Raw genomic sequence first — 71,793 nt, 5'->3', positions numbered from 1 at the left:
AGAGGGGGGCAGACCAAACTGGGTCTTTCTTGATCATGCCCACCCAGGGAAACATCCAAGGTCAGGCTGGACAGGGCTCTGAGCAGCCTGGTGCAGCTGAAGCTGTTCCTGCTCACTGCAAAGGGGTTGGACCTTTAAAGGTGAGTTGGAGTCATCAGACACCAGAGCAAAATCAGATCTCGTTTCAAAGGCAAGTGATACTCACTGTGTGCAACCAGCAGAATAATCTGTGTAACTTTATTTTGGAAATAATGGATATTTTTTATTTCTTTGGTATGGAAACCCGCCCAGCCAAGGGCTTCTCCTGGCTCTGTTTTCATAACCCAACACCAGAACATCATTATTTTTTCCTGTTGGATGCATTTGAGCCATTTCCTTTCAATTTAGATCCTTATAGGGAATTTCACCATGCTAGTTCAAGATGTGTCTTGCCTCTTATCCTGTAGGTATCATTCTAGTTTTATTACACATTGAAACCAGACTTTTACTTGTTTGGCCACAACACAAAGCCCTCCAGTTAATTCCCAGTGCTAGAATATTCTACTGGGAACTTGGGTAGAGTCGATGGAATCCCAAGAAAAATAACCCAGACTTTCCTCTCCAGACTTCATTGGTTTTAAATCAAGAACACAAAACCAACTATAGGCAGGTTAATGACAACTAGAAGAAAAAAATTGCACCGATGAGCATGAAAGGCCCCAAGATACATTAACCACAAGACTGATTTTTTTTTTTTTTCAACTTTGAGTGAAGGAAAGCCTCAAGGAAAATCTTTGCAGTGGGAGTGTGTGAGCCATGGCACCAGCTGCAGAGGTCTGAAGAGATGATCATCTTCTCCCCTGCAAGCCCATCTCCATTTCTGAGCCAGAGTTTATCCCATTACATCCCCCTCATGAGCTGCCAGTGATGAGTTAGATGCCCGAAATGGGCTTTTTTGGGGGGATGAGAAACTTTGATCTGGTGATTTTTGGCAGGTGAAGTGACACACTACTGCTCCTCTGTGGCAATGAGCTGGTCTGTAACCAATCAAATATTTTCACTCCATTTTCACAATGAGAAGTAAGGGAAGAGAGAGAGTGAAAGAGTGACCAGGAAAATAATAATAAAACCTCAGTTTCTTTAACCCATCACCACCTAGTTCAGACAAAATCATGGCATTGCTGTGACTAATTCCCATGGAACATCCTCACAGCAAGGAGCCTGCATAGGTGAGCCCATGTCTCCCAAAAGTAACCCCCAAAATCATAAAGTCACTGAAACAAGGCCAGTCTGAAGGTTGGTTGGGCTTTTCAACTCCAGAATTCATTTGCATGGTAAGAAACCCACAGGGATTTCTGAGTAATACGGTAAGGAACAGAATTTCCCCTCTTGGTTCAAACAGATCATCCTGTTAAGTCCAGATTCCTGGTGGTGGTGATGTATGAGAGTGGAGTCTGAACCTCCAGCACCTTTAGTTTTTAGCACAAGATCCTACATTGTTCACCCAACACACTGTGATCCTTCCCTTCCATGCCTTTTCTGTGGTTCCTTCCTGATGATGTTACCTTCCCTTTTTCTGTATCAGGAACTGTGGGGAGGGATATTTGTCCTTGAGGCAGACACAGCCCATCTCAGGGCTGCTGGCTTTTTTTTTTTTTTTTTTTTTTTTTCTGCTTCTTCTTGTTTTCTTCTTTTAGCAATTTCTCCTTTGGCTGAAGGAACCCTCCCCGAGGCAGGAGAGTTTTTCTTTCCCAGGCATGCCAGGCGTGCTCCCCTGGCCTCTCACTGCTCTAATTATTAGCATGAGGACAAAGAGATGAGGAGCCATGAATGGGGTCATCTTCACCTGGGAAAAAAATTAATATATCACCTCTGAAAACCCCAGGCCAGGGTGTGAAAACACAGATTGATGGGCACTGATGGCAGGGCTTGACTGGCCAAACGCTGGCAGATGCACCGACCCCGGGGCAATGTCTGAGCTCATTTCCCACATAAGCACTAATTTACTGGAGTGAGAAAAGAGTGGGGATGAGAAGCATCCCTAGAATCATTGCATCTCTCAGTAATGAGGAACTTCTCATGTGAAATTCCGAGGTAATGGTAAGAAGCAGGAAACATCTTGTGGTTTTCTGGGAGAGTGAACTAACATGGGATGAAGAACCAGTACATCCCTTCTGCTTCTTCAGTCTGCTCCAAATCCGTGCTAAACTGTCCTGCCTGCAGATCCTGCCCAGAGAGGGTCTAAATCTATGCTGGAAATGAAGTTTTGGTCTTGTGATTCTAACCCAACTTAAAGGGGAAAAAAAATTTAAAAAATGAAGAAGATGAAGATGTAGCTGGGGCCACAGCACTAAATATCTCCTGGATCATCACTACTTGTTCAGGTCTGTGGAGCCTGATGTCCTCGTGCTTTCTTTCCAGGCTTTTTATTAAGACAGAACACTTTTGCAAAATACTGCTTTTTTTTCCTTTTTTTAAAAGATTTGATTACTTTCAATGGGAAAGGGCATAGCAGGACACAGAAATCAGAGATTACACGAGGTCATTTCATCTTGACAGGCTGCTGCCAATTCCTGAGCTCAGTCTTTATCCAAAAACCTAGAAAACTGTGTCAAGCTTGCTGTAATATTTAACCCCCTATGGAAAACACTTGTTCCCACTGCTGCTGGTTTAACTAGGACCAAACTAGATTTTTTTAGTCATAGTTAGCCTTAGCTCCAGCACGGCAAAAGCACCTCCTCAGATCGCTGTGAGCATCTTTCCAGGAGGAATGCAGGCAACGTCCTCGCCATGGCAAAGGATGCTGATGAGAGGCCAGCTGCAAGTGTCCATGGAGCACATTGTTCTGAGAAGCAATGCAATAATGATGCAGGCACCTTCCTGACAAGGGGTTTGATTATTTCGAGGAGCCTGCGTTGTCAGAGCGAAGCTGTTGCGAATTAATTGCTTCGGTGACGGGATCGAAGTCACAGCGAGTCTGGGGTTTTTCCAGCCTTTGCCATTTGAGCAACCAGCACTGGTTCCATGGAGCTGGCAAGTGAGTTGTGAACAGATGCTCAGGAAAATTGGATCATTTACAAAGTGTTTACAAATACTTCCCACTGGCCCCTTGCCAATTTTGCCATCCTCCCCACTTAGAGAAAACATACATGTGTGTCCCCAGCCGCTGTCCTCGGGGTCCTTTCTGATGGGATTGGTGCTGAAGTCGTGGGGGGAGCTTTGCAGGGACTTGTGTCCTCCTCATTACCCCATCCACAAGGAGAAATGTCACTTCCACAGCCTGGATGGGGAAGTGGAGGCAGCCACCAGCACTATTGGGTGCAAGGCACATCCCCTGGTTTGAGGACAATTTGAAATAAAGATTTAGCAAATGGCTAATTATGTGCATTCAACTAAATAGTAACTGGAGGTATTTCTCCTGTGCTGTCACAATTAGCAGCTACCCACAGTAACTTTTGGGTATCCTGACCCAGGGGAATCCCTAAATGCCAGACAAGGATTTGGAACATATTTTTAAGGTGAGATAAACAGGATACAAATTATTCAGGGGCTCTAAATATGAGGAAGATGTGGACCTGCTTGAGCAGGTTGAGAGGACTCCATGAAGATGCTCTGAGGGCTGGAACATCTACTCCTGGAGACAGTCTGAGACAGTTGGGTTTGTTCACACTGGAGAAAAGAAGGTTCTAGAGAGAACTTGGAGCACCTTCCAGTGCCCCGTGTTTCAGACAGTGGGATTGCCCACCTACTTGTATTGTGAAAGGGCACAGGCAGTGCTCAATCTCTGCCTGTTTTCAGGGCAGGCACATCTCTGAGCTGAGCCCTGGGAGACACTGACAGGGGCAGGGCTGTGCTTCTGCCTCCATCCCAGACATGTCCTGGAGCTTGTGACACATTTGTGTCACACAATATTTGTGGGTTAAACCTTTTGCAAGGGAGAGCAGGGTCCCTCAGGGCTGGCTGGGATGATGCTGCAAGGGATCCAAGGGGGATATAAATCACCTCCTTCCTTCAGCTGACTTTGTAGTGATGCTACAGCCTCTCTAAGACAGGCAGCAGTGCTGATACAAGCCAGCGTGTGCATTGCAAAGCCTCCAGGAATAAATCTTGCCCCTATGCAGGCACCCACTGATCCTGCAGTCTTCCAAATATCTGTTCTTTGAGCCCCTGACCACTGCCCTGAAACGCAGATTTAACCTGACCAAGGGGCTCCAGAGCAATCACCGTATCACACCTTGGTCCCCGCAGCTCCCTCACAGACATTTGCTCCAGCTTGCCTTCCTACCTGCCAGGAGCACCCCGACACAGGTGGCCAGGCCGAGAGCATCCTCATCAGCTATTAAAGCTCCTACTTTAATAGGAAAACAAGCTCTTTGGCTGGGCTTGCCTTCCCTGCTTTGTGCATCCCTGCCCGGAGTCCATCAGTGCTGCGGCCGCGACGGCAGAGGGAGCACACGCCGCTGCCTGCCAGCCCCCGCCGGCTTTACACCCACAGCTGGCTTTTCATTTTCATTTTCTAGCCACAGAGAGGTGGACTAGACCCATTCACCCCCCCTTCCCTGTGATTTTTTCCTGACCAGCACGGCAGGCTCGTGGGTAGCAGCAGGGAAGAGCTTTGCTTTGGCGGCGTGAGAGCAAATCCTGCAGCGCAGTTGCGGTTTGCTCCCTGGTAAGAGGCTTGGAAATATTGATCAGGGCTGGAGAAGAGATGTGCACAGGAGAAAGAGCACAAGATTTGGGGATTTAAAAGTGATATAATTGGATTTCTGAATTAAACACAGCGAGTGGGAAGGTCAGCAACAAGATGCAGCCACGGGCTGAGGTTTTCTCAGCCTCGCTTGCCTGCGTGTACAACATGAGACCATCCCAGATGATGTATCCCGAGGAAAGGGATGTTGAGCAAATGCTTTTGGGAATGTCTTTGTTGATAGGTCAAAAATGTGGCATTGCTTCCGTGTGCACCATATCAGGCTGTTTTCCCTGCGGTGGGATGGCATGGAATGGTGTGGCATCTGCCTGAGGCTGGACACTTTCTGATGGATGGGAAGTGATTTCTGGTTTCCAGGGCTGGCCCACAGCTGCACTTACCAGTGCTTTCTGTCACTAAAACCATTTAAAATATTTTAAATTTTCAGCTTTCTATCTCTTCTAGTTTTCCTTTGTGCAAATACTTAGACACATCTATTTATGTCCTATATGTTCCCTTATACAACCTCAGGGACCACCCTGGTCCTCCCTTTACCCTCAAGCCCCAAAATCTGCCCCCAGTGCAAGGGACAAGGCCACGCACCAGAATCTCCATCTGAAGCTGGGACTCTCCAAAGCATCCCCCAGGTTCAGGTGGGAACGTTTAGCTGTTAAACTCTGTGCTTATATTTAGGTATAGGAAACGTACTAATCTTTTATTTGCATTTAAACATTTTGAGAGACTTGGGAGCCCCCAAGGAACAAAAAGCCTATGTTTTGCAAATTACCCCTTGTAGTTTTCAGGTATGGAAACCTCCCCAGGGGTTTCCCCACTCCCGAGCTGCCTCTGGCCAGCCGATTTACTGGCCATGTTTCCATGGAAACAAAAACTGGATGGGTGAAAAAAGGGGGGAAAAAAGTTCTTTTAATAGGTGACGTTTCCCAGTTTGGAAAGTGGGATTTTCCCAGGCTGGACTACTTATTTTTCAGGATTTTTTTTCCAGGAGAGAAGAAGGAAGGGCACACCCTGCTGTGGAGATGGATGAGCAGCAGTGGGTTGCCCCAGCTGCCTGCTGCATTCCGAGCAGCAGCACTGGTCTCCAGGCTTCAGTGCTGTGATTTATGGCCACTTTGCTGCTACAGAGGTGTCAATTTGGTTAAAAGAAAGTGTTTTCTAATGAGTGGGGCAGGACATGGGGCTGCCCCATCCTGGTTGAGCCCATTCAGTGGCGAGACCTTAAGGGATGGTCTCAGCAGCAATAATTCCTCTCTGTGTCTGTGCAGACATTTAATGATGCTTCTTTACTTTATACCTCACTCCGAGGCTTCATTAAAAAGCATCTGCAAAGGCTTTGAAGTCCTTGCTGGACATCTTGCACCATCATTGAGAGCAGTCACAGCAACACCATCCTGGGCTGGCACAGAGACTGTGGGTTGTGATGAAGATATCAAACCCAAGGTGCACCGCAGCCAGCTCAAAGCAAACCCGAAATTACAGTGTCTGCAGGGAGAAGTGACAGCCCTGCTACAGAGATCAAGGATTTATGGAGATGGGGCAGCCAGATCTCTCTCTTGCATCCTGATAGCTGATGTGACACATCAGGTGTCAGGGTAGCTCCTATTCCTAAGAGGTTAAACAAGTCGTACGATCAGGAGGGGCTGACATGCTGGTCTGGGCGAGGAGTGAATCATTAAGTTGTATTCCCTTTGCTGAGACAGGCAGCAGCAGCTCAGCGCGGTTTACGTAGCCTCAGGTGAGCTGTAGACAGGAAAATACACATCTGACGTGAGGTGAGGTGCTCTGAATTGTGAAATGATAATCAGGAGAGCTGCTTGTTGCTGACTCAGCTGGGGGGTTCTGTCGGGAGGTGCAGCGTTGTGGTTTGGGCTGGGCTTTTCTGGATGTGTGTGTGTGCTTATACAGTAAATCAGTAAATGTATTTTTTATAATATTTCAGATTTTTTTTTCCTGTAGGGTTCTTCTTTTAATAGCCTGCTTTACTTAAAACTAACTTTTTAAGCATCACAAGATGGAGGAAAGAGGATTTCTTGATGGGAATTAGGGCAGCTCTTGGCTCCCTATAGAGGAATTGGGCTGGTTTCATGTTCAGGGGCCCCAGCAGGAGGAACACTGGGGATGGACTGTGTCCAGCATGGAGAAATGATGTTATTGAGACATCATCAAGGAGAGCGGAGAGATACAGGAAAATATACACGCATATCTATTTACACACAAGTACATATGCATATATTTGTATAAATATTTGCATATATACACATATGTACATATACACATATATACAAAAATACCAGCAAGCTCCATTTTATATATATATATATATATTTACATAACACACACATACATACACACAGAAGGTGAGTGCTAGCTTTTACCAGGATGTGCATACTTGGGGGACACCTCTGTCCTGGGGTTGCTGAGATCATCCCTGTCCCTCAATGGGGTTATTTGTATTTACCAGAGCTGGGAAATGCTGCCACTCCTTTCCTGCCTCCTCCTTTGCACATCTGGGCTTCTCAACCCTATTTCTCTTCCTGTACCTCCAGCCTATTTGCTTCAGGAATAGGATCAGCAAGGAGGTTTTGGGAGTGAATCACAGAAGGAAAAACCTCATCAACCCGAGCACTTCATGCCTACAAACTTAACCTTGAGGATTGTGGACACTGGTAAGGTTAAGGGGAGGAATCAAGGTCTCATTTTCACAGATTTATCAGTGCTCAGCCACAGATCCAGGCTGGAATGCTGCTCCAGTGAGGGTGGGCAGGCAGAAACTGCAGCACATATGGCGAGCCTGGCCACACGCTGCTCCAGAGCTGTGAGATACGGAAGCACAAGGGCACTGCCACGGAGAAAATATCAGCTCTGGGCTTTGGCTGGCTCTGGGACTTTCTATTCAGAGCCACAGCATTACCTGAACTCATGGTGGCTTGTCACAGAGGAGAGAGTTTGTTTACAAACCCTTCTCCAGAGGGAAGAGAATGATGTCACTTATAGAGGAGGATGCTGATTGCAGCAGCTATTCAAGGCAAAAGGCTTTTGGGGGGATTTTAGGAGCTGGGATGATGGGAGATGCAGCAGGGGCCCCCAGAGGAGCCTGAGGAATTTGTGGTGTCTTCTGTCTCCTTGATTGATGTTCAGAGGATGTCACTTCCTTTTGCTGAACACAGTCCCTCTCCAGCTGTACATGCTGGGACCCCTGAAACAGTATCCAGCCTTGTTTTTCACTGGCAGCTTAGGAGCTTCTCTGATTCCCATCGAGAATCCTCTTTCTCCCATCTCATGACATGTTAAAAGTTAGTTTTCAAGTGAAGCAGACTACAATAATTTAATTTTTTTTAAAAGCAAACAGCCATCTAAAATATTAAAAGAAATTCAGCCACTGATAATCTCTATTCCTCCTGTTTGAGGAGTTGCTCCCAGTCTGCACAGTTTACCTGGGTAAAGTGAGTTGTCTCCAATTTCATTGCCAGAGCATCAAGAGGAAGTTTCATTATTCTAATTTAGCATGAAAATACATTTAAATAGCATTTCATTTTGCCCTTTCACAGTATTAAGTAACTGCAAGAATCTTTTCAAGAGCAATTGCCCACAGCTTTTTGTGCAAATATTCTCTTTACAAAAGTCTCATGATGATTTGGGAGAAGCAATAGGGGAAAAACATGCTTCAGTGACAGAATAAAGGAGAAGTCGAGTGTAATACTCAATACAGTGTTATTTATCCTGTAGCTAATTACAATCATAATCTGCTGTATAAGGGAGGCATTTCAATGTCAAATTTCATAAAAGAGATTAACTCTCAAGGAAAGATGAAGCAATGGGGGTCAGGGAGCGCTGCAAGAGCCCAGCAGCACTCAGGGTCCCTCTGCTCCTCCAGGGGAGCCCTCAGCTCAGTCCCAGCCATACTCCTGGCCACCAGGCAAGTAGATTTGGAACTGACTAATAAATATATTTCATTAGCTAATTAAATTCATAGAATCATAGAATGGTTTGGGTTGGAAGTGATCTTTTAAGATCAGCTAGCCAAAGCTCCCTGCCCATGGGCAGGGACTCCTTCCGCTATCCCAGGTTGCTCCAAGCTCTGTCCAGCCTGGCCTTGGACACTTCCAGGGATGGGATACAGCTTCTGTGGGCAACCTGTGCCAGGGCCTCATCACCCTCACAGTAAAAGATTTCTTCCGAATATCTCGTCTATACCTGCCCTCTTTCAGTTTGAAGCCATAACCCCTTGTCCTTGTCACTCTCCTCGTCTTGCTCATAAATCCTCTTTCTTCAAGTATTTAAAGATCTCAGTAAGGTCTCATTGGAGCTTTCTTTCCTCCAGGCTGAACAGCGTCAACTCTCTCAGCTTGTTTTCCAAAGAGAGGTGCTCCAGCCCTCTGAGCATCTTTGTGGCCTTCTCTGGCCTCACTCTGACAAGTCCATGTCCTCTTGTGCTGCCCTGCATGCAGCACTCCAAGAGGGGTCTCACAGGAGCAGAGAGAGGGGGACAATCACCTCCCTTGATCCACTGACCACACTGCTTGTGATGCAGCCCAGGGTGTGGTTGGCTTTCTGGGCTACAACTGCACATGGCTGAGTTGTTCAGTTTTCCATCCATCAGTGTCCCCAGGTCCTTCTTGGCAGGGCTGCTCTCCATCATCCATTCACCCCTCAGTGTGTATTGACAGAAGGGGTTGCCCTGACCCAGGTGAAGCACCTTGCATTTGGTCTTGTTGGACCTCATGAGGTCTTTATGGGTTTATTTCTGACATAATTCATTTGACCAAAACAGTACAACAATTTTGAAATTTTTCAACATCCAAAATGTGAAATGTTGCTAAAGCATCAGATAGACATCTCTTCCCCATGGTCAGCAGGGGAATCACTGGGCAGCAGGTTTACAAGAGCAGCTGTTACTGTTCAGCAAAAGCATTTTAAAAACCAGTGCCGCAGACCTCCAGCATGAGGACCCTCCTCTGTCCTGCATTTATGGCTGTAAAATTCATCCAGCCCCCCATAAGGTTAGTGAATGGTGATCTGCAGGAATAGTATGAATTATCAGGTAATAAATCAAATTACTCATCCTGGAAAAGAGTGACTCAGTATCAGACTGGGTATTACTTATGCAGGCAGAGACCAGAAATATTCAGGTAACACCCGTGGTGTTTTCCTGTCACTAATGAGAATGAACTGCATGGTATTGGTCGCCCATCAGGTTTTCCAGGCAGGAAATTTGCTCATAACCTTTTTGACATGTGCCTCCAGAAGCTGAGTGAAAAGCATCTAAGTCCCAATAATGCTGTCTCTGAGAGGGCCTGTTCAATTAAATCTTCCTCAGTATGTCAATCACCTGCTAAATGTAACTGCTCTGGGCTTGGGAAGAGCAAATCAACAGGTTGAAATGATGCAGGAAGGGCTGGATCACAACAGCTGGTGCGTGGCCATGCCACTGAGGGGACACATGGCCCAGGCTGAGACCAAACCAACACAAATCCAATTTCTGAATGATGGATGTCCCCTGAACTCCAGCACAAAATGAAGCACTTGTGCTCCTTGGGATGATGTACTTCATCCCTGGAAACGGAGTTAAGTTTTCAGTATTGCACTAATAGTTGAGCACTGATACTGTAGTGACCTTGCAGATGACCTTGGAAAAGAACAGTGGCCCTGTTTGTTGCTTGTAACTGAATTGTAAAAGGTAGCTAACAGCTCCCTCCTCCCATGGATCTGGCTCTGTGGATTGAGACCTTGTTGTGATAAGGAATGTTATGGTCTAGGCATAGAAAACACCAGGTGAGTTCCTGCATGTGCCAGGGCTGCACATGAGGCAGCGGAATAATGATGACAATGACAATCCCAACAGCAATCAGGGAAAACCTTGTTTATAACACAACTGAGTAATCAAGAAGCATTTGCTCCAAAAGCTTTAACGTGCACAATTCCAGGCAAGCAAAATTCTTGTGAAATCACATATTCAAATACTGTCTGTGCTCTAGAGGGTGAAGCCCTGCCTGTGCCTCCCCGCTCCGTCGTGTCTCTGGGCTCTACCTAAAAATAAAACCCCAAGCAAAAAAGAACAAGCCCCCTGCTGGCAGCCTGGCACGGAGGCACAGCACAGTCGCTGCCAGGCATGTGGTCTCTTTGTCCTTACAGGTCAAACCTGGAGCCGAGGTAAGGATGCCAAGTCTCCAGAGCAAGACTCGGAGTCACAGCTCCCTCTTGCCTGGCTCCTGCCTGGCAGCCCGTGAGCAGGAGCTGTCTCTGGGCCCCTGCCCAGGGGACTCAGCCCTGTGATGGTACCAAAACTCAGCACCGAGGTCAAAACAAGGTCTGAGGGCATCACTCGAGGTGAGAAGTGCCCTCCCCCCTTCACCACCATCACCAAAGGAAGCAAAACTGGAGCATTTTCTTCACCTCGTGGCCCCACAGCGTTTTCACCCACACTTGTGAAAGTCATCACATTGCAAGACCACAACTTCAGAGCCAGCCCAGGACAGGTGGAAACAGGAGCCTCATTTTGCCAGTGTTTCTACAGTGTGCCCCTTGCTGGCTGCCCAGGCACCTGAGTCTGTTTCCTCAGGAGGATATGGGAGGAGGCTGGGCGAGGGTCTGATCCCATTTGTATCCTCCTACTTGTCAAAATCCAGGATAAACCACTGCAGTCCCAGCCCATCTGAAGCACAGTGCAATTAAAAAAGCCAAAGTGGAAGTCACCTGCTCTCAGGTGATGTCCTTTCAATGTCAGGACCCTGTTCTTAAGTCCCAGCTATCACTAGTGTTTTGTTCAGCACAGGGAGATAAAAAGGAACTAAACCAAACCCACATAATACAAGATTGAAAAAAAAAAAAAAAAAAAAAAAAAAGAACATGTCAAGGTTTCATATTACTCCAACTCATCACAGAAACAGAGCATCATTAAAACAACATTCCTGGGAAAGTTACCTCTCACTCATCCTCTCCCCTGCCCCTGACTCCCAAGGCAAGGAGCTGAGAGGTTAGGAATAAAACCCTAAAGGAGAGAAATTTTGACAGCGATTCCAGCAACTGGGATTTCTACTGTGTCTCAAAAAAAGTGTCAAATCTGTCACTCAGTGCTTACAGGTTATCCTCTGTGAGCTCAGGCATGAGCCTGGTGTGTTTATTAAACCTGTGGCCTGGCAGAGGGAAGGTGTCTGTCTGAATTGCAATGCAATTGATTGTCAAATGGTTTTGTCATGGTTTAGTGAATTACTGAACACCAGGATAAAGTGTTCAAACACAGATTCTTCTGTCTTGGTACCAGGTGCCTTGCAAATGGCTCTGGCCACTTCAGCAGACACTGAGGGCTCTGTGCTGGCTTTTGCTGGGTGGTGTAGCATAGCAAAATAAGATGCTCCTGTGTCCCTCTGTGAGTTCATCTGTCCAGAGGGATAGATGTGTGCTGTGTAAGTGCATGTGTGTTAGATTTAATTACGTGGGGCTGGCTTTGCTCTGCAGTGCTCAGTGACAGGACCTGCCCTTCCTTGTGCCCTTTGGGGTCCCCTCCTTTTTTTTTATCTGCCCCATCCCAGCACTGGCCCTATTGCTTCCCCCACTTCCAGTGCCACAACCCTTTTCTTTTCCCCAGCTACACCCAGCTGGGAGGCCCAGGAGTGTGAGTCACACTCTCTCTCTAGAAAATGTTCCCATTTATTTATGTTTCCCTCCTGCACAGGGAGATCCCACCAATCTCTGAAAGCTGTATGAAGTTATTTGCTTGAGCAAACTGACAGCAGCCTCTGGGCTAAACTTTTGATCCGTCAGTTTTCTGCCACCTTCAAAAAGCACCACTGGCTGCAGGCAGCAGCCACCCTGTGCTGGATGGGGCCAGCATGACTTGCCACGGGCAAGGGGAGCCAGCAGAGGTGGGTCTGGATCTCCATCCTTTACCTGGCACCTGGCCCCCAGTGTCCAGGTGTGGGTGTGTCCATAAAAAGCACACTGAAGTTCTGCTGTTGAATCAAACCAGAGCCTCAGGGACTTCTTCTTGCTTCAGAGATTCTCTTGGTGTTGTGCTTCAGGAGACCACCTCCTTCTCCTGTCCCTCAGGCAAGGGAAAAGTATGAACTTTTCTGTCCAGTTTTTCTAGAGCTTGCTGGCAATACCTGTGGCTGACTCTCCTCTTCAGTGAAATGTGTTTTTCAGGGCTTATCAACATCTCATATCCCGAGGCTTTTCCACATGCTCACAGAAATTCTAAATGATCATACTGATGCCAACCTTGTATCAACATTTACACTTCTGAGACAAATACCTTAAAAATATGTGACAGGGATAAAACTGCAGGGACGGATCCAAGCACAGAAGGGAGATGGAGTGTGGAAGCTGCAAGGTAAGAAGGCTCCAAGCCTACACTGGATAGCTGAAATTTCCCACTCCAGCTTCTCTAAGATGCACACATATCATCATGCTGCGAAACTTTGTTCCCTGAATAAATGGGATGAACCAGCAGGGATGAAACCATAGGTACTGTGCACACACAGGGGTAAAGAAAACATACCCATCGCTCAGCTGATACTGAGAGCTTACACACTGTACCAGGGAGATGCAGAACATGGGTATGTTCTACTCTATATTCATGGGTATATTCTACTCTGGACTAAACCATGTCCATCACAGACAAATCTTCTGAGTGGGATGTAGATGGAAGTCTGTGCAGGGGATTCCCAGTGTTTGTGAACACCACAAACATGGGATTCCTGTTTGTGAGCACCACAGTAGCATCAGAAAGTTTTGCTGGAATGAGGCATGGGAGATAAAGACAAGGAAGGAAACTCTGCCTGCCATGGGGTAAATGTCATCCCTGGTCCCGAAAAAGGACAGAACTTGGGTTGGCACCTTGTAGTGACCTTTGCTCATCATTCTCAGTTGAGGCCTTTGAGATGGTCCAATTCTGAAATTCTTTCTCAGTCTTTGTTTCTACTGACTTTCCCCATTAATATTGCAGTTGTGTCTGGCTGAGTGGCAAATGAGAACAGCAGCTCTGTCCACAGCTGGACATCCAACTCCACACTGAAGGGTACAATGAGTAGCCTGATTGTCTGAGATGTGGAGCATCCAAACTCCTCACAGGGTTATAGAAAGAGATCGACATATCTAACAAAAAATGAGCTTTCTCACTGTCTCACTGGAGAATTTTAAGCCCAATTTGGCTGTTCACAGCTGTGCAGGAAAATCTGTAAATCAAGAAGTTACTTCAGGCAAGATTTAAAATGCTCTAATTGCCTTTTGGATTTATGACAAAAGTACCACGAGAGACAAACGGGTTTCAGTACTCCACTGGCATAATTTAGGGAAAAATATAACTTTCCTTCTGTAATAAGTCATTATTGCATTAGATTCAGTGTTCACACTTTCCCCATTAATATTGCAGGGCATGTAGTTATAGGACAAAGGGGAATGGCTTTAAACTGGAAAACGGCAGGTTTAGATTAGATGTTTGGAGAAAATTCTGCACCATCAGGGTGGTGAGATTCTGCACAGGTTGCCCAGAGAAGCTGTGGATGCCCCATCCCTGGAAATGTTCAAAGCCATGTTGGACAGGGTTCTGAGCAACGTGGGATAGTGGAGGGTGTCCCTGCCCATGGAAGGGGGCTGGAACCAGTTGATTTTTAAGGTCCCTTCCAAGACAAACCCTTCTGTGTTTCTATGGGATTAATCCCAGCTCAAGTATTTAGCTTCTTCTGCTGGGTATTTTATTCCTCTGACATTTTTTGGAGTGAGAATTATAAAGCCAAACTAAATAAGTGCACGTTAATTATGGAAGCAGATGTATGGAGTACAGGAGACACTAAATTCAGGCTATTACAGAAATTTTCTGTTCTGTGCCTATATGTAACTTACTGGCCTCATATGAGTTGAATTATGGGCAAATGCTCACAACTTTAATTTCCTAAAATCCCTGTTTTGGGGGAAAAATGCAAAAATAAATGATACATCATAAATATAAACAAGCAGGGATCAGCCCTGGACATGGGACTGCACAAATCCCTTTTCTGTATCAACCTTATGTCTGAAATGTGCTCAGGAAGGAGCCATGTTCTAGAAATGGGAAAGAATGAAACTGGATGTTACTCCTTCTGGAAATAAGAGCAATGTGGAGAGATTTTTTACCTGTTTAGAAAGTAGACCATGACATTTCTGTACAGGTTTTGATGGCTTTTCAAAAAATGTCATGTTATTGGGTGGTCTGATTTGTATTCCCTGCATTGATGTGTGTTGCATTTGGCTCCAACAGCAACAGAGAAGTTGCTGGGGGATGGGTCTTTTTTTAAAAGATAATTTCTTTTTTCAAATATTCTTGAAGTGCAGCTTGTATTAAACTGGGTAATAATTAGATAGTGAAAATGCTTCTATCTAATGCTTAGATTATTACAAGTGCCTGAGGCAATTCTTCAAGGTTTATAACAGACATAGAAATCAATGTTTAATGTCAAAAGTGATCCTGGAAGGTGTTTATTGAGAGTTATTTTTTAATATAAAGTGTAAAGATTAAAAAAATGCTTTTATTCTTAGTTTTACTTGTAGGGGTGGCTGGGGGAAAGGTGTGGTATCATCAGGGAGAAGTATTACCATAAAAGTATTACCATTACCTGATGTCAAACCTTCTTTCAAGATTCTTGATCCAAAATACCAGTTAAAACCAAACCAAGCCAGTGTATTTAAAGTCAATACCCCCCTGGTTGTTCTTTACATTAAACTGATTTCTTAGAGCTGCTATAAACCAGCACCAGACACTTCCATCAGTGAAGATTCATTACTGAGCCCTGTAAGAATCTGCCCTTTTGAGAGAAACTTTTCGTGGGTTTGGGCTTAACATCCATTAAAAAATCTTGTACAACATGGTATGAAGACTGTTTTCCTGCTGCTAGAATAATACACTCAGGAGCAGCTGAGAGAGCAAAGCTGCTTCAGCATCCTCTGACACCCTTCACTCTGCTGTTTCACCCATCTCTTCCACACTCCCCTGGATTGGAAGAGACCTTAAAGATCATCCAGTTCCAACCCCCTGCCATGATCAGGGGTGCCTTACACTGGACCAGGATGCTCAGAGGGCAATCCTATGGAATCACATAGATGGGAACCAATCACCCCAGGCTGTGTGCTCGGGGGCATGGAGTTGGCAGAGCTGCCCATTTCCCTGTAGGTACCCAAGCTGACACCAAGAGGATTTGTTACATCCCACTGTCCCTGCACAGGACCAGGATCACAAGCACTCACGGACTCACTTACACTGGAGACAGCTACAGCTAAGTGGGGTAATCCCACTTTCCAATGTCCAAACGATTTAATAGAGATGAAACCCAAGAGACGTTACTGAAATGAGATAAATCTGGGCAGAAATGATTGCAACAGCGTTTGGGGAATGGAAAAACAGCACATACCCTGGCAGATACAGGGTCGAGAGAAAGATGCAGCTCTCTGGAGAAGCCTGGGCAGGAAAAATGTGAATGATGGCTCCACAAAGCATCAGTGCTTGCTTGGAGCCCACTCTGAGAGTGCTTGAGTTGAACCTGTCTTGTAAAGGGCAGCTTTGGATGCCAGTGACTTCCTTGGGGGCTACAGGAGTGGGATGGACACATTGGATCCTGGGTGCTCTCCCAACACTTTCACCCGGCTGAGGGGAGACTGGGGATGGAGCTCACTCCTTCAGGGGGAGTTTGCAGGCAGACTCTCACCTGTGGCATTCCCAGTTGCTGCCCAAAAACTGAGGAGTCATCAGCTTAAGGAGCTTTTGAGTAGGGGCTTCAGCCCCTAGAAGCATCCACCTCTCTCCATGGCTGTTGGGGCAGCCTGAGGGTTAGACTTGTGTGTGACACTTGCAGTGTCCGTGTCCACACCTGGGCAAGGTATCCCAGCTGTCTGTCCACATCCAAGTCACATCAGCAGCCTCAGCTCTACAAGGTGGGAAAAAGGCTTTTCAGGGATGGTTGCTGTAAGTCAGGGAATGCCTTTTATCACAGCTGGAAGGGTAGATGAGGTTGTGTTAGAGCTGGAAAGGCAGAGGAGGTGCATGGCACCCTTGCTTTCCTTCAGATGTGAAAGGTGCAGACCCCAAAGGCTCACTGCTGTGTGAAATTGCCCCAATCAATCTAATGAAAAATACTATTTCTCCCCACAAATTTTGCCTCATTCAAATGCTTCACTAAGGATGAGCAATAACTGCCACTACAGCAGTGTTTCAACACACTGGGAAGATTTCAAGCACTCCTCAGGGCAGTGAAGCCCAAAAAGTATGAGATCATGACAGTATTACCTGCCTTTTCCCAGTACATTGCCATGCACTATGCAAACAGAGCTAAATGTGATTTGGGCTCCAGATATCTGCAAGAACACACAATGGAGAGATCAGAAAATGTCTCCTGGTGGAGGAGATCAGGTTAAAAAAGGAGAAAATGCTTGAGGAAGGATGTAACTTAAGATGATTATAGAAAAAACAGAAATCTGTGGTGGAGGGGTAAATCTCCAGGTGTAAATCAGCACAACCTTGTGGATGCTTGTGTTTGCATTAGCCAGGGGTCTACTCCCACGTGTTTGATCAAACCTGGCTCAGTATAGGGGAATAAGAAGTGGGAGAGAACAACTTCCTCCTCTGAGGGAGAGCTGGAATGCAAAATATGTCTAAAATAATACACTACTCAAGTAGTCTTTCAGCCTTTCCCAAAGGAAAAATACACTTCTCTACAAGGAAAATGCCACATATCTCTCTACAGCCCCAGGAAAAGAATGAGGTCACATCTTTCACTAATGCTGAAGGAGAGGGATTTTTTTTTTTTTTTTTGGTGCAGCGTTTCATCCCCTTCTAGTAACTTGACATGCCTCACTGCGGTGGTATCCTGGTATTTATCTTATTTTGGGCTTCTTACAACAAAAAAATTCCAATTGTCACTCAATCTAAAGGGCTAAATCCTGCATCATCGAGGCAATGCTGCTATTATGGAGGAAATGGGTTTGCCCCTTGCTTCCATCAGTGTGAGTTGGGAGCAATTCTCCCGAAGTTAAAAGGTGAAAGCTGTCCCACTGACTCCGGCTGCAGAAGGGTTTCTTGCCTGGGAATGAGGGAAAAGAAGCCAACTTCATAAACCAGATTTTGGTCTCTTTACACAAGGACAATTTGTAATAAACCCTGTGGCTAACGTGAAGTTATTGCAGATTTGCACTGGCATGAATGAGGTCAGAAACCAGCCCGGGGTGGCTGGGATAAGGCGGCACAGAGGTGTTGGAGCAGAGAAATTTGGAGATCCACTTTCTGCAGCCCCTAAACGATCTCAGCACGGTGACACCCTGCCTTCAATGTATTTTGGGTCAAATTGATGAGTGTCATGGCTCAGGACCAGGCACATCTGACATGGAGAGAGCCACACGGAGCTTGTTGGAGCAACCGTGTGCTAATTAGAGCTGTCTGCTCAATGAGTTTAGCTTCAACTGCTCACAGAGTGACTGCAGCTAGATTGGGATTTCCTCAAATTGATTTGTAATTTGAGGTTACTCAATTAATTTTTCTTTTTTTTTTCTTTCTTTTTTCTATTTTTTTTATTTTATTTTAACTTTTGCGCTTTCTTAATCGCACAAGTGTTTGAGTCCCTGAATCTGCCCCTCCTTCCTTTGACAGGTGCCAGAGATCCCCAGCTGGGTGCCCTCTCCAGCATCACAGCCCTGGCTTGGCCACCAGTGGGGCAAACCTCCCAAGATTCACCATCCATTTGGAAGGAGGTTACAAATAAGCAGGATGGAGGAAATTCAACCCTTTTTTTTTCCTTTTCTGGGCCACACAAGCCTTGCCCAAGGCGTTATTCATAGAAAAATTAGGCTGCTGCAAGATTCACTGGCGGGGTGCAGAATTTAAATAGAATTTTCTCTTGTCCCAGTTACACAAAGTCAGACTGATTGTCCCATTCCCTATGCTGGTGCAAAGTAGAAGTAATTCCAGTCCTGAGGCTGGGATTTACAGCTCACTGGAGGGTCAGATACCACAGGAGGCACTGCATGGCATCTGCTCTGGGCAGCAACTCTCAGGCCTGGTGAGTTGGGTCATAGAATGGTTTGGGTTGGAACCTTAAAAACTGTCTGGTTACACCTCCTGCCATGGGCAGAGACACCTTCCACTAGACCAGGTTGCTCAGAGCCCCATCCAACCTGCCCTGGAACATTTCCAGGGATGGGGCATCCACAGCTTCTCTGGCCAACGTGTGCCAGTGTCTCACCACTCTGATAATTCATAATATCCAATCTAAACCTATCCTCCTTCAGTTTGAAGCCATTCCCCCTTGTCCTATCACTACCTGCCCTTGTAAAAAGGTCCTTACTGCATGAGCAGCACTTTCATTCTGATGTGAAAATCGACATGGATGCAACTCAAATTTAAATTTTTCAAGCATTTTTGGGGCCAAGCTTTGAGCACCAGCATGTCTGGAGGCAGGGAATGCAGAAGGTATATGAGTGAGTGCTGCAGAGTCATGACCCTGCATGGGTCCACTTGCCTTTCCAGTCTTTCAAATCTCTCACTACTTTGAGGTTCACAGATCAGAACCATTGCTCTGTAGTGGCAGTTTTGTGACTCACAAATCTGGCTGATTCCAGGGAAGTGATGCTGTCCCAAAACAAATGGTGTTCTTTTAAGAATGGTTTGGTTCTGGGAATAAAACTGCAGCTCCCATCCAGAGACATCTTTTGGAGCAGTTGAGCCCAGTGGCACGAAGAGCTGAACCCTGCAGAGTGATGTGAATCCTTTGCTGCTGCTGCTGCTGAGCCCTGGCCACTCGTTCCAGCACTCAAAGTCAGCCATCTGCTGGGGGGAATATCTGGTGCATCCTGCTTTCAATGAACTTCCCCTTCTCCTTAGGATTGTCCTCCAAAACACTTAAAATACCCAGGAAATGGTGCCAGGCATTACTTGCCCATCTAGGTACTATGGTTCATCTTTTATGCACTTAAAAAACACCAACACAAACACTTCTGTAGTAGTATAGGATTTTCATGACAAAGATATTTGTTCTGGTTTCTGTTCAACTTTGCCCCTGGAGTGGGGAAGAGGCCAGAGCTGTTTCTCACTGCCTGTGGCTCTTCCAAGAGGGAGCTCAGACCCGCAGCCAGGCTTCCCTTCTCTTGACTTGAGACTTGCAATCAGAGCAATTCCACTGACTTCAGAGAGCTGCTTCTCATTTCCAAACATATGCTTAGGAATATAATCAGGCTTTACAAATCTCCACTGAGGGCAAAGCTGAGTGCCAGCTTCCCTTAACAAGTAATGCAAAACACTGCTGGGGGGGTGAGCAGCCCCAGCCTGCTACCCAGAGCTCCACAAACCCCAAAACAAGCACAGTCATGGCCTCCTCCTTGGAAATTAACATTTTATGAGCAGGATTGGAGATCTGTGGGTGCTTTGGTACTGTGAGAAGATGATTTACCTGCAGAAAGGTGGTCTCTGCTGTTGTGGCATTGCTCTGCTGCCTGTGGGATAAAGGTGGGCACAGGGCAGGAGGGTCTCTGCAAAGAACCAAACCTGAGGGAGAAATAGAGTGACCTTCACCAGCAACACCCGAAGCACAACTCACAGGAGGTGAGGGTTTCTCCCACCCATCCCTGAGCAGCCCATTTCAGCTCCAGGTGCCAGCAAAGGACGTCTCTGTGCTCATCCTCCTGCAGGAGAAGCAGATGCAGAAATAAATGCCTCACACTGCTCAACATCACCATGCTCCAGACACCTCTTTGCTGATGGGAATCATGGTGACTGTCAATAAACTGTTTCATCTGCTGCCTGGCTGCTGCTGGAGCTGGAAGAAACAGTGCTCAAACTTTTGTCAGAGCTGCAGACACAATGGGCAGGATTTAGCCCAGTGTCTCCACGTTGGGCTCTACGTGTGAGTGAAGCAGAGGTGAGGTTAGCAGAGACTGGTGCCACTGGAAGGGTGTCTGGGACACTCATGTGGTGATAGTAGATGTCACCAAGAGCCTAAAACAGACCAGTGCTTTTCTGCACCATCAGCTGGAGGTCGAGGAGGGCTTCATATGGGCAACACAGAGCCCAGGCTCGTGTAGATGCCCACATCCACACACCATTTGCAGATCCAGTCTTCTGCTGTTTGTTCCCCTGCCTGTGCTGCTCCTCAGAGGACCGTTCTGACCATTTCTTACCTCTCTCACCACTTCTCCCTTTAATGCCTGGCCGTTTCCAGCCTCCCTGGTGCTGCCCAGCTCCAGAACAACAAGTTCCCATCTTATTCAAAATCCATGAAAAAACCCTATAGAAACATTAAATCATCCATGTGGACTTTAGGAGCAATGGAGTGGCTCTGCTCTGTGCAAAGCCTCAAGGAAAAATTCAAACCCTAAACCAAAGCTTCATGGTGGGTGGACACTCATTCAGTCCAGGCTCGCTGAGGTGGGTGCAGCACTAAATGCAACACCGCACAAAACCCGTGGCTGAGCTGGCAGAATCCATGCCAGCTCTCTGGGCTGCTGCTCCCTGGCTGTCCTGGCACCATGGCCCCCACCTGCATGAGGCACATCAGCACCTCCCAAAGGACCGGGACTGGCAGCACCAGGGTGGTGGTACCTGTGTGATCATCCCACCCCTGCCTCGGGGCACCCCAGGCCCACCCGGCCCTACTGTACATCCCTCTCTGTGTCCCTCACTCTGCCCCTCTTCCCTGAGGAGGAAAATGGGACTTGCCTTTTGTCTGGCAGGGGTCAGACAGAGCCGGTTTGTTCGATAAAGCTTTAACGCTCGGTGAACACGCAGAAAAGCTCAACCCGGGGCCCTTTGACAATCTCCATTGTTTTGCGGCTAAAAAAAAAAAAAAAGAAAAAAAAAAAAAAGAAAAAAAGAAGAAAAAAAGAAAAAAGGAAGGGAAGAAAAAAAAAAAAAAAAGGCTGGTTCGATTTAAAACACCAAGTTCATGGCATTTCAAAGAGAAATGATACACAGCGTATGGATTTGTGTGATACGGGGAGATAAAGCTCGGAATAAAATGCCAGGCAGGAGCATTACAAATGCTGCTCTCGGGGGTGAGCCTGGTATTTTGCCATCTGATTATTTTAAGTGGTTTCTGTCTCTGCAGCAAAATCTCTGGCATTAGCTTCACATCCCAACTCAGCGTTTGGGGCAAAGTCTGGGAAAGGAAAAGGTGTGAAAAAAGATGAAAGAATAAGTGATACTTTGCCCTAATGTCTGTCGTGCCTGGGAAATGGCACGTAGACGTGTGTACGGTCTGCTTCAGCCACACTGGGGTTCATTGTCTGCAAAATTCATAAGCCACGTAATGCATCAGTTGCCAAGCAAAGCTGGGATATGGGAACCCTCCCTGCAGTTTATCTAAGGACTAAAATAAAATAAAATTAAGAAAAAAAAAAAAGTGGACTTCTGAAAGAATCATATAAGCTGGCACGGAGGTCAGTTGACTGAATATTTCATTTATTGAACATGCGGTTGCCAAAATAAATAACTCGGGCAGGAAAGCAGTAGTCAGGAAATTGAATGTGGGTGTTTTTTTGTCTCTGGCGAAGTTTCCCTTGAGTGATTTCCTTTGGAGCTGCTGCTGCCCGCGGAGCGCATCCCGCTCCTCCGGCTCCGGCGGCAGCCCAGGCACCGGCGGCGCGCTCCTCCCCGCCAGCCTCCACCAGGAGAACAAAAATGTGTCGTTTCACTGTCCTTATAATGCACAGAGGAAATAGGATTAAGGTCCAAATAGCAGCAAGGTAAGTAGGATTAATGGCTGGCTTAAATAAACTCTGCCGTTCCTTACAAGGCTGCTGGATATTGTTTCCGCCTGGCTGTGCCGGTGCCCGGCAGCGCCTTGCTGTGCCCACGAGGGGCACGTGGAGATAAAGCTGGGGAGGGGGATTGGGAATTTAGAACACTTGGCGGAATTTTTTTATTTTCCTTTTATTTTTAATAAGAAACCTGAGTTTTGCCTTTATGGGGCGATGAAATTCCCCCCTGGGAGAGGAGGGGAGAGGAGATGGAAGGGTGAAGGGTTGAAAGGATGGAGACATGGAAGGATGGAGGGATGGGGAGAAGGAGGGATGGAAGGATGGAGGATGAAGGGATGCAGCCTTTGTGAACGCCTCTTGCCCCCTGGCGTCCCCTCGCTGCAAGGACAGCCGGGGATCCGGGGAGAGCGGGGAGGGGACCGGCGACACCGGGGAGGGGGCCGGGGACACGGTGGGAGGTCGCCACGGGCCGTGTCTGTCTCTCATCGCCTCTTTCCCCAAAACCCAAACCAACAAATCCAGCCAAACCGAGGCAAGCGACACCCCCGGGCAAAACTTGATTCTCCCTTCCCAAAATACCTTCTAAAATTAAAGATCCTGCCCAGTTCCTCAAAGGCAGTTTAAAGGGCAGGAACCAGGAAAAAAAGAAGAAGAAAAAAAAGAAAATAAAAGAAAAAAAGTTCAAAATATTTAAAGAGTTGGTTGCTAGGAAAGGAATGTGGTGACTTTTTTTGGCATTTCTATCCTCTTTTGCATAGTCTCAGTTTCAGCTGGCAGACCAGGAGCTTTGTGGTTGCCTCCATTAAATCTGTTTCTCATTGCAGGCTGACAAGATTTTAAGAAAGGTTCCTAATGACCGATGCAGGCTGGCATCGCAGCCGAGTTTTGTAATTAAACGTTACTGAGCAGCGGCAGTAGCTGGGGATAAATGTCAAGGCGATTTTTTTTTTTTTTTTTTTTTTTTTACGATTTTCGGAGGAGAGTCTGGATATGTCACACGGAAATTGCAACTGCCAAAACAATCTACCAGGAGCACATCAATAAAAATAACTTCCCCATACTTCCCCAGCGAGCCAAGGAAATGACACTTAGTGGCTGTCGATGCTGAAGATCTCCCAAATCCCCCAAAAAGCTGCAATTACCAACGGCCCCGGCAAATGCCCCGTCCCGCTGCGGCGGGACCCGGCGCGCTCGATGTAGGCTGCGCTCGTTAAATTGAATTTTACTGAGAAATGATGTTCGGTTGGCAAATTTACAGTAGGGAAATAAAAGAGGGAAAAGGAGCAGGAAAAGGAGCAGGACAAATGCGAGAGCTTTCGTGTGCGGGGGGAGAAGCCCCAGGGCAGGAGAGTTATGGTGACAGAGAGATGCGGGCACTGCAATGGGATGCTCGGGAGGTGCTCAGGGTGCCAATCCCTGACCCTCTGACCCGAACCCGCCGTGCTCTGCGGAGGGGGGACCAAACCCAGTCAGCCAACTTGCCTGATGTTTAACTTGCCTGATGTTTGTCTTCCCATCTTTCTCTTGACTTTCTGTCATTTTCTTTTTGATTTTTCTCCTTCCTTCCTTCCTTCCTTCCTTCCTTCCTTCCTTCCTTCCTTCCTTCCTTCCTTCCTTCCTTCCTTCCTTCCTTCCTTCCTTCCTTCCTTCCTTCCTTCCTTCCTTCCTCCCTCCCTTCTTCCCTTCCCTTCCCTTCCCTTCCCTTCCCTTCCCTTCCCTTCCCTTCCCTTCCCTTCCCTTCCCTTCCCTTCCCTTCCCTTCCCTTCCCTTCCCTTCCCTTCCCTTCCCTTCCCTTCCCTTCCCTTCCCTTCCCTTCCCTTCCCTTCCCTTCCCTTCCCTTCCCTTCCCTTCCCTTCCCTTCCCTTCCCTTCCCTTCCCTTCCCTTCCCTTCCCTTCCCTTCCCTTCCCTTCCCTTCCCTTCCCTTCCCTTCCCTTCCCTTCCCTTCCCTTCCCTTCCCTTCCCTTCCCTTCCCTTCCCTTCCCTTCCCTTCCCTTCCCCTCTGGAATCCTGCGCGCTCCGCTCATTCCTGCGCGCTGTCCCGGTCCCTGCTCACCGCGCTATTCCCGAAGGACTCTCCCTCTCTCCCTCTCTCTGTCCTGTCTCTCTGCGCGGCTGCGGAGGCAGAAGCAGCGCGGGGGCTCCTCCCGGCCCGTGGGGTCCGCGCTGTTCCGGGACTCTCCCCCCGCACACGCGGCCCGTCCGCGCCTCGCCCCGGGATCTCCCCCAAACCTCTATTAATTTATTTAAAAGCGCATTAAAACCATCTCCCGCGGCCGGGCGAGCGCGGGGCCGGCTTCATCCATATGCATGCGGAAAGTTTGGCGGCGGCGGCGGCAAAGCCGGGGGGTGCAAATTGCGAAGTTAAATATTTGTTTTTAATTTTCTGGCTCAAAAATTTTAACTAAGAGGCGGGATTCCGGCCGCTCTAATGTGCTTGCATAAATGGCTGTGTTATTACTACTTTCCTGCTAAAACAACATTTGCTCCCGGTCCTGACAGGCGGTGTTTGGGATCCGGGCGGGATGCGCCGTCTGGGATGGAGAAGCCGAGCGCAGACACCGCGCCGGGCCCGCCGCGCATCCCGCCCGCTCCCGCGCACAATGAACCCAGCCCGGCTCTCCCATCAGCTTTTAATTAGATTTCCTGATTATACACATGTTTAAAGGACAAGATTGCGTGTTTATGGAGGGAGATTTCCTCAAGAGTCTATTTGATTAAACGTGTTTACAATAACTCCGGTAGTTAAACATTGTCACATTTTAGGGGACGGTTTGATGGGAGTCTGATTATAAGACGGGGAAAAGTTGCAGAGAATGGCGCGCTGCAGCCTGCCCTGGGGCTTGGATTTTATTATATATTTTATTATATTTTATATTTTATTTTATATTTTATTTTATATTTTATTTTATATATTTTAATTTTTTATTTTATTTTATATTTTATTTTCTTTTATTTTACTTTATTTTAATGTTTTCTTTAACATTTCTTAAATTATTTTAATTTTTTTTTTTTAATTTTTTTTTTTTTTTTTTTTTTTTTTTTTCTTTCTACCTTCATTTACCTTCTTTTATTTCCACCAGTAATTACAACCAATAAACCACGGAACCGGGGCCGGTGGTCCTAGAGCCAGACAAAAGTGTCTTTGTTAGGGGATCCCCCGGGCCCCGCGGAGCCCCAGGCGGAGCTGAGGGTGCGCACCCGCGGCCACAGAGAGCCGAGGAGAGTCCCCCGGGCTGGGGGTGCTGCTCCTCGGGGCACAAACTCCTTTTCTGCATAGCAGGAGGGTCTAATTATTTATTTTTGCAATTATTTATTTATTAAATGTAAAAAAAAAATTAATTTCTTTTTTTTTCTTTTTTTCTTTTTTTCTTTTTTTTTTTTTTTCTCCTTTATTTTAGGAGCACCCCTTCTCGCTCTGATTCTCCCACTCCTGCCCCTCTCAGGGCGGCAAAGGTGCGGGACAAGGCAGGGCAGGGCCCGGGGCTCACCGCCCGCCCCGTCCATGCGGGACCGCTCTGCCCTGGGGTGCGCAGGCTCTTCCTCCTCCTCCTGCTGCCCCGGGATCCCCAGCCCCGGGCCCCCGCAGCTCCTCAGCCCCCGAATGCGGCCGGCTGGCTCAGGTCCTGTCATGGGGAGAGAAACTTCCCCGAATTCCCACCCCCTGACACTCTGCTGTGACATCCCAAACGTGCTGGGACATCCCACTGCCTGATTTTTTCCTAATTTCCCCTCTCAGTGTATCATTTCATCATGGAGAAGACTTTCTATCTCTTTTTTTCCTTTTTATTTATTTTTTTTTTTTGGATGAGGAAAGCTCCATCTGAGAACACATCTCTCTTTTTGTCTTGCTTATTAGATATAATTTAACATAAAACGCCTGTTATAATTACTGATTATACAAGGGATCCCTTGTTTTCGCAAGCTACTAACAGGATTAGCTAACAAGTGCTAGATTTCAAATTAACCATAAACATTACGCTGGAATTCATTTCACTGCACGGGAGAGGAGGGAAGGGATGGATTTGGGGATGAGGGATGAGGGCATGGAGTGGTTCTGGGAGCCTTTTGCCCAGAATTGCTTTCCTTTGCTCAAGCTGTCCACATTGGGCAGCAGCATTGCCCCTGTAAAGCCTATGAAGGCATTATTTTAATTATTAAAAATTACAAAAAAAAGCTCAAATGAAAAAAAAATCCCTTCTAAAGTGTTGTCTTGGGAGGGTTGGAGTTCCCTGATCCATCCTGGGTCAGAGCAGCAGCTCAGTCTCCTGCCCGTTGCCTTCCCCCTGCCACAGGAAATGGAGGGCTATAAAAAAACCCATTACAGATGAGTTAATTAATGGTAATTGGAAAAGGGACCTCCCCTACGTAAAATCGTCTTTCACCACAAAAGAGCATTTAAAAATAATCTGAGGAGGAAAAAAAATAAAAATCCAAAACCCACAACACCATAATGAAGCTTTTGAGTAAAAGACCTCCTGCTTTCGTTGCCGAGGAGAGCAGGGAGGAGGGAATTCCCCCGGCTCCAGCCCGGGTCTGGCTCCTGCCAAAGCCCTGCCAGGGACCTGCTCCCCTCACATGCTCATGCTTTGCCATGAACTCTGCCTGCCCAACCACGCCTGGCTGGAGCCTCGGCTTCTTTCTGCATGGAAAACAGCTTTCCCTGGGAAATAGGGCCCTGGAGGGGCTCAGCCCTGAGCCCAAACTCCTGGGGACACCACTGCAGGGCGGGGGTCCCTCTCCTTCCTGCCAGAGCCGCTGCTCCTCTCTTCTTTCCATCCTTCCACCAGAGCTTCAACTCCTCAGGCCTGGCAGAAAGTAAATCCTTTTAATGAGTCAAATAATTTTGGACACAAGAAATTTTCCCCCCTCTCCTTTGTAATTAGAGCTGGCCGTGTGTCTAAAATGATCTGCTTTCCAGAGGGAAACAATAATTGAATTGTTGGGTGTCTCCCGAGCTTTGCAGGGCTCCGGGAAGGCTGTGAGGGAAGCTGAGCCATTCTCTTGTTAGTGCCTGCAATGAGAGCGAGACACCCTAGAATTCAATTACCCGGCTCCTCCAGGAACCGTTATAATTATAACGTCAAGTTGTTTTTTAAAATTTCATAATTATGCTTTAGGATCCTTGCGTGGATGTTTGGGAATGCGCCTGCCCAGCCCCAGCCCCTCCACACCCCCATCCTTTGCTTCAGCCTCTTCCCTGTCCCTGCTTCAGTGGCATTCCTCTCTCCCTGCACCCAAGGGTGCTCGGAGTGCTGTCCCTCTTCATCTCTGGCCTGGCACCCTCTGAGCCCTCCTCTGCTCCATGTCACTGTGGTGCCATCCCACATGGTGTCCATGGGCTGGTGACGCATCCCTGTGCCAGGTCTCCTCTCTGCCAAATTGATTCCCACGCACAGCCATTCCAGAAGAGCATCAGGGAAAAGTTGATCAGATTAATCAGTTACAGAGAGTTTTGTTTTCAGCTAATTAAGAGGTGTTCAAGGTCCTCCCTTCAATAGAAGGTGAGATTTGGGGCATGCCAGGTGATGCTGGGGATCTTAGGAGTGAGGTGCCACAGAAGAGCTCTGCCTGTGCTCAGGCTGGCATTTTACCTACACCAATGAAAATGTAAAATACTGAAAAACTTTCCCATTCCTTTTGCAGGTAGAAATTAAAGGCTTGGAAGGGCTTGACACACCACTGGCAATGCTGTGCAAGCTTGGCCTGGGAGCAGCATTGCTTGGAGGGCGGTTGAGTTACTTTTAGGCTCTGTTCAGAAAAGTGGCTCAGACTTTTACACTCCTGCTGAAATGAGGGAGCTGTGAACCTGTCCTGCTGCAGAGCCATGGTTCAGTGCTGCTTCTCTGCTCTGCCCTCACCACGTCCCTGTTGCAGACCCACTGTGTCCTGCTGGACACGTGCCCTGGGAAGTGGCTGCCCAGGACTCGTTTGTGCAGAAACCAGCCCTGGGCTGCCAGGTACTCTGCTGGATGGAGATCTGGCTGTGCAGAGCTGTTTGAGGGGTTAAGTGAAGGAGATTCTTCTCCAAGACAAGAGACTGAGAGATTGCAGAATGGCAGAAGAGCAAGAAGACCAAATGGAGGGAATATGGAAGAATCGTGACCACGCTGAGCTGCTTCTGTGAGGAAATGGTGAGCAGGAAATGGTGAGCAGAAAAGCTAAACCCGGTCAGACTCAGTACACAGGTATTGCAGCACAATCTGTCTTCCAGGTGTGTGCTAAAATCCCAGCATCCAACTGTCAGAGAGATCTGTGGTATCCTGGTTTGGTTCTCATTACCAAAGCTGAACAAGACCAAAGAACATTCCAGAGTTTCATCCAGCCCAGTTTCCAGAGTCAAATCATGAATGATCTGACTCAGACTGGGGTGTGGGCTCTTTTTGCAGAGCTCCTTGTAATGCTGGACAAGGTCTCCCTGGGGGCTTGCACAGAGGACTCTGCTGTGTGTTGGCCATGTCCCTTGCTTCCCACATCCAGCAAAGCACAGCAGGAACAAGCAGCAGTAGGCCTGGTGTTGTCCCCTTCTGCCTCACAGCCATTGCAAGGAAAGCCTGACAGCCTCAGGCAGAAAGTCGGTTTATCAAATGAGTCCTGGTAACCACCAGGACAGGTGCCACCAGAATAACCTTATTTTGATAGTGCATCTTGCACTTGGCTGCTGAAAACAGCTTCTGAGCTTGGGCCCAGGTCCTGAGGAGGCTGGTGCACACCACTGCCTTTGTGAGTGCACATTGCTGTCTGGCCAAGGAGCAGATGATGAAGAGCTTGTCTTGATATTTGCAGGTCAGGGCCCCCTGTAACAGTTGTGGCACTGGGACAGGAGAGCAGAGAGGAATACACAATGACTGTGCTGGTTTCAGACTGGGAATAGATTCGCTTTTCATTCTCTCAGACAGGCAATTAGAGCCGTCTCCCCAAGCAGTTCCCACCCAGCAAGGAGTTCCAAAATATGAAAATTCTTCCCTTTCATATTATTTTCCAGATGTTCAGTCTTCACTTCCCTTTATTAATGCTTCTTTTGCCAGGGTGATTCATTTAACAATTAGCTTAGGCATAGGGTGTAGCAGCTGTTACAGATATTACCTGTGCCTCTAAGGCAAAGCCTTCTTGCTGTTGTTTTTTATCCATCTCTTCTTTCCTTCTAGGCCTTTAATAACCTGTAAGAATATCTTTAAATTAGTGGGAGGCTCTGATTCCTCAACCAGGTCAACAGATGGCTCACTTAGACCTGCCTCCAATTAAGCAGGTGGAACATGCCCAAGGAGCAGGCAGACAAATGCAGCTGTTCTTTCCCCAAACCCCACCTCAGATCTGATGGGAAAGACTTATTCACCAGCTCCTGTGTGAGGCTACTTGTTCTGTTGACCTCATAACTTTGCATTCAGACTTCCATCATCTGGCTGCACCCTCCAGGAGAGTGATCCTTCCCATGGCAATGAGTTGTGGGTGTGATGATGCTGAGGTAACTGTGCATTGCTGACTTCATGGTCTACTTCCAACCCTTAAAGTTGGAAATTGTTGGGATTGCCCAAAAGATTGTTGGAAAACCCCCCAAACCCCAGTTTTTCTCATCATAATCACTGATGGAGGTCTTTGGTTCCCATATTAGTGGACATTTCAATGTCCTTCAGATGGAGTTCAAACCTTGACTCTCCTGCTGTTTTGGTTTGGGATGAGAGGAAACATCCTCAAGTTGATCCATGGGAAGTTTGGAATGGATATTAGGAAAAATTTCTTCTTCTTAAGGGTTGTCAAGCAGTGCAACAGGCTGCCCAAGGCAGTGGTGGAGTCACCACCCCTGGAGGTCTCCATGAGATGTGTAGATGAGGCACTTAGGAACATGAGTAAGTGATGGACTTGGCAGTGCTGGGCTACCAGCAGGACTCAGTGACCTTAAATGTTATTCCAGTGTGAGTGATTATATGATTCTGGGATGTCTCACATCCTCTCTGTGGTCTTCAGCTGCCAGTTTTGGAGGCTATGTGTCTCCTCTGCCAAATCCACCAGCCTATTGGGGTGCCTTTAAATACCCTGGGGTGTCTACAATTATGGGAATATTTATCTTTTGCAGCTGAGTTCCACCAAGGGAATCATGAGCCCCCAGGCTGTACCTTCAATCTGTGTTCAGTACAGACTCATTTGTACTGTGGTTGGACTCTCATCCCAGCAGCACCACAAGCTGTAGGAGTAAAGGTGAAGTAAAAGCTAAACAGCTGCAGCAGGATCTGCCCTGGTCATACCAGGTGTTTTCTTCACATGAAAAGACAAAGAAACTGGTAAAATTCTGAGTAAAATCATCAGGATTGCTTATGCTGTTAGACATCATTACTATCTTCTTCTACGGAGCTGATAACTCAAGTGCTTACTGTTGAGTGTGGCTCTTTTGCTGATTTTTTTTTTTTTCACTCTTACTCAACTGTTCCAAAACAGCCTTAAGCAAGGTGCTTGGAAGGTGACCTGTGGGAGGTTTGGTAGGAGGATTATTCATGTCTGACCTCCAGCCCTTAGCAGTGACAGTCTCTGCTGCCCTGGTATGGCTGGGAGCAGAACTCCAGACCTGGAGCTGCTCGTGATGCTCAGCACATCTCCAGTCCCACTGACTTCACTTCACCTGTGCTACACCTCAGATCAGCTGTGTTTGAACCCTTTCTAGGGTGAGGACATCACTGACTGCACTGTCTGTGTGCTTCAGCCAAGCAAGGAAAAATGTTTAAGCCAGAGGTTGAAAAGAATTTTCCTGCTGCAGAGCTCTGCACAGAAATAAATCAGCTCTGCTTGTCTGGACAAGGTCTCTGCTGCACAAAAGAGCCCCTGGAGCTTTGATTTTTGCCATGTTTATTTTGCTAGAGTTGGGTATGTCAGCAGGATATGTATTCCTTAGCCCAAGTTCTGCACCTCCAGAGATTTCCTGGACTATATTGTCTGATCCTTGCAGGATGAAATTTGAAGTGGGCTTGATTGATACTGGTGGGGATGTGTTGCACCTTTTTCCTACATCAGCTTGTGCCACCTCTTCTGGCAGCCCAGGAACAGCAGATTTCCTGGAGAAATCAGAGCCAGCATCCCTCCAGCACAGCTCCACACAGTGCCCAGGCTCTGTGCTACAGGGTCCTGGTGCAAGAGCTCAGCAGCACAAACTCTTCCAGAAGGACCCTCCAGCCTGGGCTGTCAGCTGCACACCAGGAGTGATCAGGGATCACAGACAGCTCCTCTTGCTTTTGGATGACATCTGTTCAACTGGTACCTAGCACTAAACTCAACAGCAGCTGTTTTTTTGTAACACAGCAGCAGCGCAAGAGGTGCTGAAATTAAAATCTGAGTGATGGCTTGTAAGATCCAGAGCTCACACAGCCTGAGGTATCCCCTCTCCTGGTGCTGCTGTTTGAAACCCCAGCAGCCTCCAGGACCACATGACAGTGACACAGTTGGTGATGCAAAGCTGCTCTTCTGAGCCAGGGCAGGTGAGGAAAACTTGGGGTTTGTTTGGGTTGTTCTGCTTGTTTTAAACACAAAGCTTCACCTTCCCAAACACAATTGTCAGAACAAGGCAGAGAACAACACAGCTCTTTGCTTGCTCCCCCAGGTGCTGAGATGGGGGATGCTGGTCCTTCCATTTTTTTATTGTAGAAAGAGTTTCTGACAGCAACAGGCAAGAGAACAGGAAAAAAAATAAATCCTTGAACAAGCTCTGAGTAATGTCTGAGAATGAAAAGGTCCAGACAGTGCAGGGTGCACACTGCACATCCAGCACAGGTATCTGCTGCCTTTCAAACCCCTATGGGGATGGCAGAGAGGAAGATGAGGTCTGAAAGGTGATGAAGCCAGGATAAAGCCTAGAGGAGGCTGTTTAAACAACAAAGGGCAGGAAGGAAGAAGAAAATTATTACCCTGGGCCAGAAAATAAAAGATCAATGAGAGTGGTGCATAAGCAAGGTGATACCGAAAGTGATCATGAATTATTTGAAAAATATTTTTTTTGGGGGCCAAAAATACTTATTTATCAAAACAAAATGTAATTCCTAAACCAAGACATTCTTATAAATTTCTGCAACATTAAAAACAACCAAGAAGAATATTTGGAAATTGAATTTTCTCATTTAATTTTTATAAGAAGAGTGGTTTAGGTTTTTGGAGAGGTGAAGCATTGCACTGTCAGACAACATGGACCACTTTTCAAAGGTCAAAATCAAACCAGTGCATGTCAAGGTGCTAAGAAGTGTTCCAGCTGCCCCAAATCTTGTGTTTGGTGATTTTATCTAGCACAGGTTGCTCAGAGAAGCTGTGGCTGCCCCATCCTGGGCAATGTTCAAGGCCAGGTTGGATGGGGCTTGGAGCAACTTGGCAGGGCAGTTAGAACCAGATGGTTCTTAATGTACCACCCCAAACATTTCTGTGATTCTCTGATCTCTCCAGTGTCATGCAACTCAGAATGCAGCCAGAACAGCCAGCAGACCTTCTGACTTGAAGAACTCCATGGTCACACGTGAACAACTTACACTTCTCCAGGAGCATCTTAGTGAGTGCCCTTCCTGGATGGGATCTCGACTCACTTCTGAGTCTAGGTTAACTTATTTTAAGTTTTTGGCCCCTACTCTAAGATACCTTGAAAAGGATGAAGTCCCTGTGCATTCATATGAGTAAGAGACACACAGCCTTCCCTTCCCAGCTCCAAACCATGGCAGGGATGCCTGAGGGACACGCACCTGGCTGCCAGAGGGAGCTCCATACCAGCTACTGAGCTGGGAGAAAATGCTGTAGCTGTGTTTAATTTCTGCTGATTTGTAGCTGATGTTTTAATTCTTAGGGAACACAGCAAGTTTATGTAACTGCTGTAGCACTTCTCTGATATTTAATAAAAGTATAACAGCACTCTAGCTACTTAACACACAAACAAGACTTAATGAAATAGAGAAGGCATAATTTGCAGCTGAACAAAAAATTTCACTGAGTAAAACTGAGCAAAGCTTTTATGTGTTTTTGGGTAGCAATGCATTATTTATAGGAATTATCATATGTACTTTGAATTCTGTGTCTGAAAGTTAACCAGAGCAGGCCAGAAGCATCACCACAATCTGCAGACTCTCTTATCACACAGACAGTGATGCAGCACGAGGACTGTGGCTTTATTGAATGTGCAATTCATCTGTCCCCATTTGCAGCCCATGAAGGCAGAACATTATCACTGCTCAATGTAAGATTTAAACACAGGGAGATGACTCCAAACTATGCAAGGGGCAACTCCTGTGGCATTTCACTGCCCAGAGAAATCACTGTTATTTATCTATAGGAGTTTTCTTGGCCTTCTAGCTGAAAGAACTCACTATCACCAACACCTCTCACCTGTTTTCAAGACAGGACCCTCAAAAGGCTCTCACATATATGCTTTGTTCAATTAGTCCAGCATGTAATGCTTTGTTCTCATGAATTTTGGAGCTACTCTGATGTGCAGTAAAGGCAATTGAGACCTAATTTCATTATTCATCTCAATATGTTCCTGCTGCATTCAGAGAACAGACTATGGGCCCTCCTGTGGCTAATTTAGCACCTGCAAATCCCCATGATTAAAGCCAAAGGCTGCACAAGCCACAGGAAGGATCTGCAGGAATATGCACACGTCAAATCATCCCACTTGCAGGGAAGAATATTTCGGTTTTTTTTCCTTTATAAACTTTGTACATCTGTTCCTGACTCAAAAGGGGACCATCATGCTTCAGTTCTGTAAGACCAGGCTGTGCCCCACACCATATATATATACACATATATATTTAATTACTTTTCACAAGATTTGAGTACAGTTTCAGGGAAATCAATGTACCTGGAGAATTGAGATACCATCAGATTGGAGCTGTTAACACTTACCTCCTCAGCTGCAACACTGAGGTTAAAAAAATACAGGCTATTTAAGCTAGAATAGCTAAGAAATTCCTAATGAAGCTTTTTTCAGCTAAGCCAACTGAAAATTGACCAAAAAGTAATTTTACTGTTTCCACTGAAAATGCAGCAACTTCTAGAAATCCAAAATAGACATTTAAGTGCAGTAAAATTGAAGACTTTTGGTCTAAATCTTCAAGCTGCTATTAGAGTTGCTTGGCCTTAGCAGCTCATTCTCAGCTTGCACTCGTCAAGATGCTCCAGACTTTAGTAATCACTTTTGTAATCACGACAACCAAACCACAAATAGGAATTTGCATGCTTACCCTGCCCCCTCCATATTTTGTTTCAGATTATGAATTTCAGCATTTTTTTGGAAGACAATGGCAGGAAGAATCTGTACTTTAAGCCACAAAACCCTGACACACTTACTCTCCTTTCCTGCTACAATAGCAAGGCTGTTTTTCTTCAACTGTACAACCCATGCCGAAGCTGATCTTGCCAAGTTCAGTTTAGGATTTTTTGTTTTGTTTTGTTTTTGAAACCACTGCATATGCATGACTGAATATTTGTTATGCAACCATAACAACTGTCCTTTTCAAGAAAGATTCCTGCATAATGCGAGCACAGAGAATCCAAGGCAAACAAGGTTTGATCTTAAAACTTTAATAGTAAAAAAAGTGTAAAACCAAACACACCGCTGAAAACTTATCAGTAACAATGAGAATTTAGGTGTTCAAACTCAGAATAGTGCAAATTTTCTTCACTCCCCTCCCCACCTCTTCCAAACTTAAATCACTTTGGTTAAGATACTCAGAAGTATTGGCAAAAAATGAACTTTTGACTTACGTTTTTGGCTGCATTATTTCTAACAGGTACAGATTTTGTCTCAGTCTTTAGAAAAAAATCTTAGACACTTCCCTACCAAATATCCATAGAGATCACTGCCAGCTTTACTTACTTAATATTAAGTTAATATTAAGCTTAATATTAATATTAAGTTAATATTAAGCTTACTGGCTTAATATTGAAGTGGGTTTCAAGATGGTTACAAAGCTGGATCTCCAGCAAGGCAGCAGCTTCTTGAACATCTGAGCTGAACCTGTCCTGATCTCTTCAAGCAGTTCTATAAAATTTGATTATTTAGATTTTGAACATTTGAGGAAGGATATTATACCAATAAAACTACCCTTGATTTACACCAAAGCAAGGTTAGAACTGGGGTCTGCTCTGTAGTATAGACTTTGTGCTAAACTTTTGTTGCTAGCATTCCCTTAGAGTGAAAACAGCCAGAACAGGGGCCTGGCCTCAACTTCTGTTTTGATGGTTCAATCTTTAACTGATGCCTCTAACTATAACTGAAGCCATGTAAGATTGGAAAAGAACACAACAAAAAAAAATGCATAATACAAAAAGGCAAATCCATAAAAGTTTACAAGTACACCATAACCACAAAATTGGAGTATTTCTAAAAATTTGGGTTCAATATAAGATACAACAAAACTAGCTTTACTAGTTAAATAAATTATTGCTCCATTTGACTCCATGCAGCATTGAAATGAACTCAGAACCCTTTTCTCTTTAATCTCTCATAAGAAATGGTCGATTTTGAAGAGAACTTGAGGCTCAGACTTACTGTACATTGCACTTCAACTTTTAAGACCTAATACTTGCTATTTAGGTCTCCTGTGGTCTAAGCTATCAAATGAATACGTTGTGCTCACCAGAACTATGTATTAAGAAACACCAAATGTTTAATGTAGTGACATAAGCACTTTTTTGTTTTTAAGAAGGCAATCACAGATTGCAAGTTCTATAGGGTTGTGTAAAAACAAGAAGTGATCTCTCTCAGAAATGGAACTGAGGAAACAAGCTGTTCGCTATTCTTCACACACAATTTAAATCACATTTGAGGCCCAATTCTGTTTCTGATCATTTCAGTCCAAGCCTGGATTCAAAGGACAGCTCTAGGAGGAAATCGAAGAAGTTGAGGGCACGTGCTTGACGGCCAAGCAATGACATGCAATGCATGTTTTTTCAGTGACACCAAGACATTTGAGATACTTAAGATGTCCTTTGGTGAGACACTGAGGCAGGTGTCTAATATCAAGCAGGGGTAGTCACACGCACTTAGATTTCTTACTGAATTGTGGCCAGCACTTGATTCTTGCAAATCTAACTGCAAGCCTCAGGAGTAATGAAATTTCCAGTTGGAATCTCTTGATAAAGGTTCACGTTTGAACAAGATTGTCTCCAGTGTTCACTTCTCATACTGAAGTAATTTAGAAGTTCCAAACTAAGGCTTCCAACCTCTCATCCCTCAAACCCTCTCCACTGTCAAAGACAGAAACTTAATGCAGCATTACAAGTAAGGGCATGATTCCTTCATAAGACTCCTAAAAGCATTAGTGCAATGCCTTTAATCTGTTTCGATCACTCTTATTTTTAAATAACCCTATTTTTAAAAGATTTGGATAAATACTATTCCTATTAAACCATACTTCATCATTGTTAAGCACCATCGATCTACTTCCTTTGGGCACTGATACAAGAGCTTGTAATTAAATTTCAGTTTCAAGGCTTTAAAACACGGCAGCTGATTCAATAACTTACAGTGGAATCTAATACTTGGAAAACTGCCACTCAGCCTGAACAGTTGTATGCACTTGGTGTTAAACTCTTCCAGAGAACAGCCATACGCAAACGCTGCTGCGGTAAATCAGGGTAAGATTTCAAGATAAGCAGTTAATTTCACTTGGCTATTCTAAGAGTGGATTAATATTTTTTTTCCCACAAGTCATTTGTGCAGTGAGCCCATAGAGAGATTATTTCTTCTAAATAATCTTCAGTTTTAAAAAGGAACACATCTTCATAATGTTGCTTTCACACTGGCACCGGGTGTTCTTCTTCAAAGGCTTAGTCATTGTGTGGTTTTTCTGGAATACCCTATGGATAAAAAACATCAAACACATGTTAGGTTTTAATGCCATCTGATAAATGACTACATTATGCAGTATTTTCAATTATTAAATAGTCAAGTAACTCCAGTTAGGCTGACAATGACCTAGCGAGCATGGCTTCTTATAAAAGCTTAAGAAGGACATGCTCCCTAACCGCAGAAAAAAAAAAAAAAAAAGAAAATCACTATGGGTGTTCGTTGCCTCAGTGCATCTGAAAAATCCACCTGCCAATTGCACTGCTTTTTGTAAGACTTTGTTATCTTTCCTCTCTATCTCAGTTTATTTCTTAGCAGAAGGTAGGCAATGCTTCACTCAATGGACATCAATTCAGTTTTAACAGCCCTTTTTCAAACTGCCTTTAACCACAAGTTACTTTATTTTCCAGCCAAAACCTGGTATCAGAGACTTACTCATTTCTTCCTAAGTCCCCTTTCTAATGTGGAACCCTGTAGTATGTCACTATAAGACATTTAACCAGTTTTTCTTCAAAACAAAGCTTGCAACATGTTCTCTTCCTAAGGTCAAAATGCAAATATATTTTCAAGTACTGAATGCATTCTCAGTTCTCCAGCCTCTAGCATTAGTACACAACAGATATTTGTGAGCCCAAGTTCTGAATACCACCCTAATTAGTCAGATGCTGAAAATGATGGTTATAACTCAAAATGAAGTGTTGCCACCCACTTAACCCAGCTGACGATCACTGACTGAGCAACTCTAGGGTGTCATAATGAGCAGAAAGGACTGATGGGAGCAGCAGCACTTTCACCTCTTCTTTTGCTATAAAACCTACTAAAAACATTAGATTTCGTCCTCAAGCTGGTAGCAAAAAAACCCAAACCCAACAAGCCAAACAAAACCCCAAAGTCTGTGCTAACAGGTTTGCTGAAAGGTCACACTGCACTTTGTTAGTACATGGGAGTTCCCTTGAAATCTAGAGACTGGAAAGCAGCAAGCACCTCCCAGCTGACATTTATCAGCATGGGAGGAGATGTCTCAAGGACACTTTTCATTTCTAACTGGAAAAGCCAGACAGGGGCTGAGGAAGAAGCAAAGAAACTTTACTCCACTACTTTCCACAGGTGCCACCTTTGACTCTGGACAAACCCAGAAGGTATCTGTCACAAGCACCAAATAGCTCAGGGACTGCAGCACAATATAGCTACAGAAATAACTGTTTTATTCAAGTATGGGTTAAAAAAAATGCTACATTCCATCTTTCTGCCACATCCACGATGGCTGACAAAACAGACTGGTACTTTCGAACCACCTCTATAGAATAAAGATGTGGTTGACTGAATTACAGACTCTGCTTCTTTGGGTTTCCAGCATGGAATGCTTCGCAAAGACTTGCAGAAGTGTTCCTATGACAATGTTGCACTTCCCCAAGCTTTTCCTGACTAATGGCAATATAAAACACATGAGAAGGTACCTCTAAATAAGCAGAATAAAAAACTTTGCATTGCCAACTTGCCCCTTTCTTTATAAGGAAGATGACAAGATTGATAGGAAAGCTGCAGGCAGGATACAGGCTGATTTTAACTACATTCATGTGAAATGCCAGATGAAATTATATAAAAAGAAAAAAGTTCTATGTGTCTAAATTAACTTTAGCTCTTTCTAGTTTAAGGTTCCCTTCCTTTGCTTTCTAACAGGAGCAGCACAGCAGCTGAAAGCACTGTGTAAAATATAGACGCGTAGCATAAAACCAACTATAATTTTATTTTGGGACTCTGCTGCAATACCAAAGCTTCAATAGAATTCAGTTAGTGTATAGTTTTCACTTGATGTGAGTGGCAAATTTAGAAAGAGAAATTATGCTTCCTCTTCCCCCCCATACACACAGTCCTAAATAAACCCAAATGCAGATTGTATGCACCAGTGGGATTTGAAGGGGGAGTAGTGAACTTGTGTTTTAAAGAACCTCAAATGCCCTTCCTTCAAATTGAAGACACTTAAACCACAGCAGCATTAGGAAAGTCAAACACTTGAAGGATGTTTTCCAGGACACAGGACTTACACAGCAAAGAAGACAGAAGTTAAATCAACACAATATTAATTATTACTATCCATCAGTGTCAGAACACTTTTCACAACCAAGCCTTAGGCTGATGTGCAAACACACAGCCAGGTTTACTCTTCAGTGTGCCACAAGGAAATAATTTCTTAAGAACCTGGCAAACAAGACAGTAATTTATATTATCCTATATATAGAGTGATACTCGAATCCTAAGTATAATCTTAAGTAACCAGCAAGAGGATATTTGATTTTGGAGCAGTGGAATTTGAGGCTATATAGGGACATTTCCCTATATATACTTTTGTGCATGAATAATTAGAGAAAGCCCAGCAGTGTCTCAGTTCTCCAGCTACCCTAAATGTTAATTATAAATACTGATGGAGCAGGAGCAATGTACTGATTCCAGTCTTATTTAGGCTGCTGCTGGAAAAAGTTAAATACAAAAGACATTCAAACACAGTATTACTAAGACAATACCCACTCTACTGGCAACACAGGTTGTCTGCTTACAGTTCAGCTCTTAGGAGTACCTCTATTTAACTCTGACAGTTTGTGAGTCATACCCTTCGAGGCATAGTTTGTTCTTGGACTAACAACAATGGAAGGCATTTGGATTGTTAAGGAAACTACTAATTATGCAGTAATTACCATAGCCAGCTGGCGTCCTATGTTTCCTACAGTCACACCTCCTGAGAAAAATATACATGGAAGCCAAGAACGGATGTAAAGGAAATCTGGGGATGTATACCTAGTAAAGGAAAGGAAATAAGTTAGAAAGTTAGAGAGAAGTAACTTTCATCATCTTACATACTGTAAACCAGATGCTACAGAATTCTCTCCCTGGGCTGAAACAACAAAAAGCAGCAGCAGAGGAGATGAAAATGAGGAGACCAAATTAAGTCTGTAAACTTCATAAGCTTCTAAACCCCCATGTCCTACCAGTAAAGTTTAGAAATTCACTCTGCTGAGAGCCACTAGGAGGTCAGTTTTCTGAGGTGTTACCATTTCAACACACATCCCAGTTCATCTGCTCCCCACCTTCCACCCCCAGTTCTCAGTCTGGGCATTTGGAACAACTGGACCACTACTTTAGACAAACAAAACGTTTTCTTGTAAGAATATACCAAATATGTTAACAACTAAATTACAGTTCATGTGCACCCATGCTTTTAGTTAGGACAAGAGAATTGAAATAGTATTTTAGAAACATAACTTACTGATAAACACCATTATATACAAGAAACTGGGTTATCAGTGTTGCTACAAAGGCTATTGTTATTCCAAGTCCGAGACCACTTCTTGAACGATCAAATGTCCACCAAAGCCCCAGTGATAAGGCTGCCAGAGTCAGGGACAGCTGGACGTTGTTTGCAAAGTCTAGTTTCTGGAAAAAGATGTTAAGGACAGTCCTTTTTAAGTCTGCAGACATCCTGTTGCTGAAACTGAACAAGGGAGAACTGAAACTGAAAGTGAGCACAATTCTGTCTTTATACACCATTTAGGATTTGGTTTTCAGACCTGCCAAGCAATCACAGATGTTGCTAACTCTGACTGAAGCATGACTGCAAAGTCAACATCAATTTTTGTCACACTGAGCATCTAGAGAATATGCTACATTTTAAAACATTTAACTTTGATGGATTTTTGTCTCAAGTAACTTTTTGTCTCAAGTAATGGTAATCCAGCTGACTTACGCTTTCTGCTCAAGCCACCACATTTTAACATAAAGACCATTCTTACTTTGTGCTTCTCACCAGCACATCACTAGTTAGTTGTGTTAACTTTTAGAAGTAAACAAGATCTAGATTAAAACAACACAACTTACACTGTAATGCTTACAGTTATACAAGACATACCATGATGTCAGTCCCTGTCCCTTCCCATAACACTTTAAGTGAGCTGTGTTATCCATGTTACAGGAGCCATTGCAGGGTCTCACAGAACTTCTCTGCCACAAGCCCCACCCTTACCCTGGCCATTCTCCCCCAGCCCCGGGTGGCAGAGACAGTCTGATGGGCACAGAGTGAGCCCATGGAGCAAACACTAACTGAAGGATACAGCACTGGCGTGGTTGATGCCCACGAACACGGCGATGCAGCGCATGACGCTGGCCCACTCCCGCTTGAACTTGTGGGGCTCCCCGAGGTGGCTGTCGATGCAGGGGTACAGCAGGCCAACCACAGCTGCAAGAGAAGAAACACCATCTGTGCCAGCTGCTAGGCAATGATTACTCCAGTATCACTAAACAGTAGCTTGGCATGTAAGTAAGTTGCTCATCACACTGCTGTAAGCCTGATGAAGAAAAGACTATTATTACCTGCCTTCTCTACTTTAGAGGAGTTAAAAAATCCTCTCTAACAAACATGATTCTCTTTGAACATTTAAATATGCATTGCATTGTTAAGGTACCTGTCTTGAAACTCCTTTTGTTTAAAGAGATTTGTCATTCGACATCCTGAGCAAATGCTTGTACCAATAAAAGTAAAGCACAATAAAAGCTTTGCGAGGAGTGGAATCTGTGTTTATTGCTCACATGCAGGGCTGACAGCTTTATGAACATGATGCATCACCTGTGAATCAGGCCCTGAATTAAATATTTCCCTGGACTTAAAAAGTTTATTAGCAGAGCTGCTTTCTCTCCTTCTGCTGGGCTGTAAGTCAGCCCAGTGCTCCTGTCCATGTCACGTGAATTTTGATACCAAGCACAAGCAGAGCTGAACTTAAATAAGCAGTTGCCACTAGTCTATTTATATCAGGGAAAAATAACTACTCATATGTATAAGCAGAAAAAGTTTTTATCTCCATAAAGCATTTTTCAGCCTTACCAGTCTGAAAGTTGGTTGCAGAAGAAAAACATAGGTTAATTGTTGGGTTAGCTCAGTTGCTAGCACAAACACCAGAGTTTCATTCTTCTATGGGACTGCAACTCTCTGTGCTGTCACCAGCTCCAGGGTTAGACATGCTGCTTTTACTGAGTGCAACTTCTGTGCTTATTAATGTCCTTTCTTGCTCTTTTTTTTTATTCCCTTAAACTCCTAAGAGTAATAAATTCTATGTTAAGAAGGCTACAGAACATACTATTCCAAGACAGACACGTTCTGAAACAGCTTCATTACTCTGATGTCAACTACCAGGACTTTTGCCTTATGAAAACAGCTAAATTCCAAAGTTTAATCCAACTGTGACAGGACTACGAGAACTCTCATTGGAGAATATCCCAGGCCATCCTTTTTGCTACACAGATCATTATTCAGTCAAGTTTATGGTTTATCATTCATACCCCCTTCACTGTGTGACACAAACAGACATCCCATAACTGCAGTAAACAAAAATACGCAGGAGTTGCTTAAAGTACTTTCAATCCAAATTAAAAACTATTACAGTGGGTTTATTTCCTAAAATTTAACTCCTTTTTAATCCTCCAACCCTTCACCAAAACCTTGTTTTGTCTAGACACAGACTGGGGTGGGTTATGAATGATAAAGCAGGAGGTGTGTCCCAGCTGATGTGACAACCACACCGGGGCCTGAGCCTCCTGTGGCATTTGCCCAGCAGCGTGTAGGGGTGGACAGGGGCCAGGCAGGTGACAGGGGCAGGAGACAGGGGACAGTGAGGTGACAGGGGCAGCAGGCAAGGCGCTGAGAGCAAGCAGGTGATGGGAGCAGCAGGCAAGGGGCAGGCGGGTGACAGGGGACAGAGAGGTGACAGGTGCAAGGGGCAGCAAGAAGGCAGCTGACAGGGGCAGCGGGCAAGGGGCGCCGGTGACAGCGGCCGGGCCAGGTCGGTGACAGGAGTCAGCTCTGTGACAGGAGTGGGGGCTGGACCGGTGACAGAGCCCAGGTCGGTGACAGGGCGAGGGGAGCGGGCCGGTGACAGAGCCCGGGTCGGTGACACAGGGGGGGCCGGGCCGATGACAGGGGTGGGCATCAGACCGGCGACAGGAGCCAGGCCAGCGACAGGGCTGAGCGTCGGACCGGTGACACGGGTCAGGTAAGTGCCAGGAGCGGGGGGCCCGGCCGGTGACACGGGTCAGGTTGGTGACAGGAGCGGGCGGTTCGGGCCGGTGACAGGGCCCGGGCCGGTGACAGGGCCGCGCGCGCCGCCGCACGTGACTTCCTTGTTATGGCCCAGCCCGTGGCCAGTCGCGGCCGCAGCCAATGAGGAGCGCCGCCCGCCACTCACCAGTTCGGCGGCAGCCAATGGGCGGCGGGGGGCGGGGCCGACACGCCTCCCTCCGGCCGCGCGGGGCGGGGCCAGCGCGGGAGCCGCGCGCGCCGTTCGCGGGAACCGGGGACACGCGGGAGCCCCGCCGTGACCCCCGAGCGCCGAGTCCCGCACCCGCGGGAAATACCCCCCTTTACCCGCGGGCAGAGCGCACCGAGTCACAAACAGACCGGGGACCGTGCGGGCATGAAGCTGGGCGCGCATCCTGCCAAAAGCCCGAGTTCGCATCGCTCGCTGTGATGGGAGTGCGGGGCTCCCACGCGCACGGGCCCCGCAATCAGCCCCACCGCCTCTCCCCCTCCACGGAGGATGAGGAAAAAACCAAAAATCACTCGTGGAGGTCAGCGACTCACCTGCTGCTGTGCCGCAGCACGGGGGCACCCACCAGGCGGAGGAGAAGAGAGTGGAAATCACTTCGTCAGGGAACAAAGTCACATTCCGCTGGATCTGCAGCAAGTTCAGCACCAGGGCCATGAAAGCACCCACGACGAAGAGCACCACGCTCCTCTGCACCAGGTGCTGACTCCAGTTCAAGGTGCTGCTGGCGGTGCTGGTGGTGCTGGCGGTGCTGCTGGCGCTGGAGGTGCTGGGGCTGCGAGCTCCGCGACCCACCAGCGCCAGCGAGGGGCTGGACACGGAGGAGCTCAGCATCTCGCCCACCTTGGCGGCCAGCCCCGCCGCCGTGCCCCCCAGCTGGCTCCTGTGCCTTCCCCTGGCGGTGCAGGAACAGCTCCAGGCGCAGCTCTCCAGCCTGGGCATTGGCTTCTCCGGGCACCTGAAACACACACACCCCGACAACTCTAGTAAAGCTCCCAGCAACGGGTCAGGCCGGCGCCTCCTCCAGCACCGACCGGGCTCCGGAGGCGCCGGCGGATGCGGGATGGGGATGAGCCGACCCAGCGGGGCTGCGCCGCCTGGTCCCCGCGGGAGGACACGGCCCCGCGCTGTCCCTCTCCCTCTCCCGCGGAACGGGGCTCGCTCCCCTACCCGGGCCCGTCCAACCTCCGCCCCCCCGGCCCGTCTGTCTGTCTGTCCCCGGGGCACCCGGGGCGCGGGTCCCGCTCACCTCGGGGTGCGGAGACTCGGCCGCCTCCCTACCGGCTGCGCGCCGCCGGCCCGCGCCCCGGGGAAGGTTTATAAACCCCGAGCCGCGGATGTCACGTTACCCGCCCCCGACCTACCCGCGGCCGCAGCAGCGCCGGGCCCGCCGCTCCGCTCCGCGCCGCCGCCCCGCCCGTCCCCTCCCGTCCCTCCCGTCCCTCCCCGCCGGGCGGGGCCAGCGCCGGGCGCGGGATCCTCCGCGCCAGCCCCGGGCGGCCGCGGCCCCGGTCGGGTGAGGCGGCGCAGCCAATGGCGGGCGGGCGGCTGATATGACGTGCGGACACACCACCCGCCTCCCGGGCCGCCCGCCCCGCCCGCGCCGCAGCACCGGCGGAGGAAGGGGCCGCTCGGAGCCGGCGGGACGCGGCCGGCGGCGGGAGCGCGCAGGGGGATGCGCGCCGTCCCCGGGAGGGAAGGGAGGGCGGTGGGGGGGTGGAGGTGCTGGCGGTGGTGATGCTGTCGCAGAAAGGTCATGGCTGGGAGAGACCCTTAAGGTCATCGGGTCCACCTGTCAAGGCAGTGCCACCGCTGTAGCCCTTAAAGCACTAAGCCACATCACCCAGCGCCAGATCCAGGTGCTTCTTGAACACCTCCAGAGTGACTCCACCAATTCCCTGGGCAACCTATCCTAATGCCTGACCACTCTATCCTAATGCCTGACCACCCTAAAATTGATTTTAAAAAAATATTTTACTTTATTTTATTTTATTTTATTTTATTTTATTTTATTTATTTTTTTTGACTCTAATCTGAATCTCCTCAGTCTCATATCTTAAGGCCCCGTGTCGGTGACCTGTGTGCTTGCCTGGTCTGCTCCATGTCCCTTTGGCAGTCAGTGATGGGGAAAGTTAAAGGTGTCTGCTGTGGCATCTCCTGAAGATGAAGGGATCAGTGCTCTCTGTCACCATTCTAAAATGGTGTAAGGGGATCCTGCCAAGCCCATGACTCTGTAAGATGATGGTGCCAAAGGCAGACGCTGCGTCAGCGCCCAGCCATGGGGTGACCGGAGCATCCCAGGCTCCTGACTGTTCCCTGATAGCCTGAGCAGCTGCTCTGCCAGCTCTGGCAAAGCTCAGGTCACAATCCTCCCAGACTAAAATAACAAAAAGCCAGCTAAGTACAAGTTCACCCTCTGGACTCTGCAAGGGTTTGGGAAGAGGCCTGTGAGGGATTGTTAAGTGTGAGCTGTACATTAAGGTAAAGTTCAGCACCAAAAAATGAGTACACAGAGCAGCACTCAACTCCCAGGCTTCCTTTTTAAGACACTGGTTCTCCAGGACACATGGGGGCCTGGTGTATGCAGTGGGAATAGCTGGACTTCTCGTTTGTGAGCTGGCCTCTCTGGAGCCAGCAGACCTTCATTTCACATCAGGTGTGCCATCATTACACTTGGAAGGAATAAAGGAATACAGGGCCCAAGGGCTTCCCAAGTGATGGCACTGAGGATTTAAGAATAGCTGTTAGCCATGCCTGTGGTGGATGGTCCAGGTGTTCAGTGATGGTTCAGTGATGGTTCCAGTTGTCTTACACTGATGTGTTAAACGTAACAAATAAAATACAGGAAATCAGTTAAAGATACGGAAAGAGGCAGGTCGTCTCTGCATACAATGAAGAGTAAAATTAACCTGAGATGTGGCTATCCCTTCTGATTTCTGCTCGTTTCTAGCTGGGATGGAAAGAGTTGGCATAGCTGTTCCTGCTGAGCAAAGTGCCTTTGGAAAATGTACTGGACAGACTGTTAGTGCCACTGTTGGAAGTGACAGATAAGCAAAAGAGTATTTTTCTCTTAATGCCAACTGGGATCACCCCAGTAATGTCTTGTAGACTTCACTGATGAACTGAGGTACCTGTGCCCTCTGTACATGGACCTGTAAATACTCAGTTTCCATTGCTATTTATTATACTGAAACAGCTTTTGGGTTTAGTTTCATATGCTAAAATTGTTTGGATTTTTCTCTCACATTTTTAAGGCACAATATATTTATCTTCCTTCATTTGTTTTTGGGTTTTTTTCTGACCCAGTTGGATCTGCACAAAAAGTTTGAGTCAACTATTTTGAGAGAAAACAGCCTTAATACACTGTCAGCTTTTTATGGGTTTCTCCGCAGAAACATTTGATTTTTTTCAGGAAATCACATGCAGACATAATACTTCCCCTCATGGTGACTGTGTATGAGCTTTGAATTGACACAGACAATTTATCTGCATCCCCAGACCACTAAGCAACACCTTCAGCACCTCTAAATAAGGGCTAGAACTCGTTCCCTGGGAAATATTCTTTCTTGATGAATCACTTTGAGATTTATCAACAGGACTGTGGATCTGAGATAAAATGATACATCTTTGTAGGAAATCTCTTCCTGGACTTGGCCTATGGGAAACAAATATAATTCATTCTTGCTCGTGCTGCGTCTCTACTTTATTTGAAAAAATATCTTTCTGTATTTAAATTCTCTCCCTGAATCTTGCCTGTATTCTCAGAGTTTACATTCCCTTGTGCTGCATCTGCTAGTTTTCCTTCCTGAAAGAACCTCTTAAGCTTTTTTTTATCCTGTGTTTTTCCTTTCCTCATGGGTATGTATCCTTTGCTGCTTCCTGCAGAATATTTTATTTGAATATTTTATATATTTTTTTTCATATTCATGATATCATGTGGTGGTGCCCTTCTTTCTTCTTGCTTTCTTTCAGGCAGCAGAGACCAATTTCTGAGAGCGTAAAACTTGCTGCAGCTTTGCTAAAACCAGCTGAATCAGTGCAAATCTACAGTAGTCAATAACCTGCCCCTGAGCACATATTCTAAGTTACTCACTTAGAATAAAGGTTAAATGCCCCTTTTGTTCATGTTGCTTTACAGTCATGTTGCTTTACATTTCTTTTTGGAATCCTAAAGAAGGTTAGGCCTCAGCATGCTTTGATTAATGCCTGAAATTTTATGCTTAACAGTTATTTCTGGAAAGAAGCACTCACATGTCTTTGTAAGATTAATGACATCGTTATTTTTATCTCATCCCTTAGCAAAGGCAGCAGAATCTCTAAGTACTCAGCATTGCTACTCATTACATAAATAAATAATTTCACCTGTTCTTTCACACTTTCTGTATTAAACTCTGTGATGTTCTGGAATCTGACAATGTGCTTGCTTCATGAAGACTGTCTCATGAGCCTCTTATGTGGGAAGCTTGGACAATTTATTTTTCTCCCTACTTAGACCAGATCAAAACATGAGCTGTCTGCTGATAAAAGCTCAAAAGTCAGTGGTGGAGAATCACAGAGCAAGGTCTGTTTTATGCGTAAAACTGCTCTCCCTCTGCTTCACTGGAGATTTTTTTTTTTTTACTTTAATTCACCTTCAAGACTTTCTCCTGTTGATAAAGAGAATAAAAACCTTCCCAGTCACATGCTCAGCCCTAATCTCCTGTGTCTGCATAAAAGGATTTAGTGACATTCATTGTTTGATTCCCCATGCCAACTCTACGTACAAGAGTTCAAAAAATCTTTTGACATCAGCAGCAGTCTGTCATCCTGAGTTCTTTGCTTTACCAGAGGTCTCTGGTGTAGTTGTGTGAATTCTCAGGAATCTGCAGCAAAGCCTGCAGATCATAGAATCGTAGAATAGCATGAGTTGGAAGGGTCCTTGAAGATCATATTCCAATCACCTGCCATGGGCAGGGACACTTTCCACTAGACCAGGTTGCTCAGAGCTCCATCCAACTTGTCCTTGAACACTTCCAGGCATGGGACATCCACAAATTCCCTTGACCACCTGTGCCAGTGTCTTGCCACACTCACAATAAAGAATTTCTTCCTGCTATCTAGTCTAAACCTACTCTCAAGATGAAGCCGTTCCCCCTTGTTGTGTCACTCCAGGCTCTTGTAAGAAGTTCCTTTCCATTTTTCTTGTGAACTCCCTTCAGGTAGTGGGAGGTCACAGGTCACCTTGAAGACTTCTCTTTTGCAGGCTGAACAACCCCAGTTCTCTCAGCCTTTCCTTGTGAGAGAGGTGCTCCATCCCTCTGATCATCTTGGTGGCCTCCTCCAGAGTCACTCCAACAGGTCCATGTCCTTCCTGTGCTGGGACCCCAGAGCTGGATGCAGCACTCCAGGTGGGGTCTCACCAGAACAACAGAGAGACAGAATCCCCTCCCTCTCCCTGCTGCCCTCAGTGCTTTGGATGCAGCCCAGGACATGGGAGTGTGTGCACATGGCCAGGTCATGTCCAGGTTCTCATCCACCATCCCCCCCAAATCTCTCTTGATCTGCTCATCCTCCAGCCTAGATTGTTACTGGTGTGGCCCCAACCCAGATGCAGCACCTTGCACTTGGCTTTGTTAAACCATAGGAGTTTCCTGTGGGCCACTTCTCGGGTTCATCCAGATTCTTCAGGTGTGGCCACTGCACCACTCAGCCTGGTGTCATCTGTCAGCTTGCTGAGGCTGCCCCCAATCCCTTTGTCTATGTCATTAATGAAGGCATTAAAGAACACTGGTCCCAGCGAGGAACCTGGAGGACACCATTTGTCAGTGATGTCCTGGATCCTTCTCAGAGATCAGAACACCTGAGAGGTGAATGGTGTATTCTGTTGGGTAGTTCTGTGAGATTGCCCAAGCCCCAGCGCAGGAGCTCATTAAAGCTGAAAGGAGAAGGACAGGAAGTGATTACAGAGTACAACAGGCAGGATGCAGAATGTACAAGCTCTGAACAAGGCAAACTCCAGTCAGAACACTTCAGGCGTGTAAAACAAAGGGGAAAAACAAAGTGTGTTGGTGGTTAGTGTATAATAATGTGAGTCATCCACAGTGAGCACAGCTTAAAAACTTGGCTGCTTTTACATAATCTAAGGGTGAGGAACGATAGTTGGTTTTTGAACATGGAAATTAAACCCTAAGATATCTGAACAAAGCCCTGTCTTTGTGTAGTTAATAATATTGTAGTGGGCATATGAGAAATGTTAATTAAAGGTTTTTTGTTTAGTTGCCGATGTTTCTCTAGCTGCTTTTTCTTTTACCAGAACAAAACAGAGAGAACAATTCAATGCAGGCTGCAGTCTTCAAATGTCTATAAATCCATGTAACAACTATCATATAATTAGCCAACCAACATCCCACATGCAGCTGTGCGGGCTGACTCCCTGTCAATGAACCTCTGTCCTGACACAAAGGCAGTGCCTTTGCCTCGCTTTTGCCTTCATTCATCACCACAGTTCTGCATATTTATGTAGCAGAGAGTTCAGTGAGTTCATACTTGGTATTCAAAGGGGTGATTTAATCTGAACTTCATTATGAAAAAAATACTGTTTGTTGGTTATATTGCTGGAAAAGTTACTTCTTTGATGATGACAGTAGGTTTTTGAGGCTGGCATGAGCATCATTACTGAGGCAAGGTGCTCTGTCCAGGTGTGGTTAGAATTGCTGATATTCTAATCTTTCTATATTTGCATTTATGCATTTATTTATACTATGTCCAGACCTTTAAAGATACTAATTAGATGTGATACTTTTTTTTTTCTTTTCTTTTAATTAATATTATCTGTGACATAAGAAGCAGGGCACTATGGACCAGGTTTCCTTGAGGGCAAAATTATTGACTGTAATGCTTTTTTAAAGGAGTAGCTAGTCAAGTGCCATCTGAGGGGGTGGCCTCTGCCTTATAATAGTAATCCAAGTCATGATAGACTAAAGAGTAAATGGGTGAAATAAACAGAAATATCATGATAAACCACCAAACAAGAGTAACATTGTCTTTTAAATGCATTTATTTCTTGATGGAAACATTACTTGCATAAAGAAGAAAACTAGGTACATTTCTATCACCAATCCTTACATAACATGAGTCCTTTGCAAAAAAGCACCTCGAAGGTGTGTGTTCAGGCAAGTATGTCCATGGTTGACTTAAGATTAAATGATTTTCATTTGTTTGATGACTTTGGATTTGGCCATTCTCACATAGAATGAAAAGGAACTTCCCTCAAGGATTGCATTGTGAACTGTGTTCCTCTTACATCTCTCTTCTTATGACACTTAATTCCAGCACTTTTCCTCTAAGGTAGGCAACTCCCCCAGTTACTCTTGTCACATGTGCCTGGGGAAGATGCTTTTGGAGTTCATATGATAGTTTGTAAGGTTAAACATGAAACCCCTACAAAGGTGGTTCTCCAGCTTACTTCAAGTTTGAGATTTCATGGTGTTTCAGTGGGGGAGACATGCAGTGACACTACAGGTACTCAGCTTTGAATGAGTAGTTACAGGGGACAGGAAGGAGCTCTGCAGAATCCTCATTTTCCAAACTGTCTTCCCTTTGTCAGGCAGAAGGACTGTTCCCACCCAGGAGAGTTGGCTGCAGCCTCGATGTCTGATGAGATGGTCAAGGTCTAAATCAGATCAGAAATCCTTGGCCCTGCCCCTTGCTTTCCTGCCCTTACCATGGCAATAACTATAAATAGCAGAGCTGTGGCTACCAGGAATAGACTCAGTATCACACACTCTGGTTATGTCTGTACATCCTCGTGTCCCTTCAACTCAGGAGCACAAGGGCCAAGAGCTTTAGAGCTGTCCTTCTCCTGTGGAAAACAGTTCTTCCAGAGCTTTTCACATAGGGTAATTCTGTCCCATTCACACTACTTTTTTTTTTTTTTTTTTTTTTTTTTAATAATAAGAAGAAAAATAGAGGCCTTTAAGACATCTGTAACTTATCTGCAAGGACAACATTATGACCACATGAAAGAGGTCATTGAAGGTGCCCAAGTACTGCCAGTGCTACCATCCTGAAAATATGAAAATGTGGAGCTAATCTACCTATGATTTTTTTCCCCCATCATTCTGCTGAGATATACTTTCAGAGAGCTGTCCTGGATTTGAGCAGGATAATGGGAAAAATTTTCCAGTGTAAAGCTCCCCATACAACCAGGAAGATCAGTGCAGAGGAAAAGCATCAGAGAGAGAACGTGCACGTGTGCTAGTGCATAATGTGGTGTGGAATTGTGGCTTACGTGTTGCTTCATGATTACTACTGTAAATATTGCTGCTTTTCAGGGAAAATCTTAAGATTCCAATGTCAGTGATTACAAAAGTGCTCTTAAATGCAACTCACTGTACTTAGGTGGGAAAATTTGCTGTCAGACGTGGTTTCAGATTGCCAAGCTGAATTTTAAGTTAAAAATGTGCAGCATATGGGAAGCCTACAACTTTGCCTGGAGCAATACTTTGGAAACTGCTGAAGCTAGGTTATGCTGAAAAAGGTATTTATGTAAAGCCAAACCCTTCAGCTTTTACTCATATAAGGACACACTTGTAATAATGAGATCAAGCCACTTCCACGTAAACTCAAAGGACTAATTAAGTGCTAAGTTGTTCAAGCTATACACTAAAGTAACTCTTGCTACCATTGCACTGCAGGATTAGACCTTACACAGCAGCTTCAAATATGCCACTGTGGATTTTACTGTTTTTACAGGTGCTACTAACAGATCAAATCAAATGCTAGGCAGACTTAACCTTGTTAATGATCTGAGCTGGATGCTGCCAGCTTCACTTGCTTATTGAAGCATATTTTGGGACGTTGCTTATGCAGAGTGCTGAAGAGGTTCAGAACACATCAGGTAACAATATCCTTGGTTCAGGATCATGCACTGTGCCCACTCTGCTCAGATTAACACCTGTAAGGGTGCTGAAGTTAATAGCTGTTGCTTTTGGTTGCCCTTGGAAAGAGCAGGGGGATATTGTACTTCCAGAGGCTGCTGAGATCCCAGTTTGTCTGGCTGGCCTTGGGAGGTGCCCATTTCTGTCCTGTGACTATAGCACAAGCTTCTGCTTTCTTTATTTAGAGGGAAGGAAGGACAGAGTCAAACTGTGAGGTCAGAGGGCAGCTATATGTTTCTACCCTGTTATCATACAGAATGGTTTGTTGGTGCAGCACTCGCCCAGGTTTCACTGTTTGTCCAGGTTTGTTTGGGAATTGCCTCACAAACTCAGGTGCTTGTGACATTTGTAAAGATGAGATTGGTGCCTTCACATCTGTTGCAGAGGCTGAAAACTGTGATTGCAGAAAGATCTCAGGGCAGACGGGCATTAACCTCTTGGGTGTTACTGGTAATAATGTCCCACATCCGGCAAGAAGGAAAAAACACCAGGAATAAAATCCAATAACCCTGTCAGAGAAAACAGAAGAAGCCAGTGCAAAACATCTCAAGATGGATGTAGGCTTTGTGCCCTGTTTGAGAAGCCAGAAAGTCTTTGCATCCCATCTGAGAAGCTATTGGTCTTCTCATCTACCAGCCTGGGCCTCTCTTCCACTGAATATGTATTTAATTTTCTCACATGCACTGGGGGAATCTCAGCTGGAAAAATCAGCCAGACAACTTCCCCTATGTCTCAGCACCCTATGAATCAGCACCATGAAGATTTGTGGCTCTCAAAGAGAAGTTGCCCCTTATTTTGAACATTTAAGAATCTGCTGGTTTTGCTGTTCTGTGGTTAGCTGATTGCCTGTGTTTGCATGCAGAAATCTTTGTTCTTGTGCTGTGTTGTCTCTCTGGAATGTTATGAGCAGTTGTTTTTGTTTGTTCGTACTTGGGTGGAGCTAACTGTCTAATTGGGTAAATATTTGCCATGCTATACTTGCATGCACAGAAGACAAAGAGGGCTGGACTCCTGTTGACATAAAGGGCCTTTTACACCAGCCCAACAATGCAAAGGCTTAAATAAAATTGATAAGTACAAGGTCACTTCTTATGGTCAGACTGTTTAAAGTGGATTTAATTTAACTGTCATGGCCATATTTATTTCTAATTACAGATGGACTATATTTTCCAACATGATTACAACCGTTTAGGGGTTATTCACTGATTGTAAGTTCAAAACTACTGGACTTCCACTGGGTCAGCCCTGTTAATAAAATGGTATTTATTTACCAGAGTGCCTTTGGATATCAAGGGTGAGTTTTCCACAGATGTAGAAATTGCTTAAGTGAGCATTACTAGGTCCAAATACCTAAAGGTGTTTTGAAAGTTGCAAGCTTGTGGTGCTCATGGAAGGTGTGTTTATATATATAACATAAATACCTTGCATAAACCATATGGGGTGACTATTGCATATGTAATCATTAGCTCCAAAGTACACTATAAGTATCCACACACATATGAACACACATATAATTCTAAAGATTTATCATTGAAGAGTAGGTAATTGAGCCTTTCTTTGAACAAAGGTTACTGAAAATGCTTGTGACATGAGGAAAAAGGAAATTGAACTCCACATTTGTGGTGTTGTGTAGACCTAGTTCAGCTCCTGTTTATCAGTAGCTGTCACAGCCTGGACCTTATTTGGAATTTACCCTGGTTAGTCTTGAAAGACTTGCACAGTCTCATAGAGCCATTGCTTCACACACACCTGAACAGAACAAGTGTCTGTCTGAAGGACTAAGAAAAACTTCAGTATTGGAGGATTTTATCTTATTAACAATTATTTGTCTTGTTTGAAATTCTCACTATATTTTTTCAAGGTTCAACTGTTTACTCTTGTCTTCAAAGAAATAAGGATAATTTAGAGTATCACCTCCATAAGGGCAAGCTCTGATGCTCTTACACCACCTGGTATCTTGCTGAGTCATTAGTTCCACTGGGTTCACTGATACCAGCTGTGATGCAAAAGCCTTTGATTACCACAGTGCAGCCATCCACTCTTCTGCTCCTCTCTGTCCTTTTCTGCAAGTCACAGATTTTTGTCTGCCTTTACAGCCTGAGTATTGAAGCTCAGGTTGCCTCTGAGCAAGCATTCATTGAGCAGGTAGTCAGCAGAATCTCTGCTCCTGCAGAGTTAATCCCATTGCCAGTCATGCAGCGTGCTCATGGATCTCCCCATGCCGTCACTCTGGGAAGCAGGAGTGACCCAGGCAGCACAGGTTGCCCTGCAGATTTTGGCTGCATCCATCCTCTTGTCTAACCCACTACTCATCCATCCCTGTGAACAGGGTGGTGAGTGTGGAAAAACAGCTATGGAGGTGTGGAGCCTGCTGAGGTCAGTTGTGCCACTGCCTGTTTTGCCCTCCCTGCGTGGAAAGCATCTCACTGCAGCTCACCACCCAGCCATTCCACCAGGGATGTGCTCTGGAGTTTCCTATGAGCTCACTCACCCTGTTTTTTTATCAACTGATGGCAAACTGAGTATACTTTTTCATGTTGTTGGCATCTTTTCAAGTGCTGTTGTGAATTCTTGTAAGCTCATGTTGAGTATTTCCCTCAGTCACACATAACTGGAATTCATAAAAATAGCACAAGTGATTCTTTGTGGTTTTCCTTGCTGTCTTCATTCTGAAAACATCTTGAACTTTATTTCATAGTGACCTTTATCCAGCTGCAAAAACCTTTAAAATTGTGGTTTCAAATGTATGGGACAAGTAGGAAAGTGAATACTAGTCAGGACAGTAAGGCTGAATAAATCTCCTTTCATTAAGAAAACAGGCTAAAAACTGTTCCCCAGTTCCCTTCCCCAGTTTGATACTGGTGAGCAAACTAAATATATACAGACATGTATATATATATATAAATGTTCCTTGTGATGTTGTGATTACCAAGCCTATTTCCCTACAATGTTTTCCCTGTTCCTTGTGTGTAAACAAACTGCAATCATAGTACCATGACACCTAGTCCTCATCTTCTGGCAGCCGCCCGTGGAAATTACTTCCTCCTTCAAGTCTTGCCTTTTCTCTGGGTCCTGCATTTGGTGAAACTGAAGATCTCAGTGTGACTATCCCAGGACACTTCTCACTCTCCATCAGACCTTTATACTTCCATCTGGTTTTGCTTGAAGTTTTGGATGAAGCTTTCTAACTTGGATGGTATATGTATTTCCTTGACTGTACTGTAAATGCTTATCTGAGCTGGACAGGAAGAACTTGTTCTGTTGTTCAGTCTTGAGGTATTACTGAAGACTCATTAAAGTAACAGAGAAGCTTTTCTGAGGCTGGGGAAGGAATGTGTCATTTTGTGCTTCTGCTCACCTGCCTGGATCTGCTGTAGCAAAGTGTTGTCCATTCATAAGAGAAATTCTGCCATGAATGTCTGGTGTTAGGACTGGAAACCAGTCAGAAATGTCTAACTGCCCAATGACGTTCCCCACAAGAAAAAGGTAAATTTGCACTTGAAATTTTCAATCATGTGTAAAGTCAGCAACCTGATTTGCTCAGAGAGGTCATTAACATTTAGCTTTGTATTAGGAAATGCCCTTTACCAATAAATTTCAATGGGAAAAGCAAAGACTTGTGTTTGTTCTGAAAGATTCATTCATAAAAAATTCTGCTGCATGAAAAACGAAATCTGCAATTTTTTAAAGACTTCTATCTGGTATGAATGTTTTAGTCTAGGCTAACTGTACATTTTACTGATAACCCAAATCAATTTTAATTCAATTGATGTAACACTATAGTAAATAATGTAAGAATTAGTGGCATGTCTTTAATGTTCTGCATAAAGTGTCTGGATTCTCTGCAGATATAAAGCCTGTTGTTATTTCATGTTGAAGGTGAAGTGTGTCCATCAATGTCTTTCCCAGGGGAATAGAGAGAACAAGGCTTGGGAGAAGGTGGTTTGGCACACACGCTCCTTGTGAGGAGCAAACTTGCACAGCAGCTTGTCTTTAACTCTTCCCAAGCAGTGGAGCGTGTCATTGCTTTTGCAATAAACCATTCCTCAGGAACAGAGATAGACTGGCTGAAAAATAATTAAAAACTTAATTTTCTGTAATACTGTCCATCAAACAACTTTACTCAATCTTTTTGAAAGGCTGCTCTGCAGCACGGAAAAAAGACTGGCAGTAGTGCAAGAACAGGGAGTATTTATGACCAGTGGAAGCATAGTTGGCCTTTTGCCCTAGAGAAATGGCTGAATGAGAGGATCTTCTGCTTAAACCAAGCATTAATAAAATAATTTGGACCTGGGCTTGAGGTGATGTTGTTTGGTAAAGAGGCTGCAAAGGCTTTTTTTACTGCCCAGACTGATACTGACCTGCATGGATGTGCTTAGGGTCTGTTATCTGCAAGCCCACAGCTGCATAGTTGATCAATCCTCTCTTTTGGGAAAACCTGAATTTTTGCTGAGGTATAAAATTTGTAGATTAGGTCTTTTACAAAGATTTAGTCCCAATAAATCCTGTTTGATTTGTCCCCTGCAGTTCCTTTACAGTTTGTTGAGTAGTACCTCAAGAAAGGCAAACAAAGCTTCATCCTCCTCTGGACAGCTGCTGGGGACAGATCCACTGACTCAACTGCTCAAGAGAACAACCCCTAGAATTGGGTATTTTATTCCAAACAAAGACACATAAAACTTCTCTTCTTCCTAGGTCCACAGTTCCATGGAGTAGCTTTTCAACATATAACTAAAGACCAAGAATAAATAAAACAAACCCTAATATCAGTATCAGTGTCATTAGTGACCTAGTCTCCTGGTAAGCACAGTATTTTTTTACCCCCCAAACTGCCTAAGCCATAGTTTTTCCAAACTTATTTCCTAATTCCTTTCCTCATTTAGTCCATCTGACAATGCCACCAGACATTATTTCACCTCCTGAGAAGACTGAAAGGGGGAGGATCCAAAGCTGGTGTAAATTCACTTTTCTCTGCTTACCCATTAATCTGTGTCAGGTTATGCTGGATATGCTATTCTGAGAGACAGCTCAGGCTTCTTTATCTGTCGTTGTAGCACTGCTTTGCTTTTCAAATCAGCAAACAAGAAGCCATGTCCTAAACAGGCCACTTCATTATCTTTTGTGTTGGTTATTTTTGTGGGGTGTGGTATTTTTTTCCTAACAAAAATGTAAATAATTCTTTATCACTGACTGTAATTAAAAGATATACTTTTCTTTGTAGATCATAAACTGAATGGAGAGCTTGCAGTCATTTGTCTGTGGCTTGAAAGAGGAAATCAATTCTCAGTTATCTACGCATGGCTTGTCTGGCTTGAGGATTAACCAGGCTGGGGCTGGGGATGCACTGACCTCAGTTCATTCACCATGTGCAGAGTTGACTTTGGACCAGTGGACTGTATTGATCCCAGCAGTGTTGCGTGTACATCTGTCAGTCCCACGCTGCCTCCAGCTCATCAGCAGATTATCCGGGTCACTCACAGCTGTGTGAGGCCCCTCCACAGCCTCTGCAGGCTGCAGCAGCGAGGTGGAGTCAGCTGTCATGGCCAGATCCTGCAGCAGCAGGAAGATACAACACTTCTTTCCACACTGACTTGGCATAAACTCTGTTTATTTATGCTCTAGGACTGGTGGTGGCAGCCTCTCAGCTGTCAGAAGCTGATGAAACAATCTTCTTTGCTCCTTAGACCACAGGCAGAGGAGAGATTTCCAACTTTAAATAAACTAGTTTGTTACTAGTTAATTTAATTTAGTTAGGATGGAACTGGGGGAGATTGATGCACTGTGTTTGTAGGCAAGGCTGTTCTTTCCAAAACCTGGTCATGGCTCCATCAAGATCTTGTTCCATGTGTTTCCCAGCAAAATGGTTTTCCTTTTCACCTTCAGCAGCAAACACAGACTCCTTGAACTCGTATTGACTTTAAATAATTAGCATATGGTGAGTTTAGGTCTTAATGCAGGTCATCAGTTAAATTTTAAATGCTTAGGTGCTTAAATAATAGGCTCCACATTAAAGTGATATCAACGAAAAGGATCTAACTTGTTTTGTTTAACTGGAAAAAAAAATTGCAGATTTGTATTTGCCTTGTTATCTCTATCTTTTATTATTCCAAAGAGATTCTGAATAGAGATGTTATCTCATCTTTAGCTGTGCTCTTGCAATCTTGCGATTTGTCAAACCAGTAATTTATGTTTCTGTTGAAAGGAGGTGAGAAATAATTAACTCGTGTATTGCATCCTTGTCTTTGCAGGCCTTTCCTTTTCAGTAAGTACTTGCATTAGCAGTTTTTTGATTTTTTTTTTTTTTTTTTTTTTTTTTTTTTTTTTTTTTTAATTTCAAACTTTTCCAAGCTCCTGTGCTTCCTCAGGAAGGCCGGCACTCTCAGCAGTGTACGTGAGTGCTCGATGCCTTGCAGAATTAAGTGCCAGGAGTCCAGTCCTGTGTTGAAGTTCATTGATCATATTCACATTGACTTCAGTCCAGCAATTGGAATGCTGGGGTAGCAGGATTATTTGCCCCACTGAGTTACTGGCCCTGTTCTCAGGATATTTCCTCACCCTGCCACGCACATCCACAAGTTGTTTACTTGCCTGTGTGTGTTTCTGGAAGCCCGTATTCCTGGATGACCTATTTTTGCAAGAATCAAATGCCCGTGGCAGCAGCATTTTATTGGTCCTTGCTGGGCTGACACCACTGCAGTGAGAGTGCTCATGGTCAGTGACACTGCAGGTCCTGGCTGAGCAAACTGATTTCCTGCCAGCTTTGCAGCAGCTTTTATGTCAGTCAGTTGCTAGCAGGAGAGGATGAGCTCATAAAGACGTGTTTTCCATTGACAGAACCAACTCCAAGGCTGACGAGTGAGCATGGCCGGTGTGGTGACAGAAATCAGGAGTTTCTGTGCAGAGCACGCCAATAAAGGAACCTGGACACCCTCTTCTTATCCTACTGAGCTTCTACTGAATCACATATAACTCATGGTTTCCTCTGTAGTTTCATCTTCCTCAGCTGAAAATTTTAAGGGCGTGACAGATCAGCAGAGGTCAGGTGAGACTGGATGGAAGGGGAGGAGTTGCTCTCATTTAGATTTTTATTTTTTTTTCATAACAAAGCTGGTCACACCTCTAATATCCAGACTCAGCTGTGTTTTCAGGTAATCTTAATAACAGGTTGCTAGAGTGCTTAGCTTGTTCAATCCATTCAGTAATTAGAGCCGGAGCCGAAGTCATAAAACAGTTTGGAGTGAGGTCTTAATGAGCACAGTAATTTGCCTGCAAGTACAGCTCTGTAGAGCTTCCTCATAAATGGCTTCCCCTTGGATGGGACAGTGCAGTCACCAAACAGGGCAAGGCCATGTGGCAGCTGAGGACAAAACCTGAGCCTTTAAGTGACCATCCATAAGATCAGCTCAGCAGTGCAAGCCAAGGAAATTAAAGCTAGAAACACTCCAGATGGATTAGTTGTTTTTCTAAGTCTCAGAGTGCTGAGAACTTTGTGTTTTTATTCAGTGTTAAGGCTGATGCTTTCAGCAATATTCACATGCTGAGGCAATGGTTTTAATGACTCAGGGGAAGAAGCTGACTACTGAATCACCAGTATCCAAACCTGAAGAACTCAACTGCTTTCTGTAAATCTGAATGTAATTAAGCATAGTCTTGTTCTTTTCATTAGGCTTGAAATAACCACAGATGACGAGACTTCATTTACATAACAGTAAAAATATTACTTGTTTTACTTTTCTACCCCAGAATCTGGAACCTACAATCTATTGCAGTGTGTTGTTTATAAGGACTGAGAAAAGCATAAAACAAATAGCTAGAAGAAACCTACACTCTAAGTATGAAAACAACAATTCTGCTCCTGAAATTCCTAAACCAGATGTTGTTAGAAGCTGGAAAAATATTCCAGAAGGCAAATCATGCAAGCTTATGCTGTTCTTAACCCATTGGCCGTTGTCAGACCCTGCAATAGCAAGAGCTTTGATTTGATGATTTGATCTAGGGTGGCTGTCGTCAGCACTCACCATGTTCTCTAAACACCACAAGCAGTTGCATCAGATTAGAAGAACAGACAGTGGGTGTCCAAGACTGTCCCAAAAATATGTAATAAAAAAAAGCACCAGGTAAACATTGCACGAGGACATGATTAATGCCAGAAGAACAGAGGGTGGAAGTTCAAGGAAAGGTAAAATTATTAGTAACAGAAAATACGTATTTCTCAAGAACTAGAATGTAGTAATAAAAATCTCCAGGGATGAATATAATTTAGTTTCAAAAGCAGACTTACTGGAAGGCTAGAAAATGCTATAAAAGAAATGTTCTCACATTTTCACCTGTTGAATTGCTAACCTTTTCTTTAAAACATTTGTTACAAGAACTGTTCAGCTTTTTTTTTTTTTTTTTTTTTTTTTTTTTTTTTTTTTTTTTTTTTTTAAGAGCAAAAATCATTCTGATGCTGACTTGTCTCTTTTCTGTTTTCCAAGCAGAAATGTGCCAGAACATCAGCAGAGTCATAGGGATTACCCAATACTTGCCTGCTGAAGTGTTTGCTTAACTGCTTGCAAAGAGGAAACAATTTTTGGCTGTGTAGGTGACTTTCATCACATCTTCCAGACTGAGGTGTAAAATAGCTGTAGAGATCCAGAAAGAAGGACCCTGAGGCCTTCAGCTTAAACTCCAGTTTTGTGCTTGTGTTAATCTGTAATAGATCCCATTACATTGATCTGAATTTAAACAAGATTACATGAAATTTAAGTATTGATCATACTAGAGAGTTGTGCTGCATTCTCTGCTACACTGAGTGTTACTATCTTGATTTTGGGCATTTTGGGCCAAACTTTCCATGAATGAATGATAAAAATAGGAGGTAGATCCAGAACTTTTCACCTCCAGTTTCTACAGCTCACTTAGAAAAGTGTTCCACTGACTAGCCAGTGGTGTTTTCCACATTGAAGTGGCAGATTTTGCAATCACAATGGCATCAAGCTGACTTCCCTCTGATTGTCTTGTGATTCCTCCAAACAGAAGGCTAAAGAAACAATCCAGGCAAGCTTTCCCTCTATCAGGTGTGCAGGTTATGTGCACCAGACAGACATACACGAGGTGAACACACTGCTAGAGGGCTGCACTCACTGCAGGTGCTGAATTCAGTAGTAAACACACACACACAAAATGAGGGAGATCACAGCTGAACTCTGCTGAAGTGCTAATGCAAAACTGGCCTCATGTTAATCATTTTGTTGGGGTGATTACATAGCCTGGAGGAGCAGAGAAAGGCCACAACCTTTATAGTTACAGCAAACTGCAAAACAGCTGGAAATAAACAGCGAAAAGGGAAGACTTTGCTGCCATGTGTGTCTTCAGCTGCAAACAAAGCTCATTCGGTGGCTCTGGTGCTATCATCATTCTGACTGCTCTTTGATTAATGCATGTGGAACCTCAGGAGCCCTGGCACACTGTTCTATACCTATTTCATAACTGCCTGGAGTTTCTTGTTAAGTAATCTGGCTAGGAGAGTTACAAAGCTGTCCTGCTTCTTTTAATGTTTCAGAGGAGAAAAAGTGTAGTGTTTTCCCATTTTCTATTACAAAAGTGGTAGAGATTTACATCTTGCAACCACGTGGTCATTGTCACTGGGTGTGATAATTAAGGGTCTCCATTGATAAACTACAACAGCTCCTCTCCTAAATATCCTGAGTGCCTCTCTGCTCTTTGCCTCTCCCCTGAGCCACAGCAGCCCTCTCTGGCAGGTTGGGGCTTGGGAGACGTTGCTGCCTCTTGGATGCTGCAGCACAAGACATTGTTATGGGTCTGTTCATGATCCTCCTCTCCTTCTGAGGTTCAGGGGTTTCTTCTCTGGTGCTATTCTCTCCTCTTTTATGCTACCACCCACCTTGGAATTAGGGACTCCCTTTGCCTCCATCCCCACTGCCATTCATCTGGTGCAGCGACTGACCCCACTGGCATTTTACTCTGAGCTAGCCCTTTTCTGGGAAGACAAGATGCTCTGCCTGCCTGGAGTAGGAATTGAGGCAGAGTGTGGCTGCTTTCCAGCCTCTCCATGGCCACAGTGGGTTTTTTCCAGCCTTCCTCCTCTCCGTGGTCACAGTGGTGGAGCCATGTGGTCAGAGGCCACCAGGAGGGGGCAGACAGGGCAGTCCAGTGCAGCGAGGTGATGCAAGGGGCTGCAGGAAGGGCACAAGGCTGATGTTGCTGGTCTGGTGGCTGCTGTGGCCCTGTGGCAATATAAAGTTCATATATAATTCATAAATGTCATGCACTGGCACTGTTTGTGCAATTTACTTTTATGGCTGGGGTGGCGGAGGAATGCTGCATGTGACTTCTGGTTACACAGGAAACCTGGTGGTATTTCCTATCCTCACTGGTGAAGGCATAAAAAATAGGGAAAATACATTTTAGGTAGAGAGAAACAAAACAGGGAATGACTGAACTGTTTACCACCACCCCCAAATATTTCAGGGCTATCTGTGTCGTGGTCAGGATTGTGAGCACACAGGGGTCTACCCCGAGGTGCAGGAGCTGTTGGGGCTTTTGCCTTGAACTGCTGGTACAGGTGGCAACGTGTGGGTGGGAGAAGGGATGTCAGTGGTTGGTTTGTTTTTCCCAGCAGTGAAAACCAGAGGGCTGGGCTGATTGCTTCACCTTTTCAGCCTGCAGGGACTCATTGCTGCACCAACACAGCCCCACGTTTCACTCAGTTGGCTGCAGCCCTACAGTCACTCAGCTCTGCACAGATTATTCTTCTAACTAACAAATTCCAATCTTTTAGCTGCTTCTTGTCACATTGTTTTTCATTTCAGTCTGCAAGTAAGGATGACTGAAAAAATTGTATGCTATTTGCTATTTCCTTGTGCTGTTGCTGGAATTAATTGTTGAGCAAGTTTCTTGAGGGGAATGTAATGAAAATACAGTATGATTGGAATATATTTCTGGCATGATTCATGGTTACCAGTAGAAATATTTAATGATCTTTTTGTATACATATAGTAATTGCTTCTTCTGTAAGACAATAATAAGTTGCAATACAATTACACTCTTGTTCTTCTTCATATGAGAAATGGGCACGTGAGTGAAACAGAATCAGAAAAGCAGAATGTCCCTGGTATCTTTTCAATATTTATCTACTCACCTGAGATTCTGCAGTCTTTTGAATAACACTAGGCATTTATAATCAGAAGGATTGTGCAGCCTTAAGATAAACAATTCATAAAATAGCTGGAGTTAATTTTCATTACAAAACCAGGCATTAAGGAGTTATTCCTAAGTCATTCCCTAAAGGTAAAAACTCTGAGGAATGCAATATGTTGCAGATAAATCCTCCTAATATAAAGCAATAAATTCTCAGTTACACAGAGATGAACAACACTTACTTTTCTCTAATAAACTTCTGCTGGATCCTGGCTGCTGTTGCAAACGCTGGTTTCTTTGAACAAAGGAGTCCCTGTCTTGTGAGAGCTCATTACCCATATGATAATACTGTTCATTTCCCCCACGCAATTCATTGGAGAACCAGTGGGCTCCTTGCAAACTTCTAATTAGGTCTCAGATTGTCCCTGAGCAGTAAGTATGATTTTACCCATTTTACAGTTGTGGAAGTTGGGCAGGGGGGCTGCAGCCAGTGGCCCAGAGCCACCTCTCCTGTCACTTCCACAGCTGGGAGTACACTTTGGATGTTGCTACTCCCAGCTCTCTGTTCCAAGGTCTAAGCCACAACCTCTTGCAGAAGCTAATTAAAAACTAAGAAAATTATTTGATAAGCTTTCAAAAATATTATTGGTACTTCTGATTTCTCGTGGTACTGGAATGAAATTTCTAGCACAGCTGTAATTGCTGTGTGTGTTGCTTAAGATTTTTTAAATCAATCAGAAGACTCAAGCTCTATTCCTGATACATCCCAAAGTTCACCCCAGTTCTTTGCCATGTTTTTCACTGGCACCATTTATCATGAGCATTTAAAAGTGAAAACCCTGAGAGAAGTGAAACATCTTTCAGTTGCATGGATGCAGGCAAAAGCTTCTGGTGTTTGGTATGCAGGGTGAGAGCTGATGTGTTTTCAATTAATTCTTATTGATTTGTTAGCTCCAAGATTATTTTATTTCTTGCAATCTGCTTTTAAGCATATAGAAAACCCTTAGAAGAAGTATCCCAGGTTGTTTGTTAAAATCCATTGCAATTCAACTGTCAAAACAAGATGAATGCCCTTGTGTTTGTAGTGATGTTAAAACAGAACCACAGAATGGTTTGGGGTTGGAAGGGACCTTAAAGATCATCCAGTTCCACCCCCCTGCCATGGGCATGGACACCTTCCCATAGACCAGGTTGTTCTGAGGCCCATCCAGCCTGGCCTTGAACACTTCCAGGGATGGGGCATCCACTACTTTAGCTTCATAAACCTTTATCTCACATTTGATAGAGGGGTGGAAAGGGGGTGGAAAGAGTTAAGCCACAGGCCAAGCTCCCTTGCTAACTTTAGAAAAAGCAAGTTATGCAAAAATTGAGGAGAAGTGAAAAATCACTGAGGAAGTGGATCTTTTGAGAGGAAAATATGACATATTCAGCAAAATCCCACTAAAATTCCAACAAACCTCTTTCTCCCGGCATCACATATGGGTAAAGCAATCCCGTGTCTGGCAGTGTGGCTCAGGGCTCACAGGGAGAGGCAGGTGCTGCTCACCCACAGGGAGGTGTGATCTCTGCTCAACCTGGGTGAAATACATGTTTGAAAGAGGATTTCACATGGGAGATCAGGGCTTGGCATATCAGTTGGAGCATATTTCCCAGCATCACATTAACTTGACATTTGCTAGGGCAGCCCCATTTAATTCTCATTTCAGCGTGGTGATAACTTGTACTCCAGCCTAGTCATTTGCAGAGCCCGGTGCTGTTAGCAGAGCAGTGCTGCCAGTGCTGAAGCACATTTAACACTGCCAAGAAGCTGTTACTTGCACAAATTTTGCTCCTTCTCTGGTAAAACTACAACTGTTTGCTCATGAGTCATACTCAGAGCAAGGATTCCATGAGACGATTTTAGAGAGCTCTTTTTCAGTTTGGGAAAGAGCTGCAGCCTGAACAGGGCATGTTTTCTTAACACATTCATTTAAAACCAGCCAGCAGCAATCAGCCAGAACAGGCAGAGAGCTAAACTATCACCTTACAGATAAGCTGGTGGCCAGAAAACTCCTGGGTGTTAATCATAGAATCAAACCTTTCATCTTTCAAGGAGAGCAACGTGCCAGACGTGAGGCTTTCCTGTGGCCCTGCTGCTGTGACACAATGCAGGGTGTGACAGTGTGCTGGGCAGAGCTGCCTCGCCCCTCAAGCACCAGCCCCACTGCTGAGTGGAGTGACATGTCGCTCTATCACTGTTGTCCCTGTGCAATGTGGCAGCACTGAATACTCGGAGAGGACATGATCGATAACCAGTACAGCCAGCTACTGGCAATGATGAATCTCTTCTTCACGTGTACACCCTGTCTGGATTCTTCCTGGGACTTAACATCTTCCTGCAGGACTGTCTGCTTTCCATCAGTTGGCTCTCTGCCCCATCTTCCAGCACACCAATAAATCAGGAGGCTTTCCACTGTTTTCCCAGGTTGTGACTCTGACACATCAGGCTTAATGCTTTAGAGCAGGACTTGAGGGACGTTTGGCACCTTGTGGGAGCAACTTCTCCATTCAAAATGCCACTCCACCCTACTTCTGTTGGTATAGGGACAGCTTTCTTCATCAAAGTCCTCATGTGCTTTTATCTCTTTCCAAGGTTTTTCCTTCTACTTGGCTGCCTAGAGGAGACAGAGTGTGACATTCTTCACTTCAGCCAGTTTATACAGAGACCAAACTTGGATTCATTAGTCTAATAGGTTTCATTGACAACTTTTTGTCCCCTACAGCTTTTATCCTTTTTTTCCACCAGAAATATCTAATAAAAAGCATTGGTTTAATAAAACAGACTATGCTTTGGCTCCTCTGATTTTGCCATATTTTTGTATAACTTTGCTCAAGCAGGATGAGTAACAAAGCACCATCACTGCTGCTGCTGGTGGAGCTTCACTTCAGCGAGATTTCAGAAAATCCTCCATGTAGATACAGCCTAATATAACCCTCATTAAAGAGGAGGCTGAAAGCCTTGACAATGTCATACATGATGTGAGTGCTTCTGCCAGGTCCTCACAAAGCTCTGCTAATGGCTTTCAGTGCTGCCCTCCAGCACTGCTGCTCTTCCAGCACAGTGCTGCTCCTCAGTATTTTGCTGTGTTCTTATGGCCTTAAGCTGCTCCTCTGCTTTTCTCTTTAAAACACTGGTGTTTTGACTTCAAACCCAGGGATATTCTCTGCAGTTTAGAGCAGCAGACCAGGGGAAGGATGCTGTGTCTGGGTGCCCCTGTGCCTCCAGCCTGGCCCTGCCTCGTGGCACACACGAGTGGTTAGAGCTGAGGAAGAAGCTGGCCCTTACTCCCAAATTAGGACCGAAAGGGCTTTGTTTCCATCCTGCTCTGGCATAAATGACTATGTAGGTCAGTGTGGATGGATGAATCATGCCATGTGTCCTGTGCATATTAAACCCATGTTCTTTGTCTCGAGGCACATGCAGGCCCTGGTGAGAGCTGCCAGGGTGGGGGCCCAGGCAGGGCTGGTTTCCAGCTACAGGCACAGAACCACAGGGCAGCTTGGATCCAATACTGGTTTATGCATTCACCCTGGCCAAGGGACGAGAAAGAGTATTGCTTGGTGGTGGTACATATGCAAAACTGAGATTTTCGAGGTTTCAGTCCTAATTTTCTCATAATGTCTTTTTTTTTTCTGGCCTAGAGCAAGTCCCTTGAAATCCTGTTTTCCTGGTACTTAAACCACATCTGTTTGTTTCTGATCAGAGAAGACTCAGGCACTGTTTCTGGTCTGAACAGAACCACAGCCTGTTCCCAGGGATGCTGGTGTAGATTAGCAGTGAACTGGGACTCTTACCCAAATATCTTACCCATTATGGTTGTCTTTGTGCTCTATAAATCAGATGCATCTGAACAAACACCCTACTTACTCAGAGGGTGTTTCTGTAAGAATAAATGCATGGCTGATATTAAGAACTCGATGGCACAGTGAGGCATTGTTGGGACCTTATTCCTTTTAGCTCTGGGATAGAGGGTTTAGCTAATTTGTTTATTGATTTTTTTTTTTTTGCTGGGTGTAGTGGCAGCTTTACCATGAAAACTGACTCAGGAAGCAAAGAAGGAAAAAAGAAAGAAAAAAGAAATAACAAAACCCTTAGTTCTGCCATTATCCTCCAAACAGCTTTAAAACTTTAAAGAAAGGCTAAAATCTCAGCTGAAGTGTGCTGACTTCAACAGAGACCTAGAGCTGAGCCAGCCACCTCAAGCTCCCTTTTGAGCCCAGCTGTCCAGATTTGGGTTCTGCTTTGGAGGAAGCTGAACTGGAGGATGCCATTGCATCCCCTCACTGCATTGCTGAGCTCCTCTGGTATCAGGGCTGTGGGGTAAGTGGCTGCTGCTCTGGGCTGTGCTCTGTCCATCGAGTGTCCGTGGGACAGGGCCAGTCCCTGTGTCTCACCCAGCCTGAGACAGGCGTGGCAGAAGGGCAGATTTGGCATGTTGCCCCCTATAAGCCCCGTGTCAGGTGGCAGCTGGAAAGTGGGACCTGCTTCTGAACGCCATCAGCATTCTTCTTAAGAGCCTTTTTTTTCCCTCTTAATTGCCCTGTAACCCGTTTTGAGTCAGTGGTGATTGCTGAGTCTGATGATAGCAAGTACTCATTAGCATATGGGCCAGGGAGCAGTTCCCCAGAGCACAGAGATTTACCAAAAGGGAATACATGAGACATGTGAGATTCCAAAACAGGAAACTGAATTTCTGGGATATAATACAGCAGCATATTCTCCATTGCCATCACCTGTCACATTCTAGAGGATGACACAAAGGGAATTGAGTCTGCATAATACAAACTCATGTAATTATAACAGCATCAACCTGACTTCAGCCACTTGTTTTAGAAACAATTGCCCCCCTAAATATTGGCCTTTGACTGTAGAGAAGAAATACTCAGGGAACAAGCTTAAATTTAGATGGAAAATTAGAGGTGTAAATTAAGAAAGAAAAGCAAGTCACTTTGAAGTACCTACCTGTGGTGTCATATAGTGAACATCATGGAGCTCTGCTCCATGCCCAGGGATGCTGGATGCTGAATGAGCATCATGTCATAGCAGCACCTTCTGTGTGGATGAGGTGAGGCCATTCATTTACTTATGGGGAAGGCAGCAACATGGGAACCCATGGGCAGTGTAACCTTTTGGCAGTGGGTCCTAAAAGCAGAAAGATCTGAGTGTTTTAATCCCCCTGAGCCTGTGAGAGGCAGGCTGTGCAGCACCCTGCTGAATCCTGAGGTCCCTGGAGCACATGGACATGCTTCTACCTGTGACATTTATTTCCAGAGCAGAACTGCCTGAATCTATCCCAACATGAGGCACAGAAAGTGCTCTGAGCTTGTTCTTAAAATGCAAAAGCAAAGTCATTCCTGTGGAGGTCTCCTTCATCCTGTGCCTTGCAACCCTCACACATGGACCAGGTGAGAGATGGCCTTGCATTGCACTCTGGGATCTGGGCATTTAAAGAGTCCAAAATCAAGAGATTTTACAAAAAAAAATAGACAAGTCAACCTATAACTGACCTCTGCTGTGTGTGCTTGCAGCATGAGCTTTGCAAACACTTTTTCCAGTTGAAGTGGCAGGAGGATCATTTTTAGCACCAGAGGCAATTATTCTGGTCTGGAATTTCAAGATGGTGTTGACTTTTACCACAAATACACAGAAGGGATCAGTTTCAGCATTTCACAATAGCAGGGTCCCAGGAAAATATGTCCTCAGTCAGACTAACAGGGACCCAAGTTCTAAGTGGAGAAGATATTCCATTGTATAAGAGCAGAGAAAAACAAGGAAAATCAAGGTATTGTCTTCTGTTGTTATCTGCTGGAGGCCCAGCTGAATATCTGCAGATGGCAGATAGCTTTGCCAGCCTTCACAACCCAGTGCCTTTTCTTCCTGTTTGTTTTGTCTCTAGGGAAACATGCAGCATTTAGCAATTAGACGTTGATCCAAGTATTCAGCAAGGTCAAGGAAAGCTTTTATGTTATTATAGGTTTTTTTCCTCTAAAATAACTAATTTTAGAGAATGTGCTCATGGGCCTCCTATTGTGGCAACAGTGGAGGAAAAACTCTGTGACTGCAAAGTGCACAATTTAAAATGCAGAAAAGGCACTTACTGGGAACCAAGAGAAATGGGAGGTGGGGAGGAAACAGGGGCTCCCATGGAGCCCAGGCAGCAAAGCTACACCTGGGAGAGATGCTGCTTTTGCCTTATGAATTCTGACTAACTTCACTGGTGTTTTGCAGATAACTTCACAGCTTGGGCCCATCTTCCCAGAGACCCAGGGCTGACATTGGTAATAACTTGCAAATTGAATGTTTAATTATGTCTTTCTTTCCTTCTTACATTATGCAGTTCAACCAAATTTTTTTTTAATTCTTCACTGTTGCTTTCTTTTGCATCATCTGATGTCCTGCACATCACTCCATCATTCTTCCTTCCTTTGCAAAGTTGCTGCAAAACTTTTCAGCATAAATGCCACAATACTTATAAAAATCCCTCCATCTCTCTGGTGTCAGGAAGGATGCAATAATTAAATATACGTCCAGCATTCTGTAATACAAATTGATTTGAACTTAGCTGAAAACCAATAAGTAATAAGGATTTGTTGACTTTCCTACCACTCTGTATGACAGCAGAATAAGATAGTATCAAATCTCATATCCTGAAACACTCTGTTAAGAATAACATTCAGGGCAAAAGCAACTGGTTAAAGGTACATCCAGGATCCTGCAGAGCTGGGAACTGGACTTGGAGCTCCTGACAGTGCAGAGCAGCTCCCTGGATGTCTGTCAGAGCCATCTCGGTGTAAGATGATGCAAACTGGTCTGCAGCTATCAGAATCCCATTGTGAGGGCAGGAGAGGAGGATGAGCTCATGTCTCTCCAGCAGGCAAGCCCATGATCCAGGATGCCAAGAGGAGCCACAGGGCATGCAAGGATTCAGACATTGTCTTTGGCAGGGAACACCAAAGTCAAGATCCAAAGCCAGGACTCAGATTCTGCTGGGAAGGGCAGAGGAAAGAGAGAGCAAGCCTTTTGTGGAGCTCATGTTGCCAGTAGTCTTTCCTCAGATTCAGGAATTTTTCCTCATGTGCTTTATGGTGAGTTTTGCAATCAGATTTTGCTGAGAGAAGCTCACTTTGATAGGTCAAGGGTAGACTCTTCCAGAGGCCCTGTGCTGATGTTGAGTAGCACCAAGTCTAGCAGTGGTGAAGTCCACATCTGGAGCTCTTTCTATTTCCTTCAGAGGCAAAAAACCTTCTCTTTATCACACAGTGAGGTCCTGACTGCAGGATCAGTTGGTTCAGCAGCAGCAGGGCTTGAAGCAGAGGAAGAAGCAGAGGTTGAAAACTGGACCCAGCAGGAGTTCAGAGTGCAAAACCATCTTGTTGCAGAAGATGATAGAAAAGCTGGCAAAGCCTCTTGTTTATCACTTCAGGTCATGTGGCAAGATGGACTGGTTCTTGTATTTTCCCTTCAGCCCTGGCAGCACCATTGCAGAGATTCCGCCTGCACAGGAACTCAGTGAGAGCCACTGCCCAGTACAGGCAACACGGAGTTAATGCTCCTGGAAAGGCAACAGATCCCCCAAATCCCTGGAGACTGTGGAAAGGCTGTTTAGCTCCACAGCCAAGACCTTGCCTATATGTAAGGAACTGATTGAGAACAAAGATTTCTCTGCTTTGCCCCATGTGAAACAGGGTTTTCTTGAATCTTTGGGCCAAAAAGGCCTTCCCCAGCTCCTTGGTGCTGTGATGACTCTATCAGAGGATGAAACGTGACCATGCACCTTCCATCCTACCTCCTCTCCTTCCCTGTGCCAGCCCCATGCCCTGGGTCCCATGGGAGAGGCTCTTGGTGCAGCAGCTGGAGCTCTGCTGCAGTGATGAGAGTACGTGAAATTCAATATGAAACTCCAAAAGTCTGGCTAAAAACCCTGCCATTTTTCCTTTTCCCATGATATTCTTACCTTACTTCTCCTCTGTTACACAGGGTCTTATCTAAAGGCTTTATGAAATTACAGGAAAGTCTGTCCATGATCCACAAATGGGCTGAATTGGGCCATGTTTGACCTATACAGATCCTGGGCAACAAGTCAATGGGAGCTGTGTTTGTGAAAGCTGACCCTTCCCCACTCATTCCTCATGGAAAGCAAGGGCAGCAACAGAAGTTATACAGGATAAAGGTCTTGGGTAAAGCCTTGTCAGCCTTGGTTTTACAACCACTTTGTGTCTCCTGTCCACTCCTCTTTCTGCAGCTGGAGGTTCACAAAAGCCTGATGAGGCTGGCAGGAGTCTCTCAGTTATCTTGGAAAGAAGAACCATTATCTTGCCTCTGACCCTGAATCATCGTATTCTCTGCAAGACTGAGCTACTGGCAAAACCCTTGTCTCCTCCCAGTCCACCTATTGCATTTCACCCTC

General features: G+C 45.3%; 1 protein-coding gene across 1 annotated transcript; it reads right to left on the bottom strand.

Moving 5' to 3' along the window:
• Positions 1-35,287: 35,287 nt before the first annotated feature.
• INSIG1 (insulin induced gene 1) lies at positions 35,288-44,580 on the bottom strand. Its single transcript, XM_083865454.1, has 6 exons — positions 44,536-44,580; positions 43,823-44,244; positions 41,304-41,428; positions 40,463-40,629; positions 39,894-39,993; positions 35,288-37,211 (listed from the first exon to the last, which is right to left on the bottom strand). The coding sequence occupies exons 2-6, from the start codon at positions 44,226-44,228 to the stop codon at positions 37,182-37,184; spliced, it is 828 nt and encodes a 275-aa protein (XP_083721580.1). The 5' UTR covers positions 44,229-44,244; positions 44,536-44,580; the 3' UTR covers positions 35,288-37,181.
• Positions 44,581-71,793: the final 27,213 nt, after the last annotated feature.

This window comes from Zosterops lateralis (assembly GCF_965231275.1).
Source record: "Zosterops lateralis genome assembly, chromosome: 1".
Taxonomy (NCBI): domain Eukaryota; kingdom Metazoa; phylum Chordata; class Aves; order Passeriformes; family Zosteropidae; genus Zosterops; species Zosterops lateralis.
Note: the sequence above shows the minus strand (reverse complement) of the source record. Positions and strands in the feature narration are given on the sequence as shown.

Bases quoted from the DNA above. Each gene is read 5' to 3' on its own strand.
- INSIG1 (XM_083865454.1), bottom strand. From the start codon at position 44,228: ATGCCCAGGCTGGAGAGCTGCGCCTGGAGCTGTTCCTGCACCGCCAGG. The intron at 41,429-43,822 runs GTGAGTCGCTGA...CTTCTCTTGCAG, and splicing joins GTGCTGCGGCACAGCAGCAG to CTGTGGTTGGCCTGCTGTAC. The intron at 40,630-41,303 runs GTATCCTTCAGT...ATCTTTTTCCAG, and splicing joins GCATCAACCACGCCAGTGCT to AAACTAGACTTTGCAAACAA.